The 72,089-nt window shown below is 41.5% G+C and overlaps 1 protein-coding gene across 1 annotated transcript; it reads right to left on the reverse strand.

The window, feature by feature from the left end:
- Window positions 1-31,726: 31,726 nt before the first annotated feature.
- ETV7 (ETS variant transcription factor 7) lies at window positions 31,727-56,220 on the reverse strand. The gene is made up of 11 exons (XM_044003391.1): window positions 56,216-56,220; window positions 55,957-56,117; window positions 55,756-55,856; window positions 55,563-55,673; window positions 53,008-53,143; window positions 45,681-45,845; window positions 41,357-41,482; window positions 38,494-38,724; window positions 34,173-34,315; window positions 32,039-32,139; window positions 31,727-31,912 (listed from the first exon to the last, which is right to left on the reverse strand). Exons 1-11 carry the CDS (start codon window positions 56,218-56,220, stop codon window positions 31,795-31,797), a joined length of 1,398 nt encoding a protein of 465 aa, XP_043859326.1. The 3' UTR covers window positions 31,727-31,794.
- Window positions 56,221-72,089: the final 15,869 nt, after the last annotated feature.

Below are 72,089 nucleotides of genomic sequence, written 5' to 3' on the forward strand. Positions count from 1 at the left end.
GACTCTTCAAGAAGCAATTCGCTTCAGGTCCTCCTGGCTTCCAGCTTCGAGAGAGAAGATAGAAGAGGACAACCCCATTTTAGATTTGTTGAAGAAGAAAACTCTGGGAAGATGTAAGATAGGAGCCAGCAGTCTCCACCATGTCCCTATTCCCAGTTTGCTACTCTAGAGCTTTTAGGGAGTTTTCCCTTCAGTGAGATCCAGGATCTTCTCTCTGGATTGAATAGAGTTATGTTGCTCACACTGGGAGACCTCCTTCACTCTACATTGTCTGGTATATATTCTCCTCTGTATCCCTTCTCTAATTTCTGTCATGTTATGATTTGGATAAATTATTTTCTTTGCTATTTGCTTGTGTGTGTTCATTGTGGAATTGGCATTGGGTGGGAAAGGACTCAAGCCTTGGATATAGAGTTTGAAGTCTTCCTTCTCCCCTCAAATGACAAAGGCATCAAAAGTTAGCTCAAACTAGATCATGTCCCCTAGATGAACAATATAATATTTAAGAGAGCAGACAGAGATACTTCTAGCCCAGTTCCCCTTCTCCCTCTAAGGAGAACAGAGGAGCTTCTGGTCCCAACCTCCTGCTTTCTTCTCCTGTCAGGAATGAAAGTCTCCCTTGGGAAAGAGTGGGGAGAGAAGAGACTAGAGATTTTGCTTCCTTTTGAGCCGTACACGATGAGTGTCCTCACCACATGTGAACCTCACTACATATGTGGGGCTTACTCTTTCACTCTTTGCCTAAACATGGGAGGTCTTTCCATAAGAATATGATTTAAGGTTGCTTATTTTTGCAAGATTTTATGGAGGTTATTTGGGCTACTTGAGTGCTTGTTTTTTCCTTTTCTTTGTCCTGGGCTAACAGTATTTTTTTCCTTTCTCAGAATAGAATGTAAGTTCCTTGGGGACAGGGACTGTCTTTCTTTGTTATTGTATTTGTATCCCCTATGCTTAACAGAGTTCCTGGTACATTTAAGCTTCAATAAATGCTTGTTGCTTTGCCTTACCTTATCAGGTAAGTAATAAAACATCTTATAAAGGAAGAAAGAAGAGTAGTGAGTGGTGATTGGTAATTCCTTATTCAGGATTATCAAATGTGAGAAAAATAGTTATTAATAATCGGTCTCTTGGGGTACCCAAGGATCAATCCTTCCTCCCCCCACCCCCACTCCTGAAAGTCCAGTTCTCCTTGAGACTTCATCAAATCTCATCTGGGACAAACTCAAGGGAACAAAAGGAATGGAGATCCATTCTTTTATGTAGATTGCTGAAGATGGGATTAAATTACACCCAGATAATGGATTTGGAAGGGAGAAGTTTAATATTCCTTTCCCTACCAAGAGTGACCTGATGTCATCCTTGTGCTTCATTTTAATATAGACCACCTTCAAGTCTAGTCAACTAATAGATTTGAATAATGCTAATAAATTAGATTTGTTTGATATGTAATGACCCAATGAGCTTTGACAGATGTATAATGACCCACCTCTACCGAAAGAGGATAAAAACCCTTGGAAGATGCCACAGAAGGTCTTTTGGGTTGTCCTCTGGTCTTTTGGGGTTTTTCTACTGCTCGCCCTAATTGGCATGCTGAAGCTCTCTCTGCCTCTTCTATCACTCAGCCTGGGACCATGAGAAATTAGGGAGACAAGTGGTGAATCCTTTACTGGTTTAATACTAATAAATTGGTCGGGAGGGTGGGGCAGCTAGGTGGCACAGTGGATAGAGTACTGGCTCTGGAGTCAGGACCTAAGTTCAATTCTCACCTCAATCACTTACTAGCTGCGTAACCCTGGGCAAGTCAACCCCAATTGCCTTAAACATCCGGGGCCATCTCCAATTGTCCTGATATATATCTTTTTTTGGGGGGTGGGGTGGGCGCAGGGCAATGGGGGGTAGATGACTTGCCCAGGGTCACAGAGCTAGTAAGTGTCAAGTGTCTGAGACCAGATTTGAACTCAGGTCCTCCTGAATCCAGGGCCAGTGCTCTATCCACTGCGCCACCTAGCGGCTCCCCTGATGTATATCTTGCCACTGGACTCAGATGGCTATGGAGGAAATTGTGAGGTTGGTGACCTTGAATAGCCCTCCCTGACAAATTCAATTCAGTGCAAGACATGATATCACCCTGATGTCATGGTCCTCATTGAGAATGAAGGACAAACAACAACAACCTTATCAGGTAAGTAATAAAGCATCTTATAAAGAAAGGAAAAACAGTAGTTAGTGATGGTTGGTAATTCTTTACTCAGAGTTATCAAGGAAGCTATTTTTCAACTGCTCAATAGAAGGGTCTATTATTTTCCTGGAAGATTTATCAAAAACATAAGAGAAATATTCCCAAGTCTTATCAAGACTACTATTCATTCCTGGTGATTCATATGGGCACAAATTACACTGACAGAAAAAACCTAAGCAATATTGCTAAAGATTATAGTGGCTTGGGCAAGGAACCAAAACCCTTAAGATCACAAGGTATGTTTTCCTCACTATTGTCCATCGAAGGCAAGGGATATGGGAGACAATAAGTGACTTGAAAAGTGAACAGTTAGCTAAGAAGGTAGTGTCTGAAAATGAGATTTGTATTTTAGGGCATCAGTTTAAAATATGGGAATGACAAATTCATGACCAGGGATGGAGTGTGCCTAAAAAAGCTTGGTAAGGGGGAAGCTAGGTGGTGCAGTAGATTAAGCATTGGCCCTGGAGTCAGGAGGACCTGAGTTTAAATCCAGCCTCAGACACTTGACACTTACTAGCTGTGTGACCCTGAGCAAGTCACTTAACCCCAATTGCCTCACCAAAAAAAAAAAAAAAAAAGACAAATCAGAGTTTAATTTCAAAGCGAGGGAAATATCTTGCAAGCAAGAAGGAATGATAGAAACATGTGTTAGGACCCTGCCCCTAGTGGGGGGATGTCTCAATACTTGTATCAATGGTTGCACAGGCAGTTGTAGCCCTGACAATGAGGGGTAACTGCAACAATAAGACAAGTTTGATTCATAGCAGGACTTCATGGCTGTGTGATGGGTAAAACAAAGGTCAACCCATGTTCTTTCAAAAGGGGGCCCCTGGTAGTAATATTCTCACAGCTGGAACACGGATACTTGTTCCAGCTTGTCCAACACTTGTCCGAGCTCAGAGAACATCTGGTGCTCAAGACAATACAATAATCATGTGATTTTGCCAGAGGGTGAGGTCATTCAGACGCAAAGGATTATTGTTTTGCCAAGCTCTGGGCACAGCTTGCTTGCTGGGCCTTTGCTTTGGAAAACAAGGTGTCTCCTAATATTTTGTGAACACCATCAGTTGAAAGGAATAGAAACCAGGGCAAGAGGTAAGAGCCTGGTGAGAACTCTAAGAGGAAAGATTTGATAAGGAGTTGCTATCATGAAGAATAGGAGTCAAAACTAGACATTCACATGAGATAAAAACCAAATAAGAACCAGCTGCAAAACACACGACCTCAAATGTCTACACACAAATGCCCAAATGTAAGCAATAAACAAGAGGAATTAGATATCCTAATGCAAGGAGAAAAATCTGACCTCATTGGTATCGCTGAGACTTAGTGGGAGAACCTTGGGTCTAGAATATGTCTGTAAATGGCAATATACCACTATAAAGCTACCTACCCCTTCCACTATGTTCTTTGATATGCCTGATTCACAAGTAGCAAACCTATTTTCATCTTGAATATTTTCTTTTCATGCTCCTTCCATATTAAGGCTCTCACAAAGACCTGGCTCCCTCTTGATGACACAGTCTCCCTGGACGTCATTTCTAGCACTGGCTGCACTTTTGCTTCTTCACCCTAAAGTCATTGGTTGAGGTTGGGGAGTTGGAAAACCCCTTGCTTTCTGTTGCTACTTCCAGGTTCTCCCTCTACCACTAGGATTCAGTAACTTCTCCTCCTTTAAGGTTCACTCAATCCATATCTACCACCCAGCCAAAATCCTTGTAGCTACTACCAACCTCCAGGACATTCTCCTCCTTACCTCAATGAGTTTAGTGCCTAACTCACAATCTTTTTCTCCTCCTGGACTCCTACCCTCATACTGTGGAACTTCAACATACATATTGATACTCCTTACATTTACCCTAATCTCATATTTTCTCACCTTACTCCTTTCCAATGCTCACCTCTTCACCTCTTTCCCTCCTCAGTCATACACAAAGATGGTCATACTCTTGATCTTTTTATCACCCACAGATAACACCACTTCCCACGTTCTTGAACTCTGAAATTCTTTTATCTGATCCTATCTAATATCATTCTTCTCCCTCTGCCTTGCAAACCCAAACCCTCCCTTGTCCACAATATGACCTGCAGTCCTTGGAACCCTCAATTCTTTCCCAGGTTATCACCCCTGCATTAACTAATTTCCTTCCTTCTTCATTTTGATTCCTTGGTCCTCTTCTCTTGAGTCCATTGCCTTTTACGTTATCGCTAATCTTGCCCTACCAAGAAATGGGACTTCCAGGGACTGGGACCAAGATACATAGTTGTTTTAAATCTGTACATAGTTTTTTTTTCTTCCATATTGGCTCCTCCATTAAACAGTGGGCTCCATGAGAGCAGGAAATGTCTTTTGGCTTTCTTGGTATCCCCAGAACTAAGCACAATGTCTAGAACATAGTAGATTAGTGGAGGGAAAAATAAAAGTGATTTTATCATCAAAGTATACAATCTACCAATTGGTCAGAAGGAAGAGCTAAATCAAAAGTTTTGGAAATAGGTCACAAGACTGGGAGCACAGTGGCATGATGTATGAATGATGGAGTACTTTAATTTTAATTACCCAGAAATTTGCCAGAACTCTTTCTCTCTCTCTCTCTCTCTCTCTCTCTCTCTCTCTCTCTCTCCTGAAAGCAAAGTATTTTTAAAAATTTTTAACTTGCTTTAAAAATTTCATCCTTCAAAAAGAGGAACAAGCAAGGAGGAATCCTACCTAGGATCTGATTTATTTATTTTTTAATTGAGAATGAGAAAAAAAAGGTTGTTGGGAATGAAAACGATGGAAACATTGGGTGAAAGTGATCATTCCCTCTTAGAGTTTGTGGTAGAGAAGTTGAAATATGTAGTCATAGTCTCACATGCACCATAGATACTTGTAAATCAGAATTCTAAGTATTCAAAGTATGGAAAGGTAAGATCATGAGATTAAAATTCTAAAAAAACGAAGAAAGGGGGAAACCCTGCAGAGAAAAATTCTGAGGGTGCAAAAAGAAATAATCTCAATGAGGAGGAAAATGAGGAATTGCCTGAAGTGACTGATGTGGTTGCACAGGGAACTCACCAATTTATCATCTTATCATAAGATAATAGATCTACAATTGGAAAACATACTACAGATCATTGAGTCTAACCCTCTCATTTTACAGAGAAAGAGACTAAGGCTCAGAGAGATTAAGTGACTTGCCCAGTGTAGTCACACAGCTGGATGGGATGGGATTTAAACCTGTCTTCATGTCTCCAAGTCCAGTGCTCTGTCCAATAACATGGCCTCTAAACTTGGATTTAAAAAAAAAAAGATACATGCAGAAGACAAAAGTAAGGACAAATACTAAGGAAAGAATAATAAATTGTGGCACAGTCTTATAAAAATTGTGCCAAGAATACTAAAACTCAGAATGAGACTGGTGAGGAAAACTAAGAAAAAAACAACAACAAAATTTTAAGCTATATTGGGGAAAAGCAAAAGAATAGGATCACTGCTCAAGGTGGATGGAACAATAAGACATCAGAGAAAACAATTCAGATTCTTCTCTTTTCTTTGACCTTTGTTCTGGGAATGATTGGATGGAAATGGCTAACAGACAGTTGATACCCAAGATAATTAAGATAATGTAGTTGCCCTTGATGAATTCAAGTCACCTGGTCCAGATGAACTATGCACTCAGATACTGAAACTAGAGATGTGATTGCTAAGCCATTAGCATTGACATCTGATGGATTGAGGAGAATGGGAGAACTGCTATTTGACTTGAAAAAGAATAATGTCATTCTTTTTTCTGAAACAAAGGAAATGAACAGAGTTTGCAAAGTGTAGGTAAATGAGTTTGACCTTGCCTCCTGGGAGAATTTTACAATAGCTTATTAAAGAGATGGTTAGTGAACATCTAGAAAATGGTGATTACAGAGAGCCAATATGGCTTCATCAAGAGCATGACAATCTGACCTTAATTCCTTAAAAAACAAGTATATTCATGTGTATACATATACATATACGTGTATACATACACGTATATGTACATATATACACATACACGTACAGACATATATACATATACATATACATATGCTAAAGTCAGGAGAATGCTATAGTTTACCTGAATTTTAGCAAGGCATTGTTAAAAAATATCTTATGCTATTTTCATGGGGGAAAGAAATAAAGGTATACGAATAGTACAATTAAATTGATTCAGGGGCGGCTAGGTGGCGCAGTGGATAAAGCACCAGCCCAGGATTCAGGAGTACCTGAGTTCAAATCCGACCTCCGACACTTGACACTTACCAGCTGTGTGACCCTGGGCAAGTCACTTAACCCCCATTGCCCTGCAAAAAAAAAAATAAACAAAAACAAACAAAAAAAATTTATTCAGAGGAGTACTAGATCTAGCATCAGGAAAACTAATCTTTCTGATTTCAGATCTGTCCTCAGACACTATTTAGCTATGTGACCTTGGGCAAGTCACTTAACCCTCTTTGCCTCAGTTTCCTTATCTGTAAAATGAGTTGTAGAAGGAAACGGTGAACCACTCCAATATCTTTGCCAAGAAAACCCCAAATGGAGTTATGAAGAGTTGGACACAGCTGAGAATGCCTGAACAAGAAGAAGAAAAAGGGACATCTTTAATGATCCAGGGATCAGTGTCTACTGTTTAAGCTTTTTAATAGTGACTTGAATAAAATATAGATGACATATGTGATAAGACCAGGATTCCTATGCTTCCCAGGGACAGAGACTAGTTTTCCCTAAAAGGCAACAAATCCATCCCCTGGTCCCAGTTGGGCTCCTGCCTCATTTGAAACAGTTACCTTGTCATCTAAAGGCATAGAATGCCCCACCTGTGTGACGTTAAGGGCCTCTGACTTGGTGAATGTCTGAAGACCACAAGAGTTACCACACTCTCCCTTGCTGACCAGATCTGTTTCTATATGGAAATGAGCTAGGTCATGTCTACAGAATCTACTGCCACTATTTCCTTCTTACATATTTATGTAGTGTTAGGACAAAATAAACCTCCTTTTATTCAGTGTTCAATGACTGATGAGTGACTTACCATCCCTAAATCCAAAATCTGAACTAATAAGGCACTAGTAGTGGGGCTGCTTCTGAGAGCTTATGAAATCTGTATATGATAAATAACTGGGAGGGACAGTTAACATATTCGGATGAGAGAGCCATAGTTAGAGATATCAGTTTATCTGAAAAAGATCTGGAAGTTTTAGTGGACCACTGCTCAATATGAGTCAGTAATACAATGAGGTGTTCAAAAAAGCAGATGTGATTTTTGACTGCACTAAGAGAAACTTAGCTTTCAGGTCAACAATGAACTCTTCCTCAGTGCCCACTACATGAAAATGAAAATTGATTGCCTCCTCTCAAGGAGTCGGATGGAGGAGACAACATGTAAACAACTATGTATCAAGAAGATAAATACAGTATAGATTGGAGATAATAAAGAGAAGGGAGCCACTAGCATGGGCGGGGGGGGGGTGGAGATTGGAGAAGGTTTCTTTCAGAAACTGAGGTTTTAGCTAAGACTCCAAGGAAGTCTGGAAGTGGAAATGGGAAGAGAGAACATTCTAGGCATGGTGGGAGGAGGGGGTGGAGACAGCCAGTGAAAATGCTTAAAGTTGGGAGATCTTTCATGACGAACAGCAAGGAGATTTGATCTCACCTGATCTCAGAGTATGTGAAGGAAATAATGTGAAATAAGACTGAAAAGATAGGAAGGGACCAGGTTTCGATGGGCTTTGAATGCCAAACAGAAGATATCTATCTATCATCTATCTATCTATCTATCTATCTATCTATCTATCTATCTATCTATCTATCTCTCTCTCTCTCTCTCTCTCTCTCTCTCTCTCTATCTATCTATCTATCTATCCATCTGTTTTTCTATCTCTATCTATCTGCCTGTCTATATCTATCTGTCTATCTTTATCTATTTATCTCTCTGTCTATCTGTCTATCTCTATCTATCTCTGTCTTTCTCTCTCCATCTCTATCTGTCTGTCTGTCTATCTCTATCTATCTATCTATCTATCTATCTATCTATCTATCTATCTATCTATCTATCTATCTATCTATCATCTATCTATCTATCTATCTATCTATCTATCTATCTATCTATCTATCTATCTCTTTGTCTTTCTCCATCTCTTTCTATCTGTCTGTCTATCTCTCTCTCTCTCTCTCTCTCTCTCTCTCTCTCTCTCTATCCATCAAAATCTTCTGTTTGGCATTCAAAGCCATTCATCTGTATGAAATCTGAAGTCTAGCGCTCTAACCATTGTAACATCTAGCTACTACTGGGAATGCTTCATGAATGCTTGGTGGATTGACTCTTTCCCTTCTCTGCACACAGGTCATAAACTACTTTCCCTAAGAATGGATATTTCTAACCTTGAGGGTTATGGTGAATTCCAGTGTGAGGCCCCAGTCACCCAAAAGGAGATTATTTCCTTATCAGCTTCCATCTCAAAGGACGGTAGCCAACAAGTGAATGTTCTGGTTGGAGGACTAAAGTCAAGCAACCTGGGAGGGCCCAGGAGATTTGGACCTTGTCAGTCCTTCATGATATTGCTTTGAGTTGCCTGAATAGTTCATTTTCAAGGTGAATGAGAAATATTTTTTGGCAGATGCCAGATTTATCATTCCAATTGGTTGTCAAAAATACAATAAAAGCTCTGAAATGAATTTCTTCTAGCCTATAAATAAACTCCGCCCCCTCCCTGTTTTTTGAGTTTTGTGAGTATTTGCTTATAAGGGCTATTGATGACCAACACATTAGGTATCCCATGATGAAGTTCTCAGATGTTCTGAGTGGAGACAATTCCTCCAAGTGTACCTAGACCCTTCATGGCCTATAAGAACTTTGGATACATAGACTAGACTTCATTCATAGTTTTTATAAGAGTTTGTCTCATCATCTCTAAAAACAGCCTTGAGAAGAGGACAATTCTCTTCATGGTGGCCAAGGAAAAGGGAAGACTTGTGCAAGAGCCATGTTAAAGTTATAGCTAGAGCTCAGAACCGAAACAACAGGGTCTAGTCCCAAGGTAGAAGCTTTTCAGGGTGGCTATTGTGTAGTTGATTAGTCATGTCCAACTCTTTGTGACCCGATTTGGGGTTTTCTTGGCAAAGGTAGTAGGGTTGTTTGCCATTTCCTTCTCTAGCTCATCTGACAGTTGAGGAAACTCAGGCAAATGGGGTAAAGTGACTTTCTCAGGGTCACACAGCTAGTAAGTATCTGAGGCCAGATTTGAACTCAGGAAGATGAATCTTCCTGACTCCAGGCCCAGCACTCTATCCACTGTGCTACCTAGCTCTTCCTTGCAGGGTCTGAGTATTGCCTGAACCCAGAAGGACGAACCTATAATGACAGAACAGTAGGAAAACTCTGAGACTATTAAGTTACAGATAACTTGCTTCCATATACCATGCTGGATTTATACAGAGGGAATCCCTGTGAAATCTCAGAACCATGTCTAATACACTGCCCATTTTACAAATTTGCTATGATTTTAGCAGTTTATAAATCTCTGGAAAGTTCATATAAATGTAAGCTTTTACTATATGAATCAAAGAAGGGATTTTTTTTTTTGGTGGGGGGGCAGGGCAATGAGGGTTAAGTGATTTGCCCAGGGTCACATAGCTAGTAAGTATCAAATGTCTGAGACCAGATTTGAACTCAGGTCTTCCTGAATCCAGGACCTGTGCTTTATTCACTGTGGCACCTAGCTTCCACCCGAAGGGAATATTTTTAAGTAGATTTTCCTATTAGGGGGTGGCCACCTATTCTGCCTATGATGTATAACTGAGTTTCCTATGAAAGAACTTGTCAAGGAGCTTCTAAGGGCAGACTTTAGAGTGTCAATTCCAGGCCCTGCCTATCACTGCCACATTTATTGAAAGGACAGTAAACCAACATTTCTCCCTACCCACCCCCGCTCCAGCCACTGTGAAAACTCAATAACCCAAGATAATCAATTCTCTCACCACCCACTAGAAACTATCCCTACCCCCACTCCCATACTCTGGCATACACTAGCAGGACCAACTTGAGCCAGCCAGTCCTAAGGGACTTTCCTGATAAATCTGAGTTATCTTTTGTCTAGAGGACAGCCTGAGGTCATTCAAGAATTGATCAGCAGCAGAAGACTAATTTCTGGGTAGGCAGGCCTCCTATGACCAGAACTGCATAGGAAAGAGATAGTTTATTGCTTAACAACCTTGTTTCCTTGCAGTCATGATGGAGAGGGAATCATGTTTTGACTATAAATAGGAAAGTATACAGTCAGAGTCTGTCTGTGTGGGGGGGAGGGGAGATATCAGGAGGGGGGAGGGGAGAAGGGAGGAAGCCATGGAGTTCAAGGGAAATGTTATGGAGTGTCTGCCACATTTAGACTGTGTGTCTCTGGATAAATCGATTAACTTCAGTTTTCTTGTAAAACCAGTTTACAAGACTGTAAAATGGAGAGCAAGGATCATCTTTTGCTTCTTTTTTGTATCTCTAGCAAGTGCCTGGCACATAGTAGGCATTTAACAAATGTTTATTGATTGATTGAGATAGGCCGCCCTTGGTGGCCCACGCCTGTTATTCATGATGCTGGGGATGGCTGAGGTTGGTGGATTGCTTTGAGGTTGGGGATTTTGGGCCATTTGTTGTTCAGTCATGCCCAACTCCTCATGACTTCATTTGGGGTTCTCTAGACAAAGATCCTGGAGTGGTTCTCCATTTCCTTCTCAGCTCATTTGACAGATGAGGAAACTTTAGGCAAACAGTGTGAAGTGACTTGCCCAGGGTCACACAGCTAGTACTCATCTGAGGTGAGATTTGAACTCAGGAAGAGAAGTCTTCCCAACACTCTGCCCCCTAGCTGCCCTGTTCCATTAAAGTGGAGCAGGTATCCATACTAAATCTGGCAATGTGGTGAGTTCCCAGCATCAGAGAGCCACCAGACTACCTAAGGAAGGACCCAGGTCAGCCTATGTTGGAAAAATAGACCAGGTCAAAGCTTCTGTGGTGATCAATGTGGGGAATGTCCCATGAATGGTCACTGCACTTCCAATCTGGACTAGATAGCAGGTGAAGTCTTAAAGAGAATTTTAAAAAGAGGAGGCAATGATAATTGTATTATTTACTTGAGAGGTAGAATGACCTGGTTCAAGACTTGCCTCTAACATGTAATAAAAATTAATTGCTAGTATTTTATATAGATAAGGTTTGTGACAACCATTATATGTGTTATCTCTTTAAGCCTCGCATTACCTCATTTGAACCTCACATTACTCCCTTGACACCACAAAACTGGATCTGAAAAATATCCCTCTATCAAGGAATTACTCACACACACAATCCAATCAAAATTTGTTTTTTGGGGTTGTTTTTTTTTTTAGTGAGGCAATTGGGGTTAAGTGACTTGCCCAGGGTCACACAGCTAGTAAGTGTTAAATGTCTGAGGCCGGATTTGAACTCAGGTACTCCTGACTCCAGGGCCAGTGCTCTATCCACTGCACCACCTAGCTGCCCCCCAATCAAAATTTAAGTAAGAGGTATGGCTGGGAGAGGAAGTGTAAACTTCAACTCCTGGGGAGGAGCAGATTTATGGCACGTTCCTCCATCAGTCAGACTAAAGACAATACTTTTACAGGGGATAGAAGGGGGTGGAGAGATAGAACTGAAAAGTTACATCTGTTTGGGGAGTGATGATGCTTGCTACTGGGGAGTGGGATACATGAAACAGTAAATATGTCATATTCCTAACTTAAGATTATTGTCACTACCTGGTCCTAATCACGTAGCAAGCACATCTGACCCAATTAGGCTCCTGCTATAAATTTCAAGGTGCCCAACTTTCCAGGTGCCCATGACACATCTGCTTCATTATCTGTTTGACTAACCACTCTCTGGTTAATTAACTACTTTGCTTTTCCGAGGAAAGAGTACCATCCAACTGACCCCAACAGGCTGATCAACTATTATTTCTCATGGTCAGTGTCCTCCTCACAGTCACAGTATCCCCAACTAGACCCAGGCCTACTAGACTGCTACTACACCCTTTATATAGATTAAGTTGAATAACTAAATGTGGGGGTTGTGAAAAATTTGGCAGTAAATGTTTGATTTGTTTATTTTATATACTTATATACAAATTTCTGGGTCCTATGCATCCTCCTCTATGATACCTAGCTGTCATTCATACTGGATGGGAGGGGCAGCTAGATGGCGCAGTAGATAAGCACCGGCCCTGGATTCAGGAGTACCTGAGTTCAGATCCGGCCTCAGACACTTACTGGCTGTGTGATCCTGGGCAAGTCACTTAACCCCAATTGCCTTACCAAAAAACAAAAAACAAAACCAAAAAAACATACTGGATGGGAGCCTTAACCTCTTTGTGCTTTGTACTAAGACTATCAAATGAGGGAAGGTGGAGATTTGCCTTGGTAGAGGGAGTAACTCCCAGTGAATTGCACTGGAGCTTCTTATATCAATGAAATCATAGGTCACGTCCCTCTCCCTATTAACTTACCTTCATTTCTTCAACTAACATTCATCAGATACCTAATTTTATGGCCTTGGAGATGGAAATGTTAAAAAAAAATCCACAACATATTCCTTGTCCTTTAAGAAACCAACATTCTGGGGCAGCTAGGTGGCACAGTGGATAGAGCACTGGCCCTGGATTCAGGAGGACCTGAGTTCAAATCTGACCTCAGACACTTAACACTTACTAGCTGTGTGACCTTGGGCAAGTCACTTAACCCCAATTGCCTCACCAAAAAAAAAGAAAAGAAAAGAAAAAAAGAAACCAACATTCTACTAGGGAGGATGAAAAATGTTCACAGGTAAGTTTAATGCAAGAGACGGTGTGATGGGGACAAAGGAGATATCGGAAGGCTCTAGGAAAGTTTGAGGAGGGAGAGAATACTTTCAACTTAGGGAAAGAGGGAAGGCACCAAGAGCAGAATTCCCAAAGGCCTAGGTGGAGAGGGAGAGTAGGGAATGGGGGCAGAGGCAGGAATACAAATGGTCTGACCAGTTTAGGGGACAGCTGGTATTTCATTGTAGTTGGAATGTAGAGCTCATCTGAGGCTCTTAACCTGGGGTCCCCCCACCCAAGAGCCTGTGCTCAGGTTTCAAGGAGTCTGTGAATGTGGATGGGGAAAAATATGTGTACATGTAGGTGTGTCTGCACATATTTGTGTATACACACATGAATGTGTGTGGGTATATATACATACACATATACATATATGTTTATTTTCACTAACTTCTAAGTGAAAGTTATTATTCTCTTCAGTTATGAATTTAAAAAAATATCCCGAAAGGGGGTCCTTGGACGTCACCAAACTACCAAAAGGGAGGAGGGAGGGGAAGAAACACTTATTTCAGGTCAGGGGAATGCTGGTCCCAAGTGAAAGTTCAGTATGAATGGAGAGATTGAGTCAAAGAGGCAGATCGTTTTTAAAAGCTCTGTTACTGAATACAAATACTCTGGAAGGATTAACAAGGAACAGATGAAACTCTCTCCGTCCCTGCCCATGGGCACACAGCAGATCAATAATACCAGCCAGCAGAGTAATTCAAAATCTGTCAAGTTCAAAGAACAAGATCCCCTTCTGGATACTGATTTGTATAGGACTTACTAAAGAGCAGGCCTGGGGGCATCTAGGTGGCTCAGTGGATAAAGCACCTACCCTGGATTCAGGAGAACCTGAGTTCAAATCCTGCCTCAGACACTTGACACAAGCTGTGTGACCTTGGGCAAGTCACTTAACCCCAATTGCCTCTCACACACACACACACACACACACACACACACCATCACCAGAGCAGGCCTTCCTTAGCTCCTTTAGCCTGTCCCTGTTCTGGATCTCAGTAACTAAAGGCTGTACATGAGCTTATGAGTTTTTCTGGGCTCAGTAACTGCAGGAACACACCTCCATTTCCTCTCTAATAAACTCTCCCCAGTCATTTTCATTTTGTTTTTGATTGTTTGTTTGTTTTTCAGGGCAATGAGGGTTAAGTAACTTGCCCAGGGTCACACAGCCAGTAAATGTCAAGTGTCTGAGGTCAGATTTGAACTCAGGTCCTCCTGACCTTATCCACTGTGCCACCTAGCTGCCCCTCGACTCAGACATTTTCAGAAAACTCCCATGTCCCATGCTTGTAGAACCTCCAAATTCTCCCCTAGTTGATTCTCCAAAGCCTGCCTCCCTGGTGCCTGATGTCTCCCTGTCTGTGGCATTAGAGATGGGAAATTAACCTTCTTTGCAAGAATTCAACCCTTCTTCACAAAAATCCATGAACCCAATAGAATGGAACCTCCTTAAAGGTAGGGCCTCTTTTTTGGTCTTATAGCCTCAGCATCCTGGCACACTGCCCAGCATACAGTATATGTTCAATAAATACCTATTGAATTGAGTTCAGTTGAATTGAAAAGAGCTGCCCTGGTTTGAAGGTGATTTCATCCTCTCTCTGCTAATGACAGAAAGCAAAGTCTGAAAAAATCTTCTCTTTTTGCTCTTTTGTCCCAAAGACCAGGCCATTCAGGGCCCAGTCCATGGAGCTCCTGTTCTCTCCTTTCCTCTTTTCCCTGTTCTTCCATACCCCCAGGGATTTTATTTTAGGCCATGAGTAGTCCTTTGTGTGAGTTAGAATGTTCCACAATAAAAGACCTATTGATTTATCCATTATGGATATGTCTGATTCTTTTGTGGAAACCCTCTTTAAGCTGCATTAACTGCTCCTCTGGACTAGGACACTTTGTTAAGGCTGGACAAGTAGATCTGAGTTAATTTGGGGAAGGTCTTGAAGGTCAGGTTCTTGTGTTTGTGCTCTCCTGGATTCTCACAACACCTTTGTGAGGCAGGTAGGGCAGCCATAATATCAGGCTAAACATTCCTTTTTTTTTTCCTATTGCTTCTCACATGGACATACTTCAGTTTGTCAGTGTTTCTATAAAGGTAGCTAGGTGGTACAGTGAATAGAATGCTGGACCTAACGCCCAGGAAGACCTGAGTTGAAATCCAGCCTAAGATGCTACCTGTGGGGACCCTGGGCAAGTCATTTTACCTCTGTATGCCTCAGTTTTCTCTGTCCATAAGATAGAGAAAATAGTCGTTCCTATCTCTCAGGGTTGTTGTAAGAATAAAAAATTATGTTCTTTTGCAAACCTTAAAACGATGTATAAATGCTTGCTATTACTATTAAAATGTAGGGTGGAAAATGAGGGAGAGCAAGTAAATTAATAACCTAATCTGTGATCATGGGTTAATGTGTTATTACAACCCCATTTGGGGTTTTCTTGGCAAAGATACTGGAACAGTTTGCTATCTCCTTCTCCAGCTCTTTTTTTTTTTTTTTTTTAGTGAGGCAATTGGGGTTAAGTGACTTGCCCAGGGTCACACAGCTAGTAAGTGTTAAGTGTCTGAGGCCGGATTTGAACTCAGGTATTCCTGACTCCAGGGCCGGTGCTCTATCCACTGCGCCACCTAGCTGCCCCTCCAGCTCATTTTACAGATAAGGAAACTGAGGCAAATAGGATTAAATGATTTGCCCAGGTTTGCACAGCTAGTAAGCATCTGAGGCCAGATTTGAACTCAGTAAGATGAATCTTCATGACTCCAGGCCTATACACTGCCACCAACTAACTCCCCATTAGCTCTTTAGAAAGGTTATAAAGTTACTAGGACTGAGGTATCCCACGCAACAGAAGTTTGGAAAATATGTGGATTTGGGGGGAAAGATGACATAATGGGATCTTTGAAGCAGAAGATAATCCATCCATGCTTGCATAGAACACCCACCTGTTGCCATTGACAACCCCACTCCCACTCCTCAAATTAGCTCCTAGCTTGTGCACGTACCTCTCAGCTCTATGTTCCAGGTCAGGGGTGGGTAAGAACTCTTCCCTCTCTTTTTCTTTTTTTTTTTTCGGGGCAATGGGGGTTAAGTGACTTGCCCAGGGTCACACAGCTAGTAAGTGTCAAGTGTCTGAGGCCAGATTTGAACTCAGGTATTCCTGAATCCAGGGTCGGTGCTTTATCCACTGTGCCACCTAGCCTCACCCTCCTCCCTCCCTTTTTGTTTTTGGTGGATCACATAGAATGAACAGGGATGGATGGATGGATTATAACTTACCACAAAGATCCCATTATATCATCTCCCCCTCAGGGGCAGCTAAGTGGTGTAGTAGATAAAGCACTGGCCCTGGATTAAGGAGGACCTGAGTTCAAATCCAGCCTCAGACACTTGACATTTACTAGCTGTATGACCCTAGGCAAGTCACTTAACCCCCTTTGCCCCACCAAAAAAAACTCAACATCACTCCCCCCCCCAAATCAACATCTCTTCCAAACTTTTAGATGACTGACAAGGGTACCAATATCCTTCCAGTCGTCACCCAGATTCGCACCCTTGGCATCATCCTCAACTCTTCCCTCTTCCTCATTCCACATATCCAATCAATTGCTAAATCTTGTCATTTCTATTGGCACATCTCTTGTATCCACCTCCTTCTCTGACTCTCATCACCTTCTTGCCCAGACTATCATCAGAGCCTCTCCTGGATCTCCCTTCTTCAAGTCTCCTTCTTCCCCAACCCTCCTTCACACAGCCAGCCATCAAAGTTATTTTCCTAATGCACGGGTTAGTCCAAATCACTCTCAAGCATTTGCCAGTTGTGTGACCTTGGGTGGTTCTCTCAGACTCCCTGTTGTTTCCAGGAACTTCCTGTCATCTCTAGGATCAAAAATTATTTTATCTTTTTAAAATTTTTGTGTGTGTAAGCTTTAAGATAAGGAATGAGGGGCAGCTAGGTAGTGCAGTGGATAAAGAACCAGCCCTGGATTCAGGAGGACCTGAGTTCAAATCCAGCCTCAGACACTTGACACTTACTAGCTGTGTGACCCTGGGCAAGTCACTTAACCTTCATTGCCCTGCAAAAAACAAACAAAAAGATAAGGAATAAACCTATTATTTCATTATGGAATTCCCAGGTGAGGAAAGTATTTCTGCCAATACAGGTTGGCATCTTCTCTACAACTTAGAGAAATCTTAGAGAGTTCCCCAAAAAGAGGAAAAGTGACCTAACCAGGATCATACATTCAGTGTATCAGAGGCAGAACTCTGTGTAACTTTTATAATGTACATATTTATTAGTATATTATATAGTTTATAAGTATATAATTTACAAATAAGTAAATATCTACATAATGGGTGTGTATGCTCAACCTTTTTTTTATTGAAGGAGTGTGTGATCAAAAAAATGAAAAGTTTGAAGACCACTCACTGATGTAGGCCAATCTCATTTTACTAATGAGAAAACTAAAGCCAAGGAAGGTTGGCACAGGGCCTAAAGTCACAGAGATCAGAAGGGACAGAACCTAGACCAGTGTTCAGGTCCACTAGAATAGAGGGGGGATTATTTTTGAATGTGGATGCTTAACTTTCTTTTTTGGGGGGGTGGGGGGAATGAGGGTTAAGTAACTTGACTTGCCCAAGGTCACACAGCTAGTAAGTGTCAAGTGTCTGAGGCTGGATTTGAACTCAGGTTCTCCTGAATCTAGGGCCAGTGCTTTATCCACTTTGCCACCTAGCTTCCCGGGATGCTTAACTTTCAGAAGTAATTACTTGCCCCCTCCTTGTAAGAATAGGTAGGAATAAATGTAAAACTATTAATCATTTTGTCTCCCTGAGCCTTGGTTTCCCAATCTGTCAAATAAGAAGTTTGAATTAGATGATGTTTAAGGTTCCTTACATTCAGGAGTGTGCTGGTAAATGTTTAACAATCAAGGTTGGGTTCTTTTTTTTGGGGGGGGGTACACACAATAACATTTTAAATTTAATCAGCATTCTTAATCTCCATCACTTTCTTAAGACTCAACAATCAACAAAATAACAGATTAGGCACGGATTTGTATCATTTGTCCATTTCCAAAGTGTAAATGATCACTGAAAATTTAACAACCTGCTCAATTCCAGTACACACAGTTCTATAGCCTCTCATTCTTAAGGGGATTGAGGGATGAAGAGTCCCAGTCCTTCTTTGCCATCTGGTGGACACGGCTTGAAACTACAGGGACTTTAGATAGTGAAGGAAAGCTTGTAGGTTTGAGTCTTTTTCTTATGGCTATCTAATTCTCCGAGGGGCCGCTAGGTGGCGCAGGGGGTAAAGGAATGGATTTCAAAGTCAGTAAGAACCGAGTTTAACAACCTCAAGCATTTGCCAGTTGTGTGACCTTGGGTGATTCACAACCTCTCTGGATCTCATTTTCCTCGTGTGTAAAATGGGAATGATGATAGCATCTACCTCGCAGGGTTGTTGGAAGGATAAAATGAGCTAATATTTGCAATGCAATAAAATCAGTTCAGTCATTTTTCAATCATATCTGACTCTCTGTGACCCCTTTTGGGTTTTTCTTGGAAAAAATAGTGGTTTGCCATTTCCTTCCCTAGTCCATTTGTACAGATGAGGAAACTGAGGCAAAACAGGTTAAGTACTTGTCCAAGGTCACACAGCTAGTAAGTGTCTGGGGTCACTTCCTGCCTCCAGGCCCAGCACGCTATCCACTGAGCCATCTAGATGTCCCTGTGAACTTTAAAGCCATGTGTAAATCTAATTATTTTTACTATTATTATTGGACCAATGAGAACAATCAAACAATCCAAATATTTACTATGATTTAGTCAACCATGTGGTATAATGGCTAAAGTAAAGGGCCTTTTTCTTGGTCCTAGGCTGTAAGAAATTCCTTGGCCTGATGCAATAGAACATAGATTGTGGTTGTCCTTCATTCTCAAAGAGGACCATGACATTGGGGTGATGTCATCACTTGAACTGAATTTGCTTGGATTTAAGTGAAGAAGGGCTGTGCAAAGTCTCTCTCCCCCAGAGTCATCCGGGTCAAGTGGGAGGTGACCCAGGATGTTCAAGGCAATTGGGGTTAAGTAACTTGTTCAGGTTCACACAGCTAGTAAGTGTCTGAGGTGAGATTTGAACTCATGTCTTCCTGACTCCCGGGTCAGTGCTCTATCCTCTGTACTACCTAGCTGACCCTAGATTGCTGGTATAGGCTTTAATGAAGGTATAACCCATTTCCTGATAAGCCTGGAGCATTTTTACTTCACCAATTAGGAAAGTCTCATGCAAAATGCTCCAGGATTGGCTGGAAACCTGAGTTTCAAAGGATACATGAAAAGAGGGAGAAGTTGGAAGTCTCTTTGTGGTCTTAAATATTCATTAATGCTTTCAAATAGTTCTCTGAAACTGAGAATTTGTAAACCAGTGCTGGGAGTCTGCTTCTCATTGATTGGGACATCTGCTAGAGTCAAGAATCTATTTTCATTACTCGATTGCGCATGGCAGAATTCTAGAACCCAGCTGACCTTTAAATCCTGCCAGTGAACCCTGTTTCCAGAGTACCACCACCTTCTTCCCCAAAACACACCCCAAATACTTGACTAAACCTTGTCTCCCCTACCCTGAGGAGCTCTAACCAGACATCTGCTCAGAACTATTGGTGTGGAGGAGTGATAGAGAAAAAGGGGCTACAGACAGACTTGGCTAGGAGCCTTATGGGGAAGGCTTATTGGGAAGGCTGGCTGGATGCATGTAACTGGGGGTGGTCTTGGAAGAGGACTGTTCTTGGGAATATTTGTGGCTTAAATTGGGTCCCTAAGCAAATGATTAAAAGGGAAGAAATTGACTCAAATTTGTCCTGCCCAACTGGTTTTTACCCTTTAGAGAGTTTTCTTCCACTTGTAATCAAGTCCCAAGAATATTTCCTGGGTCCAGTGATGAGTCCAGGCTTAGGAAATTGTAATGACTCCAGGCTTGAACCTGTTGATACAATAAGTTCAGGAAGAAATGGGTTTAAATCCTGCCCCTACCACTTATCCAGGATGTGATCTGGGACAAGTGAACAACTTTGATGAGCCTTGGTTTCTTCAGCTATAAAATAGGAGCGATAATAAGGCCTGTAGTAATTACCTCATGAGGCTAGCTAGGTGGTGAAGTAGATAGATCACTGGGCTTGGAGTCAGTAAGATCTGAGCTCAAATCCAGGCTCAGACACTGTAACACTGGGCAAGTCACTTAACTCCTTTTTGCTTCAGTTCCTCATTTATAAAAGTGTATCACACTGAAGAAGGAAATGGCAAACCACTCTAATATCTTTGCCAGGAAAACCCTATGAGTGATATCTATGAAGTCACATAGAGTTGGACACAACTGAACAACAACACCTACCTCATGGGGTTGTTAGGTGCCTCAGTTGAGATCACATATGCAAATGACTTTGAAAACTTTAAAATGTTATACAATGAAAGGAGGCAAATTCAGCAGAACCAGGAAAACATTATATACGATTATTGTTGTTGAGTCTTTTCAGTTATGTCTGACTCTCTGTGGCCCCATTTGTGGTTTTCTTGGCAAAGATATTGGAGTGGTTTGCCATTTCCTTCTCCGGCTCATTTTACAGGTAAGGAAACAGAAGCAAACAGAGTTAAGTGGCTTACCCAGGGTCACACAGCTAGTAAGTGTCTGAGGCCAGATTTAAAGTCAGGTCCTCCTGACTTCAGGACTGGCATTCTATCCACTGTGCCACAGTTACCTTATAAAATAATTAAAACCACATAAATGAAAAATGTAACAACCCTCAAACGGAGTGCTGGGAAATTACAAATGGCCAAACTTGGCCAAAAAGAAGACACACACAGGAGATGATATTTCTTTGCAAAGGTGGGGGACCATGGGTGTGGAATTCTGTATGTAATGTCATAGTTCTTTGATATATTGGCTAGTTTTCTGGAACTCTTTTTTTTTCTTCCTCTTTTTTTTCTTCTTTATTGTTTTTTGGCCAGTGAAAACTGGTTTGGCCGGTACTGACCCAACTGTCCTATCCCCCATTTCAGTCTCCTGCTGGAATGGTACTTTTAAGGTTAAATATCCTACTTCCCTACTCCTCATTCCTCCCTCCTTATTAGGTAATTTAGAAAATACTCTCACTTTACTGGTCCTTTAGCTAAGAAGGCAGTCTTCCATTGGTATCATGCTGGCTCTTTGTCTCAAAGGATATATACCTTTGAGTCTCTAGAGCTCTGGGCCCTCAACCAGACCATCAATGCCCCTAACTGGGTGCTGTCCACATGCCTCACCATGGAGGTCACACACTGAGCCTCTTCCTGCCAGCAGCTCTCCTCCTCCCTTCGTGAGTAGCAACAAAGTTTGTCAAAGCTCTCTCTGTGTGGGATGACCCTTTTCATTGGACAGTTCTTATAAAGGGATGTATCCCTGGAAAGGGGCTGGGGGAAGATACAATGGGAAATACAAGCAATATAAAAACAACATATTAATAAAAATGTATTTTTTTAAAGTCATACAAATAGCAGTTATTATGGCTAACTTTTATAAAGCACTTTGAAGTTCGAAAGTGCTGTACAAATGTTTATTTCATTTGATCCTCACAATAACCCTGGGAGGTAGGTGCTATTATTATTCCCATTTAATGGATGAGGAAACTAAGGTAGAAAGGTTGTGATAGTTTTTACCACTACTACTACAACAACTGCAACCACCAACACTACTATTACTACCACCACCACCACCACTACTACTATTACTACTACTACTACTACTACTACTACTACAAAAAATCTGTTAAGCATTAGAAGAAAATAAAAGACATATAAAACAGGGTCTCCACTCACAATGAGGAGCTAAGACTCTCTGGAGCCTGTACCTAACCTGGATGAAGCTGGCATCATGCCCTTGAATAGCCATCCCTGGGTGTCCCTGTTAGAGACAGAACCCTGGACAGGGGATAGTGTCTCTAAAGACACCAGGGAGGTACTCAGAGGGTTTCGTTTGCCTGTGAACAATTCTCCCCATTTCTCAGCTTTGATATTTCAGCTTATCATGGAGACAAATGTCTCCTTTGAACATTGCCAGGAGATCCCCGAGAAGCTCCGTCCCTGTTTAGAAGCCTGAAGGCCAAGGTACATTGCTTAACACTCTTCCTCACAATGACTCATCAGAGACCCTGCGTTTAGAGGCTATGGGGATTTCCTGACCTGCTTTTGGGAAGAAATAAAAATGGGTGATTTCCTCATATGAAAAAAAAATCTGAATCCAAAGAGGTAGGTTTTTTTTTTGTTTGTTTTTTGTTTTAGTGAGGCAATTGGGGTTAAGTGACTTGCCCAGGGTCACACAGCTAGTAAGTGTTAAGTGTCTGAGGCTGTATTTGAACTCAGGTACTCCTGACTCCAGGGCCGGTGCTCTATCCACGGTGCCACCTAGCTGCCCCCTTTTTTTTTTAGTGCCAAAGAGTTTTTAACTAAATTAAAATGCTGTTTTTCTTTCCTGTGTAGGCAGCTCAGATTTGTAAGAATCATTGGAACATTTACTAGGGCTAGATCTTAGAGACACTCCAGTACAATCTTGTTTTACTAACTGGGAAACTGAGACCCAGAGAGATTAGGTGACTTGTCCACAGTCACATTAGTTAAGAGCAATAGTCTCAGGATTTTAATTCCAATCCTCTGATTCCAAGTCCAAGGCAACTTTTTCCTGAACCTTGAGTGCTCTGAGAAGTTCAAAGAGTGTTTTTAAAATGTAATTTTTTCTTTTATTTAAGTCCCCCTCCCAACAATTACAAGCATTTATTTCCCCCTCCTACCCAGTCCACCTAACAGAAAAACAAAACAGAACAAAGTTCTTGCAGTAAATATGCATAATCTGGCAAAACAAATTCCTCCATTGGCCATGTCCAGAATGGTCTGTCCCATTCTACATCATGAACCTATCCTCTCTCTGTCTGAAGGTAGGTAACAGGCTTCCTCATTGGGTCTCTGGAATCATGGTTGGCCATTGCAGAGATAATAAGGCAGCCTGTACTCCTGCCTCTCCTAGACCTTTTCTCTCATGCCACAGAACCCTCTTCTTCCTGGAAGCTGACTCCATCCCTGGACCACTTCTCACCTTCCAAGTACTCACAGCCCCTTAAGCCCCTGGTTGGTTGGTTCCTCTCAAAACCTCCATTTTAAGGAGGGCACCAAGGCCAGCCATGTCTTCATGATCTTTCCAGGCTCTGCTTCTGACTCTTCAAGACTTTCCCTATAATGCTCCCCTTGGCCAGGTACCTTCCTGGCCAAGGTTACATTTTATGTGTAATCTTTCTCATTAGAATGCACACTTCAGGGCAGGGACTTTCTGCTTGTCTTTGCATTTCCAAGGCTTAGCCCAGTGCCTGGCACATAGTAAGCACTTCAATGCCGGTTGACTTGATTTGTTGACTTAATGATAACTGATAGTGTGGTGGGCAAAAGATGAAATGACTGAAGAAGCAAAGGTTCGAGCTGAACATATCGATTGATTAATCAATGAGTGCCAGTTGCCTAACAAATTGGGACTAGGCCCCCTCAGATTTTGCAATGGACCCCAAATATAGGGGGAGAAAGTTTTATGCATTAAAACAATAAAATAAGACCTATGAAATTAAAAGAAAACAATCAGGATACAAGATCAAGTAATCTGATTCCTAACTGGAGGAAAGATTAGGGATTCTCCAAGTTGGGAGTGGGAGAGCAAACAGGTGCAATTCCCTGAAATCAGAAAAAGAGGTGCCCCACTCCCTGCAGGTGTTTGTGTTCAATCAAAGGAACACAGAAACAACAATTGATTTAGCAAGATAAAGCTAGTTTTCAGATAAGACATAGGGGTTGCTTGAGATTTATGATTGTGAGAAAATTCCGCGCATCTGACCAAGGTCAGCATAAAGTTCTCTAAACAGCAGGTACTTTCCAAGTACACAGGGCTATGTTCGAACAATGCAATAAAGTTTTCTCTTGATATCCACAACTGAATAAAGTTTTCTCACAGGACAAAAATTGCACTAGACCCATAACTGAATAGAAAGGGAACTAAGTTAACTTCAGAACTGAGTCATAAGATAGAGTCAGTGTGGTTCACTCAGCTCTCATACTTAACAACTTGCCGTCTTAATCCCCTCAATAGCTAACATTTCTATAACAATTTAAGCTTTGCAAAGTACTTTGTATGTATTATTTCATCTTATCCTTCCAACAATTCCAGGAGGTAGGTGCTATTATTTTTCATATTCCAAGAGGAAACTGAAACAAGAGAAGTTAGGTGACTTGCCCCAGGAATCACCCAGCTACTAAGTTTCTGAGACAGGTTTTGAACTCAGATCTGCTTTGACTCCAAGTCCAGAACCCTGCCAACAACCTAGTTCTTTAGTCTTTCAAACTTGTTGGTTTTAATAATGCTGTTGTTATAGCTGGCGGTTGGGGTACAGTGGATAGAGCACTGGGCCTGGAATCAGGAAGACCTGAATTCAAATCCTGCTTCAGAAACTTACTAGCTATGTGACCCCAGGCACTTAACCTTTGTTTGCTTCAATTTTCTCAACTAAAATTGTGATAATCATGGCATTTACTTTCCAGGGTTGTTGTGAGGATCAAATGAGATTGGTGCATAGTAAGTATTTAATAAATTCTGATTTTCTTTATTCCTTGTAATATAAATTGGTTCTGCTCATTTCACCCTGTATCAGTGCATACAAGTTTTCCTGGATTTCTCTAAAATCATCCCTTTCATCATTTCTTAAGGCACAATAGTATATTCATAGGCAGCTAAGTGGCACAGTGAATACAGTGCTGGGCTTGAAATCAGGAAGACTCATCTTCTTGAGTTCAAATCTGGCCTCTAACAGGAAATAGCTATGGGACCCTGGACAAGTCACTTTATCCCAGTTGCCTCAGTTATTCATCTGTAAAATGAGCTGGAGAAGGAAATGGCAAACCATTGTAGTATATCTGCCAAGAAAACCCCAAAAGGGGTCATGGAAAGTTCAACACAACTGAAAAATAACTGTACATAATGTATATTCACACATTCATTTATAGAACATAATTTGTTTTAAACATCCCCAGTTGAAACAATTCTTTGATTTGCAGTTCTTTGCCACTCTTTGTACACGTGATACAAAAATCTTCCTTCCTTCCTCAATTCATTCAATGCCTGGTTCAGTCTTTCTCTCCTTCCCATCTCCTGATCTCATACTAAAGGATGTCAACATACATACTGATTCCTCAAACAAACAAACTTCCCAGTTCCACAAATTACTCCTTTCCCATGACCTACTCCTCCACTCCATCTCAGCAATACACAGAAGTGTTCATCGCCCACAAATGCACCACTTCCATGTTCTTGAACTCTGAAATTTCTTTATATCATCATAATCTTTTATCATTCTTTCTCTATTTGTCTTCCTTTGTAACTTACAAACTCTCAACCTGTTCTTGGTCCATGCCATGACCTCCAATTCCTCTACCCACAGTTCTTTGCCAAGCCATAACCCCTGTACAAGCTACCCTCTCCTCCCTTATTTTGACCCTGTGATGAACCTGTTCTAGTCTACACTATTCTCTCAAGTCCCTAGACCACTTACTGTATCACTGATCTTTCCCACCAAGTCACAACCTTGGATCACTCCCACCATCCATTGCTTTCATTCAATTTCACATGCTACTGAAAGAAGCTGGAGAAAAACATGGAAATATGCTGATGGGTTCAACTGCAAATTTATGTCACATAATCTGAATTGGGTCCTTTCTGCAGCAAGGCATCTTCTTCCCACGAAGAGCTGGCCCTTTTCTTTACCAAGGAGAATCTCTCTACCTGCACAAGGGATGTCATTACACTCCATCTTCTCTAGCAGATTGTGCCTTCTATTGTTCCCAGTCTCTTACTTACCTTAACTCTCCCCTCTGTCTATTGGCTGTTTCCCTACTGCCTAGAAATAGGTCCATGTCTCCCCTATGCTCAAAAAAACCCTCACTTGATCTGTCAACTTGAGCTATCGAGCATCCTATGTTTCTTCCCTTTTGTGGCTTAGCACCTTGACAAGACTGTCTACAATAGGCACTTCCACTTCCTTTCCTCTCACTCTCTTCTTAATTCTAGACAGTGTGGTTTTCAATTTCATCTTTCAACTAAAAGTGCTCTCTTCAGAGTTACCAGTGATCTCTTTTGTTGTTGTTGTTGTTTTGTTTGTTTTTTAGTGAGCCAATTGGGGTTAAGTGACTTGCCCAGGGTCACACAGCTAGTAAGTGTCAAGTGTGCTTTACTGCGCCACCTAGCTGCCCCACCAGTGATCTCTTAATGGCCAAATCCAATGGTCTTTCCTTGATCCTCCTCCTTTTTTTACTTCTCTGAAGCCTTTGATACTGTTAATCATTCCCTTCTGATTAATATTCTCTTCCATCTAGGCTCTTGTGGTAGTGCTCTCTCCTGGTTCTCCTGCCCCCTGTTTGAATACATTCTCCTCATTCTCCTTCCAATCTTCATGCAGGCCATGCCTAGTAACCATGCGATAACTCAAGGCACAAACTTCCAAAAACTTTGTCTCAAGCCTCCTTCTCTTCACCCTCCTTTCTATTTCTCTTCATGATATAATCATCTCTAAGGGATTACAACATCTAAAGGATTACAAAATCTAAGGGATTACAACATCATATCTATGTAGAGAATTCTCAGATCTGTCTCTCCTTCTCTAACCTCTCTGCTGACCTCCAGTCTCACAGTTTCAACTGCTTATTGGATGTCCCCATATAGATTCCCTATAGACATTGTAAATTCAACTCATTCATCCTTTTTTCCCCTCAAACCTCTTCTTCTTAACTTCTTTGTTAATTATCAATCCTCCCAATCACCCAGTCTTGCAACCTAGGTGTCATCCTCTCTCATGCTCCATATCCAATCTGTTGCTGGGTCTTATCTGATATGCTTTTTGTTTGTTTGTTTTGTTTTTTGGTAAGGCAATTGGGGTTAAGTGACTTTCCCAGGGTCACACAGCTAATAAGTGTCAAGTGTCTAAAGCCGGATTTGAACTCAGGTCCTCCTGAATCCAGAGCTGGTGCTTTATCCACTGTGCTGGATCTTATCAATTCTATCTTCTTGATATCTCTCCCAACCCCTTCTCTTCTCTGACGCTGTCACCACTCCAGTGCAGGTCCTTATCATTTCATGCCTCAATCGTTGCCACAGGCAGCTGGTTAGTCTGTTTGCCTCAGTTTTGTCCTTACTCCAGCCCATCCTCCACTCGGCTGTCAAAGTGATATAGGTCTGACTATATCACCCCTCTCCCTATACAATAAATTCCCTCCAGTGGTTCCCTATCATCATCTCCAGGATCAAATATAAAATCTTCCTTTTGCCTTTTAACATCCTTCACCAACTGATCCCTTCCCACCTTTCCAGTCTTTTTATACCTTACTGTTCCTCCCCACAAACACCGTCACCAATAATCACATTCTTTGTACAAAACACTCTAACTCAAAATCTGGGCATTTTCGCTGGTTTCATGCACGGAATAATCTCCCTCCTGATCTCTGCTTCCTAGCATGTTTTGCTCCTTCAAGTCTCAGCTAAATTCTCCCTACTAGAAGTCTTCTAGATTTCCCTTAGTGCTCATGTCTTCTCTCTATGATTATCTAGAATTTATCTGTATTTGGAATTTAATCCTTATTTGGACATAGCTGTGGTATGTTTTCATTTGTCTTTCCCATTAGACTGTGAAATCTTGAGAGCAGGGGATATATATATTTTTTTTTTACCAAATGCTTATTTCCTTCCCATTTTCCAGTCTCTTCCTGTAACCTCAGTGCTCTGTGTGTATGTGTATGTGTTACCCAACATAGTAAGTGCTTAATAAATGCTTGTGGACTGGACTTTACAAGTTGATGTGAATCCTTTTCTTCTTTCTTTGATCTCTTCGAGGTATAGGCATAGTAGTGGTTATCTCAGGGTCCACAGATTTAGTGACTTTTAGCACAATTTAGTGACTTTTGCTTTGCAGCATGGATATACCAATTCACAGCCCCACCCACCAACAGGGCATTGATGTACCTGTGTTATTTTTTTTCTTTTTTCTTTTTTTTCAGGGCAATGAGGGTTAAGTGACTTGCCCAAGGTTACACAGCTAGTAAGTGTAAAATGTCTGAGGTCAGATTTGAACTGAGGTCCTCCTGACTCCAGGGCCGGTGGGTGCTCTATCCACTGTGCCACCTAGCTGCCCCTAGGTGCTACAATTTAATAAAAACGTGGACAAGCTAGTGGGTGTGAGAGGAAGGCAACCAGGATGGTGAAGGACCCTAAGACCACGTGAAGGAAGGAAGGCTCACTTATTGGTTATGTTACTGAGATTTATTCTTGGGTTTAAAGTTGGATTAGATGCCCTTGAAGGTCCATCCCTTCCTCCGCTAAAATGCTTCAACTCCAACTAAGATGCTTAAACTCCATGAATTCCAACCCTGACACTCACTAGCTTTATGAGTCTGTGGTTTCCTCGTGTGTAAAGTGGGACTAAATGCTATTTGCACAGAGAGTCAGACAGTATTGCCTAGTGGATAGGGAGCTGGCTGCACACTTCTAAAAGATGTAGATTCAAATTCTGCCTCTGACATAGACTAGATGTGTGATTATGTGCACTTAACCTTACAGTGCCCCAGACAACCCTTTGAACCTTTAAATTACACTTGAGGTGTCAAACCCCATTATTAGTTAATTTTCCCTACCAGGAATCCCCCCACCCCACCAAAGAAGAAACAAGAGGTTCATACAGGCATTTCCTTCCCTCCCCAGACACCAGTACTAAGTTGTGAGAATGGTTGTGACAAAAGTGTTTTATAAAACCTACAATGTTAAATAAAGGTGAATTATTGTTAGTTTCTTCAAATCTGAAAGATCAGAGATTTGGAGTTTGACCTTTTACAGATAAAGAAAATGGCCCCCAGAGAGGGAAAGGGATTTGCCCAAAGTCATACAGGAAGTGAGTATATCAAATACCAAGTATGGATAGGAAGCCAGTTGCCACTTGCCACAGCATTCCCTTACCATGCTCCGATGTGTGATGCATCTCGGTGCTACTTTTTCTCCTGGATGTGTCCCATGTGTCCCTTACTAGACTGGGAGCTTGTGGGGAGGGGAAGGAGAGAGTGTAAGGACAAAACCCAACATATCTTTGTCCTTGAGAGCAGGGACTATCTTTTGCCTTTCTTCTTATCTTCAGTTCTTGTCACAGTATCTGGCACATAGCTTAATAAATGCTTATTGACAGACTGACTGACTGACTAACTCTATTCTCATAGCTAGGAACACCAGGCTTTTTAACCTATGTTTGTTGATTGAATGACTGAATTCCCTGGACTGAATATAACCTTTCTCATCATTCTCACTCCAACCACTTTGGAGTCATCCTCACTGTAGGCCTCTCTCCAGTTTCCTTTTCTGTTTCTTCTTTTTTCTTCTTCTTCTTTACAATCCCCCCCTTATTTCTCTTTCCCTTTTCTCCTACCTTCACACCTGACTTCTTTCCTGCTCCCCCTCTTCTGTTCCTTCTCTCTATTCTCTCCACTCTCACACAACCACAAACTCTCAGCCCTGGAAAAGATCTCAGAAGAACCTTGATGATTTCCTTACCTGTGTGTGTGTCTCTTTTATCCCCTGACCAAACTGGGAACTTGATCATAGCAAATATCAGATTTAAAGATGGGAGGGAACTCAGGAATCAACTAATCCAACCCTCTCATCATTCGGTGGGAGAAAATGAAAGCCAAAAGGGGCCAAATGATTTGCCTGAGGTCACGTTGGCAAGGAAGTGACAAAGTCAGGATTTGAACCACCCTCCCCCAACTCAATATCTAACATTCTTTCTGTTATATAAATAATTGGCCTTCGTACGGACCATGTCTTAGTGGTAATAATAATGATAGCTAGCATTTATATAGTACCTACTATGTGCCAAGAACTTTGCTAAGTGCTTTATAATTATTATCTTATTTGATCCTCATGGCAGCCCTGGGAACTATATGCTGTTATTATCCCCATTTCACATATGAGGAAACTGAGGCAAACAGAAGTTATTGACTTGCCCAGGGTCTCACAGCTATTAGGTGTCTGAAGAAGGATTTGAACTCAAGTCTTCCTGACATGAGGCCCAGCACTCTATCCTCAGCAGCACCTGGTTGGAGCATGGTACCCAGAAGAATGTGAGGACAGGGGCTTTATATTATTGTTTGTATTTGTACTCCCTGTGCCTAGCACAGTGTCCTGCATCCAAGCAGGTGATCATCAGATTATAGATTTTGAGCTAAGAAAATTTAGAGACCATTGGGTCCAATCTTCTCATTTTACAGATGAAGAAACTAAATATTAGAGATGTGAGTGACTTGTTCAGGGTCATGTAGCTCTTAAGTATCAGAGGCACAATTTGAAGCCATGTCTTCCTGACCCTGAGGCTACTAACTGTGCCTCATTGAAAGCTAGTTGCTGGGGCAGTTAGGTGGCGCAGTGGATAAAGCACTGGCCCTGGATTCAGGAGGACCTGAGTTGAAATCTGGCCTCAGACACTTGACACTTACTAGCTGTGTGACCCTGGGCAAGTCACTTAACCCCAATTGCCTCACCAAAAAAGAAAGAAAGAAAGCTAGTTGCTTGTAACATGAAACAATGCTATGTGGCATAGGGGAGAAAGTGCTGGGTTTGGAGTCTGGAAAATCTGGTTTTTCATCCCGCCTCAGACATTTAGTAACTGTGTGACCCTGGGCATGTCTCTTATATATATATTTGGGGGGGGGCAATGGGGCTTAAGTGACTTGCCCAGGGTCACACAGCTAGTAAGTGTCAAGTGTCTGAGGCTGGATTTGAACTCAGGTACTCCTGAATCCAGGGCTGGTGCTTTATCCATTGCGCCACCTAGCCGCCCTCTATGGGCATGTCTCTTAAACTCTTTCAACCCCGGTTTCCTGATCTGGAAGATGGCAATAATAATAGCACCTATCTCAGAGGGTTGTTGTGAGGATCAAAAGAGATATCAGAGGTAAAATACCTTGCCAACCTTAAAGCTAAATTGCCATATAAATGATCTATTATCTAAGCACAAGTACCACTTAATAAATAGATTTGTTGAAAGGAAGGACAGAAGGAATGAACAGCAGGGACATCAACAAAACAGAGGGAGACTGCCGATAGTGATCCTGTGACTGCAGTTAGAAAGTGCCTGAAGGAACAGAACCCAGGGCTCTACAATTCTCCAAAGGGAAGAGTCAGCAGGGCCAAGGGTCCATCTTGTCCTCTCTTATCCTTTGGCCTTGGGTTGACCTTGATCCAAGTCCAGCTTTGAGTCTTGTTTGTGAATCCTCTGAAGAACACTTGAAGGATGCTTCCCTTTTCCCTCCTCCTGCCTCCTCCCACACCCTTCGTCCAGAATCTCTGGCTTCTCCAAGTCTGGAGGGAAGGGAGAGTAGGCAGCTTCCTCCTCCTTCTCCTCCTCCTCCTTTTCTCCTCTTCCTCCTCCTTTTCTTCTTCTCCTCTTCCTCTTCTCCTCCTTCTCTTCTTCCTCCTTCTCCTCTACCTCTTCCTCTTCCTCTTCCTCCTCCCCTTCTTCCTCCTCCTCTTCCTGTTCCTACTCTTCCTCTAGTATTAAAAAAAAAAAACTTCTAGATCAGAGAAATACATCCCTGACTGTCAACTGTCCCTTAGGGTGAGACTTCTAACATCTCCTCCTTAAAATCCAGTCCTTCCTGATCCTGATGTTCCAGCTGCTCCAACTTGCTGGCTTTGTCATGGACAATCTCATCCGGAGTTTTCAGGAATCTGGAATTCAAAAAAAAATTAGGGGCTCACCTGCCCAAGACAGGAAGAAATGTTGACCCTGGGTCCTCTCTTCTCCCGGCCCACTTCTTACTTCTCATTTTACCACAGCATCTGAGCCGTTCTTACCTGAACAAAAGTTTCTGGCCTGGCTCCTTTTTGATGATATTCAGTTTATAGTAATGCCGGAGAGCCCTGGACATCTTCTCATAGGTCATGTTCACCCGGTTCTGGAAGAGAAAGCGGGCACCGGGTAACTGATGGGACCTGAAGCTATCAAACCATTCTGGGTCTGGAGAAGTCACCGTGTGGTTCTCTCTGCTTGCGTCCACTGAGAAGTATTCTGGCAGGGCTGGCAGGGTTGGTGGATAGGGCAGGAGAGTTTGGTTTCATTTTTATTTTTATTTTTATTTTTTTGTGGGGCAATGAGGGTTAAGTGACTTGCCCAGGGTCACACAGCTAGTGTCAAGTGTCTGAGGCCGGATTTGAACTCAGGTCCTCCTGAATTCAGGGTCGGTGCTTTATCCACTGAGCCACCTAGCTGCCCCTGATTTTCTTTTTAAATAACTCACTGGGCAAGCCAAAAAGTACATGTTATTGAAATGCAGTTAGAGACAAAAGTGTTATGTATTGAGAAGTATCAAGAGCCAAAGGACCTGAGTTCTAGTTTGATCTCTGCTGTATGTTTTTAAATTACCCTAGTCTAAAGCCTAACCACTTTCTTGTGGGCAGATAGGTGGTTCATTGGATAGAGTACAGGACTTAGAGTCAGGAGGACCCAAGTTCAGATCCTGCATCAGACACATACTAGCTGTGTGACTCCAGGCAAATCACTTCACTCAGTTTGCCTCAGTTCCTCATCTGTAAAATAAGCTGGAGAAGGAAATGGAAAACTACTCCAGGATCTCTGCCAAGAAAACCCCAGATGGGTCACAAAGTGCCAGACATGACTGAACATGGCTGATTCCATTGCCTGATTCCACAGGCCAATTAAGGGTAGTGCTCAAATGGAAGGAGTCTCTTTGGTGGCTTCAGCTGATGGAAATATGGTAGGGGTCACCTTTGTCCACTGGAAAAAAAGAATCATTAAAAGGAGGGACAGAGTGGCTTTAGGGAAATCATTCTCAGAATGAGCAGAAAGTGAAGTGAATCTCATTTGGCTTTGATGAAGCAAAATAACAAGTGAAATTTATCCTGACTGTTTTAACTGGTCTTTATCCCATTATGGAATTGTGGCTATTGTTTTGAGAATATAAGAAACTGTTACCCAAAAATGGTTTTTGTTGGAGAGAGTTTTTCAGGGTCATAGACTGGCTCTCTCTGTGTCTGGTCTTCTTTTGCTAAGCACAAGTACTTAGATTATAATCCTCTAAATTAATAAAAGTTACTTCTGGCAGGCTTGGGCCTAAAATGCAGATTATAGCATTGTCTTCCACATTAGTAGTAGCTGTCACAATATCAATACAACTACTGATAATAATAGGAGACAGTGTGGCCTCGTCGATACAGAGCCAGCCTCTAAGAGCAGGGAAGATTTGAGTTTAAGGCCCACCTCTGACCCTGTGTGACCCTGGGCAAGTCACTTCTCCTGTCAGTGTCCCAGGAAACTCTCTCAGATTTTCAGTTGCAAAGTGGGTGTTGATCTACATTGGTAGAGGAAATTCTTCACTGGGAACTCCTCACACGAATGAAAACCCCAGGTATAGTAAAATAATAACAATAAATTTTTGTTCAGCCATTTTTGACTCTTCACAATCCTGTGAGCCTGGGGTTTTCTTAGCAAAGATACTGGAATGGTTTGCCATTTCCTTCTCCAGTGGATTAAAGTAAAAAGAGATTAAGTGATTTGCCCAGTGTCTCCCAGCTAGATAGTGTCTGAGGCTAGATTTGAACTCAGGTCTTCTTAACTTCAGACCTATTACTCTATCCACTGAGCCTTCTAGTGCAGTGGATAATAGTAAGTGGGTAAGTACAAATCCTGAGTTCCACTGATTCTCCCAATTTATAAAAGAGCTCAGCATCTAGGCCTCAGTATTTCTGCCTATGAAATGGCATAATGAGGTTCAGACAAGTCACAGTCTGAAGGAGCTCTAAAGATTCAAGCATTCCAATGCTGGGAGAACCCATGATTCAATTCATTCCAACAAACATTTACTACAAGGCCCTACTGTCTGGGGTGCTGGTATCCCCACTTCCAGCCCAACTGCCATCCCCAAAAGGAAAACTTGCAAGGCCATCTTGTACCCCTGGAGGTCAAGCATACCTTGTGATTTCCCCAGAGCCTGGCAAGTCCATTTGGATCCACCACTCGGAAGACCTTGGAGTCCCTGTCTTCCCACTTGATGTAAGATTCATACCTCTTGTCAGAGAGCAGTTGATACACATAGTCCCATAGCAATCGACAGTCTGTGGTAGATCAGAGGAGAACATGAATGTGATACATAGGGGGATGTAAAGATACTGTCTAGGAAGGGGTTTTCTTTTCTTTCTTTCTTTTTTCTTTCTTTCTTCCTTCTTTCTTTCTTCCTTTTCTTCCTTCTTTTCTTCCTTCCTTCCTTCCTTCCTTCCTTCCTTCCTTCCTTCCTTCCTTCCTTCCTTCCTTCCTTCCTTCCTTCCTTCCTATCTTTCTTTCTTTCTTTCTTTCTTTCTTTCTTTCTTTCTTTCTTTCTTTCTTTCTTTCTTTCTTTCTTTCTTTCTTTCTTTCTTTCTTTCTTTCTTTCTTTCTTTCTTATTTTTTTGTGGGGCTATGAGGGTTAAGTAACTTGCCCAGGGTCACACAGCTAGTAAGTGTCAAGTGTCTGAGACTGGATTTGAACTCAGGTCTTCCTGAATCCAGGGCCAGTGCTTTATCTACTGCACCACCTAGCATCCCCCTAGGAAGGGTTTTTCTAAGTAAAATAAAGCAGAGGTAATGGGTGAGGTGGAGTGCAGAGTAAGGATTTATTAAGCACCTACTATGTGCCAGGAACTGTGCTAAGTACTTTACAGATACCATCTAATTGGATCCTTGGACAGCTAGGTGGCACAGGGGCTAGAGTTCCAGTCACTTAGTTAGTTCATCAGTCAGTCATAGATGATCAGCTTGTCAGTCATCTAATCAATCTGTCAGCCAGGCAGAGGGTTTGTCAGTTGGTCTATCTGATAATCAGCCTGCCAGTCCTGCCAGTCAAGCCAATCAATGAGTCTATCAGTTGCTCAGGTAGTCAGCTTGTCAATCATCTACTCAAATCAATTATCAGTAAATCAGTCAGGTAGTAAGCTGATTAGTTAGCCAGTAAAATCAATTAGTCAACCTATTAATCAGTCAGTTGGCCAAGGGGGTGTTGGTAAATGTTTAACAACAAGCTCTCTAAAAAAAGTGTACACATGACACATTTTAAAGTTTAATCTGTATTATCAACATCCTTTCCATCACTGTCTTAAATCTAGACAATCAGCAAACCAATGCATCAAGACCTGATTCATAGCAGTTGCCAATTTTGAGGTATAAATGGTCATACTGAACATTTAACAATTGGCTCAGAAGAGCTGGTGCTAAGCATAACACCTTCAAACAATCAATCAAGTCAACAAACAGTTGGTCAGTTAGTTGTTTAGCTAGCCAATCATTCAGTCTCTCATTGGTTAGTCAAGACTTAAAAAAAAAACATTTAGAGTGTCCAGCCTGGGTTAGTCTAGCTCCTAAGATTGTTTTTGGCAATAGATAACTACCTGGTAAGAAAAGTAGCTTGGATTTCTTCAATCTAGAGAGGCTTTGGGGTCCCTCTCTACAGAAGGGTCAGTCTAGAATCCAAGAAAGAACAAGGATCTGGGCACTTAATCAATTCAGCCTGAGGTCTTACCTTCAGACTACGCTTCTCCATGTATTAGGTCAGAACTTGTGTAGCAGCAAGAAATATAAACTGGGTTGTAGCCTCAGGGAAACGTGGCACCTCTCCCAAAACAACTACATCCACGGTCAGACTGCTTTCTGTATCATGCCATCCTCTACTCCTACCATCCAATCAAAATCCTGGTAGCTGTTGTCTATAGACCCCCAGGTCTCTCTCCTTTCTTCTTCAATGAGCTTGACACCTGGCTCACAATTTTTTTTCCTCTCCCCAACTCCTGTTCTCAGGGGAATTCAACATACATATTTTCCCTTAAATGCCCTACCTCTCAGTTCCTCTCCCTCTGCCTTCCCTTACATATTCCTATTCTTCATCCTCATTATGACCTCCAATCCCTTGATCCCCCCTAAAGAAATACCCCTCTCAGGCCATCTTTCCTACAGTCACCACTCTCTTTTCTTTTCCCCAACTTGACCCCTTAGTTAACCATTTCAACTCTACAGTGTCCTCCTCTCTTGAATCTCTAGTCCCTGATCATATCACCATTGCATTCAGCCAAGACTCAGCCTTGGATCACTCCCACCATTCATTGGTTTCATGTCTACAGATGTATTACTGAGCAAAGGTGGAGAAAATAAAACAACCATTCTGACTGAGTCCACTACAAATTTATGTTACATAGTCTCAACTGGGCCCTCACCACTGCTAGGCAATCCTACCCTACCTCCATCATCAACTTACTATCCCACTCTCCCCAGTGGCTCTTCCAAACCTTTTCATCCTTCTTCAAACCTCCCATAGCTCCTCCTGGCCCCACCCTCTCAGCAGGGAGCCTTGTCTCATATTTTACAGGAAAAAGTGAGGGCTTTTGCTAGGAACTCTCTTTTCACCCCTCTTTATCATCTCTCATCACTCAGATGCTTTTGTCACTTTCTCCTCTTTCACCCCTGTTTCACATGATGAAGACTAACTCCTATAGTTATTCAAGTGATTCCATGACATCCTATCTTTTCCAATAGATTGCCCCCTCTGTCATCCCCACTATTCACTATTTCACTTATTTTTTTTTTTGGTAGGGCAATGAGGGTTAAGTGACTTGCCCAAGGTCACACAGCTAGTAAGTGTCAAGTGTCTGAGGCTGGATTTGAACTCAGGTCCTCCTGAATCCAAGGCCAGTGCTTTATCCACTGCGCCACCTAGCCGCCCATTCACTTATTTTTTTATCTCTCTCTGTCTCTGTCTCTCCTTGTCTGTCTCTCTCTGATCATTTCCTACTACCTACAAATATCCCTGGGTCTTCACCATCCTGAAAAAAAAAACCCTCACTTGATCTTTCCATTCTTGCTAATTATTTCCTATCTCTCTTCCACCCTTTGTAGCTAAACTCCCAAAGGCCATCTACAATATGTGTCTGTACCATCTCTCTTCTTACCCCCTTCTTAACCCCTTACAATTTGCCTTCCAACCTCATCATTCAATTGAAACTTCTCTCTCCAAAGCTGCCAAATCCAATGGCCTTTTCTGAGTCCTCATTCTCCTAGACCTCTCTGCAGCCTTTGACATTGTTGATCCCCCTATCCTTCCTGATACCCTCTTCTCTCTGGGTTTTTGGGACACCATTCTCTCCTGCTTCTCCTCCTACCTACCAACAACTCCATTTCTGTCTCCTTTGCTCCCTCCTCTGCCATATCATGCCCTCTAACCCCCCTGTTAGTCCCTCATGGTTCTGTCATAGGCTCTCTTCTCTTCTTCTATACTATCTCACTTGGTGATGTCATCAGCTCCCATGGATCTAATTACCACCCCTGTGCCAGTGGTTCTCCAGTCTACTGATCTTGCCCCAGTCTCTATACCAACCTCCAATGTTGTATCTCAAACTGTCTTTCAGACATCTTGAACTGGAACCTAGGAATTATCCTGGATTCCTCACTCTCTTACTCCTCCCACCCCCACCTCCCCCATATCCAAACAACTGCCAAGGTTTGTCAATTTCACTTTTGTAATATCTCTTCAACACACCTGCTAATGTCCTCTGACAGCACTACCACCCTGATGCAGACCCCCATTACATTATAACTTGATGATTACAGTCTCCTGTTGGCACATCTGCCTGCCTCAGGTCTCTCTCCAATCCAATCCATTCTCCATTCAGCCACTAAAGTGATTTTTACAAAATGCAGTTCTGATCATTGCCCCCAGAAGGAAATATAAAATGTTCCATGGGGTATTCAAAATCCTTCACAAGCTAGTCCCCTCCTACTTTCCCAGTCCTTTTTTTTCGTGGGGCAAAGAGAGTTAAGTGACTTGCCCAGGTTCACAGTAAGTGTCAAGTGTCTGAGGTCGGATTTGAACTCAGGTCCTCCTGAATCCAGGGCCGGTGCTTTATCTACTGTACCACCTAGCTGCCCCCATCTCTTATTTTAATCTTAACCTGAGGTCTGGAGAAATCTAGACACATATTGCATATTTTCTTTATCCTTAATAAAACCGTAATGTTGTTCTCATTTAATTAATTAGCTCAAGCTTCTCACTCCCCATGCCTGGTATTAAATAAATGATATTTAATGAACTGGAGAAACCTCCTTTCCCAATAGTAATTACTCTTCTTTTTATATAATTAAATGTTAGAATTACTGAATGTATAAAATTTGTTAACAAATGAAATCATCTTTTGATGCTTTTTTTCTATACACACATTATTCAGCCAATGACATTCTCCCTTTCCATATGGAGGCCAAGGTCCCCTCCACTCACCTGCAAGTTTTCCATCAATAGAAGCTTGCTTTGTTCTGTGAAAGGAACAAATGACCTCTGCCCTATAGTTGACATCTGAGGTGTGAGAGAGATTGAGCGGCTCTTCCCTGAAGAAAGCCCGTCTTGGCAGGGAAGCAGAATCCTGCTGCCCAGATGTGTTGCAGGACATCTCATTCCGTGGGGGTGGCAGGAGAACCCCATGAGAGGTAGGTTGTAAGGGGCTGTTCCCCCCTGCAAGGAAATATGGAACTGTTGGGGGGTTTTCTCCTAGCCTCCAGAACTTTTCTCCAGAGAAACTCTTGCCACCCTTTCTAGAGTAATGAAGTGGTGCATGTATAAGAAAAGTCCTGTCAAGCTTCTGTTACCCAATACAACCAATATTTTTTTATTTGGGGGTGCCTACTATATCTTTGAAGAACAGTGTATTCTGGCTTTTGGAGTCAAGGACCTAGGTTCAAATCCCAGTTCTGCCATGCCTGTGTGATATTGATCATTAAATCTCTGGGCCTCAGTTTCCTTATCTGTAAAATGAAGAGATTGAACTGGATGATCTCTGATGTCCCTGCTAGCTCTAAAACTGTGATCCTGTGATCTATGTGCTAGGCAGTGCTGCCTGGTGGGGAAAAAAAGGGGTTTTCCTCCTCCACCCCAGAAAGGTGGAAAAGAAAAGAGAAGAGGAGACAAGACAAGACAAAACAAGACATGAAGGAAGAGAAGGGGAAAGTATCAATGGTGAAAAGAGAGAAAAGGAAAAAAGGGGAGGAATGCCAGGGACCAACTAAAAATCTACATGGATCTACATTGATGAACAAACAAAAACAAATATACCCTGTCAGGCATTTAAATGAAATATAGAAAAGGAAAAAAAACAATTTATTCTTAAAGAATATATTTTTAAAATTAAAATAATATAGAATGTATCACATGACTGTAATTTATATTTCAGTAGATATAATCGAAATACAACGTGTCAAATTGCAACTTTCCTCAAATTGCAACACTCATATAATGCAATTTATTTATAATTAACTGCTTTTTGCCTTTTACTGGAATGTTTAATTTACACATTTTTATAATTTAATGAGATGTTATTTATTTGAAGACTAAGAATATAGAATTATAAATATTTGGGTTGTTGTATTTTTGGTAAACTATATGTAGGTCACAAGTTTTTGGAATTAAAGAATACCTAAAAATTTAAACCGATACTTTAACATAACAAAATATAATTGGACTACAAATTTCTACTTTATTCAAAACAAGTCACATTTAAAAAATATTCAATTCAAGGAAAGTTGCATCTGCCCATAAGGTATGCTTCTACATTTGGCACACTGTCAAACAGTAGCCTTAGATAAATAGAATTAGAAAGTCTCCTTCACAGGATGAGTTCATTAATTATACATTTATACAGTTAAGAACCACATTAAAATATAATCCTTCAGAGCAGCTAGGTGGCCCAGTGGATAGAGCACCGGCCCTGGAGTCAGGAGGACCTGAGTACAAATTCGACCTCAGACACTTGACACTTACTAGCTGTTTGACCCTGGGCAAGTCACTTAACCCCAATTGCCTTGCTAAAACAAAACAAAACAAAACAAAAAATATATAATCCTTCTAGTTTAGGGGTGTGCTGGCAAAGGCCAATTGTTCAATTTTCAGTGTGAGCATTTATACCTCAGAATCATAATAAACCAGCGCATGATTTGTTGTATTGTTGATTGTCTAGACTTAAGAAAATGATAGAGAAAATGTTAATAATGCAAATTAAACTTGAAAATGTGTTGAGGAATAACCTTCTATTCCCCCAAAAGTTGGTAAACCTTTACCAGCACACCCCTGATCTAGTTTCTCACTCCTCACTTTACAGATGGCAACTGTGTGGGACAGTGGATAGTGCTATACTCAAGTTTTGGGTTATTTTGTGGGGCAATGAGGCAACTTGCCCAGGGTCACACAGCTAGTAAATGTCAAGTGTCTGAGATCAGATTTGAACTCAGGTCTTCCTGAACCCAGGGCCGGTGCTTTATCCACTGCGCCACCTAGCTGCCCCCTATACTCAAGTTTAAATTCCACCTCACACCCTGATTAGCTGTGTGACTGTAGGGCAAATCGCTTAACCTTTTTTTTTCAGCCTCAGTTTCCGCATCTGTAAAATGGGGATAATAATAACACCTACCTCCCAGGATTATTGTGATGATTAATGAGGTGATATATGTGAAGCACTTTGCAAACCTCAAAGCACTATATAAATGCTAATTATTATTTTTATTATTTTGTTGTTGTTCAGTTGTTTCAGTCATGTCCACCTCTTTGTGTCCCCCATTTGGGTTTGAGTTTGGGCTTTTTTTTGGCAGAGATACTGGAATGGTTTGCCATTTCCTTCTCCGACTTATTTTACAGATGAGGCAAACAGGGTTAAATGACTTGCTCAGGGTCACACAGAAGAGTCAGACACAGAAGTGTCTGAAGCCAGATTTGAACTCTTGAAGATGAGTCTTCCTGATCCCAAGCTCAGCGCCTCTACCCCCTGAGCCACCCAGCTGCCCTATTGTTGTTGTTGTTGTTGTTGTTGTTATTACAGATAGGGAAACTGGAGCCTAGGGAGGGGGAAAAACTTGCCCAAATTCTCCCAGTTGCCCACAGGATAATTTTGCCTGTGGCTGGGGCTTCCCTGAGATTTGGGAGTGAGAATGGGAAGGTTTTCTGAATGGTTACAAAAGTCCAAGAGAAGACTGCCTCACCTTCCAGAGGACAGAGAGGCAGCTGGAAGGGAATCATAGTGGGGCTTCCCTGAGATTTGGGAGTGAGAATGGGAAGGTTTTCTGAATGGTTACAAAAGTCCAAGAGAAGACTGCCTCACCTTCCAGAGGACAGAGAGGCAGCTGGAAGGGAATCATAGGCCTGAATGGTGTGTTGAAGAGGGGTCCACAGACCAGGGCTCTCCTCTGCGTCTTAATATACTGGAGCAGCTCATACAAGACATCACCTGGTGGAAAGGAAGAGAGAGGTTGCTGACTGGGACTCTCTGAATGGGACTGAGAAGGGAGCAAACAGTGCCTCTTCAGCCTCTGGATAGGCCACCCTTGAGCCAGAGGTGAGGGGTGTGTGTCCTTTTCCCTCATTCACACAAAGAAGAAGCTGGCCCCCAGTCCCAGAATGTACACCCTTTCCCATCCCCAGCAGTAGTGGGGATCTGGCATTTCCTTCGATGCTTGGCTTCAGTTCTATTTTCTCCATGAAGCCCTCTTGGCTTCATCCCAGCGGGAAGTGAGCTCTCCCCCTTCTCATTTCCTTAAGGACACTTTTTTTGTTGTTTTTTTTTTTGTTGGGCAATGAGAGTTAAGTGACTTGCCCAGGGTTACACAGCTAGTCAGTGTCATGTGTCTGAGGTCGGATTTGAACTCAGGACCTCCTGAATCCAGGGCCGGTGCTTTATCCACTGCATCACCTAGCTGCCCCCCTTAGGGACACTTTTAATCCATCCTTTGTCCCTTTGATATTCTGCCTTGTACATGTCCTATCCCCACTGTAGGACTATAAGCTTTTCTAGGGAAGGTCCCGTGTTTGAGTTCAATACTTCCTTCCTCCCCACATGGCTTAGCACAATGCTCTGCCCATAGCAGGGGCTCACTAAGTGTTTACTGAATTAATTTAGGTCAGTTTATTATGGCATTACAACCTCCACTTCATCAGACATAGATCAAGCATTTCCAGACAGGTGAGTGACACAGCATATGGAGTACTGAGCTTAGAGTTAGGAAGCCTGAGTTCAAATCCTGTCTTGGACACTTAATAGCAATGTGACTCTGGGTAAATCACTTAACTTCTCTGTTCCTCAGTTTCCTCACCTGTAAAATGAGGGAGTTGAATTCAATGGCCTCTAAGGTTCCTTCTTCAAGCATTAAACCTATGATCCTATTATTCCTCTGTCTTACTTGGCTTTTAGAGCTTTGGTCTGAGCAACGTCTCTGTTTTCAAAGAACAAGGAATGACCGTGCAAGGACTTAGATTATTCTCTTTTCCTGTCCTCGGTAGAAGGGTCTAATATATATTTGTTAAATTGGATTGAATCCCTTGCCTGTCAGCCCTACCTAGTCCAACAGACAACTTCCTCTGTGGTATAATTTGAGGGTTGGGGCAGGGCTGAAAGGGTATCCTATTTGCTAGGTCCTTCCAAAAGTGCCCCAAATGCTTGAATTACTTATACTTTTTGCTTGAGGCTCAAAGGCTAGTGTTAAAAAGCAGATTTTATATGAGGGGACCATAGGGAAAGACTTTAAAGACCTCCTGGTTTAATCTCCTCATTCTACAAATAACTACCTGAAGCCCCATCAGGGGACCTAACTTGACATGGGAGTAATTGAATAGTTGTCAGTCATTACAATAACTAAGTATTTTATCACATCGATTCTTGTTTCCTATCAGGGATTTGAGTAGTTAGCACCCAGAAGAGCTAAGCAGATCATTTTTTGTTGTGTCATTTTGTTCTGGTATATGGTAGAGATGGGGAAGGGGAAAAGATCCCTGGCTTCTAGGTACATCGGAGATGGTAGGCTTTAGATTCATGGAAGGTACCTCTTGACTTTAAAACAGAGGGAATAATATTTGTGCTGAATCTCAAGAGGTGAGCAGAGACCCTGCCTCTGAGTCAGAGAGACCTGGGTTCAAATCTTATCTCTGGCTGAGAACACTGGGCTCAACCTCTAGGGAGCATCATATCCAACCCCTCCATTTCCAGATAAAGAAACTAAGGGGTGCAGATGGAAAGTGACCCACCCAAGGTCACACAGTGAATGAGTCAGTGGTATAGCTGAGCCTAGAAGCCTGACAGTAGTCCACTATACTCCCTACTATACCATGCTGTCTGGGATTGGGGGGAATCTAGGCAGCAAGAAGATGGTAACTGGACCCCTTGAGGGGACGGGAGGGACAAAAGTCCCAGCACAGGACCTCCCTTTGAATACTGGCTCTGCTAATCACTAGTGCTGGGACCTTAGGTAAAGCTCTTTCCTTTTCTAGCTTCCTATTTCCTCATCATTAGTAAAATGAATGGGAGATTGGAGGTAGGGGGAGAGTATTAGCTACAGAACCAAAGAACCTAGGTTCAACTCCCACTTCTGCTGCTTACCATATCTATGATCCTATAACTAGATGATCTCTGTAAATCCCTTTCTAGCTCAAAATCCTATGAAATTAGCCGAATCAGATACAGGACAAGCCTTGGTCACTTCTTACAAAGAGTAGCTGTGTCACCCTTCCTTTAGGATGTCCTCTGCCCCATGGGAGGTCTCTAGACCCATTTCCTGTTTCTACCTTCCACCTTCTTGAAGGCATAGTCATGTCAGGGGTGAAAGGAAAGCAAGGAACTGAGGCGTCACAGGGAAATGGAAGTCCACCCAAAATCTTCTGAGGGAAGGGAGACCCTAGCCCCCAACTCCTCGATGAGTAATCAAACATTCTAGCAGCCCCGTTAGGGATGTTAACTTGCGGAATCTTGTCATGGGAACTGAGGGGTGAAGAGGAGGAGAAGGGGAAGAGGAGGAAATGGACATTTTCAAAATTTTCCTCTTTGATTCTTGTAATTTCAGGCTGAAAAAAACAACAACAAAGAAACATGAGAAATGTGATGCATTCGGGAGGAAAGGGAAGAGTGAATATGCAGTATGGTCAACTTCCAGCCAAGACCAGGAACAGCCTGGGGATTAGGTAGAGTAGACATTTGTCTACAGAATGGCGTCAAACTCCCATAGAAATGGGGCCACTGGGCAGGTAGGTGGCGCAGTAGATAGAGCACCGGCCCTGGATTCAGGAGGACCTGAGTTCAAATCCGGCCTCAGACATTTAACAATTACTAGCTGTGTGACCCTGGGCAAGTCACTTAACCCCAATTGCCTCACCAAAAATAAAAAAAATTAAAGAAAAAAAAGAAATGGGGCCACTGAACCCTACATAAGGATCCCCACAGGTGCAAATACATATTAACATTATCTATGTTTTGTGGTATTATTATTTATTTTGTTAAATGTCTCCCAATTACATTTTTATCTGGTTTGGGTAGCACTAGGGATAGTCTTACCTGGCAGGGCCCCTGGTGTGTTTCATACCTTTGGCCAACAGAGTGTGATTTCAAAAGGTTCTTTTTGTTTTTGTTTTTGCTTTTTCGGGGCAATGAGGGTTAAGTGACTTGCCCAGGGTCACACAGCTAGTAAGTGTCAAGTGTCTGAGGCTGGATTTGAATACAGGTCTTCTTGAATCCAGGGCCGGTGCTTTATCCACTGAGCCAGCTAGCTGCCCCTATTTCAGGAGGTTCTGATCCAAAAATACCTCCCTTACCTGGCCACTGATGCTTACAACTTCATCATTAGAGATTATTAGAATATAGGTCTAGAGGCAAAGAGACTTCTGATCTAACCCCCTCATTGAGACACAGAGAAATCAAACGACTTGCCCAAAGTGGCAAGGTGCCAGGGTCAGAATTTGAACCCAGGTCTTCTACCTCCAAATCTGTTCCTTTGGCTCAAGAGAGGGGTTCTTGATCTTTTTTGTGCCATGGACCCCTATGGCAGTCAAGTGAGGCCTATGGACTCATTCTCAGAGTGATGTTTTTAAATGCGTAAAACAAAACACCAAAGAAACCAATTGTTTTGAAAGAGTTATTAAAACACTAAAAATTCTAGTTCCCAGACTCAAGATTAGGAATCTATGACTCGATCCATATTATATATTTAAAAGAAATAGCAAGTTTTACAAATAGATTTGCAGTTTCTTGTGCCAAAAAAGATGATAAATGCTAGGGAGGGGGGATTCAGGGTCATCAGCCACTTATACCTGTTTATAGAAGAGTTTGCCACTCCTTTCCTAAGAATAGAGAGCACAAGAGCACCAAGTATGTTTGTGGTTAAAGGAGGAGTCAGAACACTGGAAGGGGGATATGAAAGAGAGCTACCACTGAATAGGAGAACGGGCACAATTTTGCCAAAGACCCAGCCCTGAGTGAGAGCCACCTTTTCCTGCTCAAGGGCCAAATGTGGAGCAGAGAGGAACCTCAGCTAAGATGTGAGTGACAGAAGGTCAGTTGGAAAAACCACAAATAGGTTTCTCACCCTGACGTCCTTCCTGCCAGAGGCGACTGACCACATCCAGCTCATGCCCACCCCGGTCGACTCCTTTATGAATCTGCTAACCTGAACCGGGAGCTCGGTATCTGAAGTCATCCTTGGTCAGGATGCAGAGGGCCTTCCCATTCATTTCAAACTTGTGCTCCATCGTCTGTGGGAGGGAGTATTCCTGTTCAGCCCATCTTAGCCAGTGAATCACATCCTCCTTACTCCACAGAGAAGGCTGAATTCCTGTAACCAACCACAGACACAGATCAGAATGGGAAACACTGATGCCCTGAGTGTGAGATCACAAAGCTGCAAAGGGACCCTAGAGTCTGTCTACCCCAACCTCTTCATTTTACAGAACAGAAAATGGAGGTCCAGAGACCCTGCTTAAGGTCACACAGGGAGCATGTGACAGAGGCAGGTCTTATGAAGTTGAGATGGAAAAAACCACAAGTAGGTTTCCTGCCCTGATGACTTCCTGACAGAGTCTAAATGGCTCAGGAGTCATAGTTTCATGGATCCAGAGTGGGAAGAGGCCTCAAAGGTCACATTGAACCCAACTCAAACTTTGGAGTCCACTAATTCCCAAGCCAACATTCTTTGTCCTGTACTCAAGTGGCTTGGGGCTGGAGACTCTGACAGAACAGGGAAGTACTGGAGAAGGGGAGGAAGGGGATGCTAAGAGGATCAGTCTTTAGGTAGCCTCAAAGGACAGAAACAGATCTTTTTTTGTTTTGTTTGGTTTTGGTTTTTTGTTATGTTTTTTGGGGGGGGGGGAGCAATGAGGGTTAAGTGACTTGCCCAGGGTCACACAGCTAGTAAGTGTCAAGTGTCTGAGGCCAGATTTGAACTCAGAGAAACAGATCTTTTTCTAAGCAACTTTTTTTGGGGGGGGATTTTTTTTGTGTGTGAGGCAATTGGGTTAAGTGACTCGCCCAAGGTCACACAGCTAGTAAGTGTCAAGTGTCTGAGGCCAGATTTGAACTCAGGTACTCCTGACTCCAGGGCTAGTTCTCTATCCACTGCACCACCTAGCTACCCCTTTTTTTTAGTGAGGCAATTGAAGTTAAGTGACTTGCCCAGGGTCACACAGCTAGTAACTGTTAAGTGTCTGAGGCCAGATTTGAACTCAGGTCCTCCTGATTCCAGGGCCGGTGCTCTATCCACTGTGCCACCTAGCTGCCTGAAACAGATCTTTTTGATGGAAGTTGGTTGGGCCACCCTTCCCCAATCCTTTAGACCCTTCTTTGAAGCTCCCCTCAGGAATACCGCCCTCTTTCTTCTCTCCTTTTTTCCCCATCATTTTTCCTCAGTTACGTACATACTATTAGTTACTTCCTTTTAGTGATTTCAAAATTTTCCTTATTTTGTTAGCATCAGGGTACTGTAGTGGAATGAACTTATGTTCAAGAGACTTGAACACAAGAGAGAATGACTTGTCCCAGGCCCAGGATTTGTACCTGAGTCCTCCTGGCTCCAGCAGTCTTTACAACCTCTCACAACTTCCTTAACCTTTAAATGGAAGCGATACTGCCCCTCAGGGGCAAACAGTGAATGAAGAGCCTGCCTTGGAGGAAGGAGGACACAGAATCCAAATCTTGCTTTTGATCCATGCCGGATGGGTAACCCTAGGCAAAATGCTGAACTAGGGTCTTAAGCAACTCTCTGAGGGCTCTGAAGACCTTAAAATGCTTAGAGAAATGGAAGCTGTTGTAGTTTTGCCTTTTGTCAGATTCCTAGTGCTCCTTCCCTTTAGAACCAAAGCAGTGATTCTGTAAGAATCTCATACTACTCCTCTCCATGTATTCTCATCACCACCACAGCTAGACTACTTGGACCCAGCTGACCTGGAAATCACAACTGAACAAAACCCTCCTTTTTTCCTTTGCCACAAAGGACAATCATTAGACATCACACACTTCGCATGTCATAGATAAAGCACTAGACGTGGAGTCAGAAAGACCTGGCTTCCAACATCACCTCTAGTCAAAATGTTGATGCACTGACTATAAAACACTTTGTCAGCCTTTGAACACTCTGTAAATTCTAGCTGTTAATACTACTCCACTGATTCTGTTTCAGAGACAAGGACAAGTGACTCCAAAAGAAGAGGTTATTTCCATTTTGCCCATCCTCATCTCCCAAACTTCCCTCACTTTCCAAAGAGGAAAGCAGATACAAAATAGAAAGATGAAGGGGCGGCTAGGTGGCGCAGTGGATAAAGCACCCGTCCTGGATTCAGGAGTTTCTGAGTTCAAATCCGGCCTCAGACACTTGACACTTACTAGCTGTGTGACCTTGGGCAAGTCACTTAACCCCCATTGCCCCAGAAAACAAACAAACAAACAAAATAGGAAGATGAAGATGTGGGTGTTATACCCAGCCAGTTCTGTCACTGGGCCATGAGTATCTGCCATGGTTCACCTCCTTCCATCAGGGTGTAATCCTGGAGACTATAAATACAATCTTAAGAGTGCTTAATTTGTTCTCCCTAGCCGCATGGTTGTGCAATGCTGTAGGGCAAATGAAGAGGGAAATGTAGGAACTGGGAGAGAGGGGGAGGAGAGGGGAATAACATTCAAGCACCACTTAGTTATGAGTCAAAAATGCAAACAAGACTGGTTTTGTTGTTCTTGTTTACCCAGTTTCCTGCTGCGAAAGTAAAACAACATAATTCAGTCAAATCCTCATTATCAGAAATCAAGGGATGCCAGGTGGTGGAGGCAAAGGCTAGTGCATTGCTCTCGGCTTCGGGAGTTCCGAACAGTAAAGGGCTAAGTCGATGAGGTTCCTGCACTAAGGCAGGCACCAGTATGGCAAACCCCAAGGCGGGGAGGAAAACAAACTACCCAGGGATGGGTTTCTTTTTGTTTGGTTGGTTTTGGTTTTCTGCAGGGCAATGAGGGTTAAGTGACTTGTCCAGGGTCACACAGCTAGTAAGTGTCAAGTGTCTGAGGTCAGATTTGAACTCAGGTCCTCCTGATTCCAGGGTCAGTGCTTTATCCACTGTGCCACCTAGCTGCCCCCAAGGGAGGGGTTTCCAGACTGTCCCAAGTCAAAGCTCCTATGCCTATCATTAGTGAGATTGGGCTGTGAGAGAGGCTGCTGCATTTCCAAGCTGGGTGAGATAAGGAGACCCAGGGAGAGAGAAAAAGGAGCAGGAGTGGGAGGAGAAGGAGGAGGAAGAAGAGGAAGGACAGATGAAACAGAGATTCTGGAGAAAAAGAGTTCAGTTTTTCCCCCTCCCCCCAAATAAGTCTTCGCTAAATTGAAGTTTGACTGTTGCTTTTTGTGTGATTTTGGTCAAGTCAGTTCCCTCAACTATAAAATGAACGTGTTGAACTAGATAACTTCTAAGCCTTCCTTCCAACACGAAATGGGTGTTCATATGACCTTGGTGTGGGAGGTGGAAAGGACAGACCAGCAAGAATGGATTCTATAAACTAATTCTCTATTGTGTGATGCATTTAGAGATACCATAAAGAGAGAAGGTTCCTACCCTGAGTAGGAAGTTGGACTAGGTGATTTTATTTTTTTAGTGAGGCAGTTGGGGTTAAGTGACTTGCCCAGGGTCACACAGCTAGCAAGTGTCAAGTGTCTGAGGCCAGATTTGAACTCAGGTCCTCCTGAATCCAGGGCTGGTGCTCTATCCACTGCGCCACCTAGTTGCCCTTGAAAGTCTTAGTGCAATTTTTTGTTTTTTGTTTTTAATTTTTGGTGAGGCAATTAGGGTTAAGTGACTTGCCCAGGGTTACATAGCTAGTAAGTGTTAAGTGTCTGAGGCCGGATTTGAACTCAGGTTCTCCTGAATCCAGGGCCGGTGCTCTATCCACTGTGCCACCTAGCCACCTTGGACTGGGTGATTTCTAAGGACTGGGCTATCTCTGAGAGGTTATGACTATGAAATGTTGTGTCCTTGAGCTTGAAAATCTTCATAACACCAAAGCTACCCCAAAGTGGAGGGCACCGCTTCAGAAAGCTATGCAGGTCTCTTCAGCTCACAGCCTTCAGGATGAAACTAGATCACCAACTATTAGGGACACTGTTCAGTTCTGCAAGAACTCCTGTTCAGTTACAGATCAAACCAACTCTGAAATGCCATGACAGCCCCACCTTCCCAACTGTCAACAGTTCATTTATTTTTGCTCTTGCCAAGAATATGAAAATCAGTCATTTTTTTCACCTTATCTTTTGAGACAGTTAAATATTTACCACAGAATACAATTAAGGTACTTTCAGAGGACAGCTAGGTGGCACAAAGGATAGAGCGCCTCACCTGGAGTCAGGAAGACGCATCTTTATGAGTTCAAATCTGACCTGAGATACTTCCTGGCTGGGTGATCCTGGACAAATCACTTAACCCAGTTTGCTTTAATTTGCTTATCTATAAAATGAGCTAGAGAAGGAAATGGCAAGCTTCTGCAATATCTCTGACAAGAAAACCCTAAATGGGGTCACGGAAAGTTGGACATGACTGAAAAATGACCAAACAACAACAGAAGAATCTCAATGAATATATGTCATGATTGCTCAGATGATGTGAAGAGCATTTCAGCAGTTCCAATTTGATGTAAAATAAGGTACTCTGACTACCATATCTGTCACTGTCCAGTAATGGAATTAGCTAGGCAATGATCTCTCCATTCCTGGAAATAATAACTGAGCATAGGCTTGAGAACCATCTACCTGTCAGAGCTATTATAGAGTAGATTCCTCCAGCACTTTATAGCTGCTTGACCTTTGAAAATATTTAAGTCAGTGAAAGTAAATTGAAATTTTTCAAGTTAAGGGCTTAAATGTCCATGATGCACAAAGCTTGACATGCCAACTTACTATAATGGGACTTTGAGCTGGAAGGGATCTGAGAGGTCATTTAATTTCATTCCTCTCATAGAGAAAGAGAACTGAAGGCCAGAGAAATGAAGTGATTTTGCTTAAAAGGCATATTGGTAGCTAGGTGGTGCAGTGGATAGAGTGCTAGGCCTGGGGTCAAGAAGACCTGAATTCAAATCTTTACTTACTCACTAGTTATGTAACCTTGATGAAGTCTGCCTCCATTTCCTTCCTTCCTTCCTTCCTTCCTTCCTTCCTTCCTTCCTTCCTTCCTTCCTTCCTTCCTTCCTTCCTTCCTTCCTTCCTTCCTTCCTTCCTTCTTCCCTTCCTTCCTTCCTTCCTTCCTTCCTTCCTTCCTTCCTTCCTTCCTTCCTTCCTTCCTTCCATTACATTTTGAATTCCAAGTTGTCTCCCTCCCTCCCAAACCTGGATCAGACAGCTAACATATATGTTATTGTTGTTCAGTCTTTTCAGTGGTGTCTGACTTTTTGTGACCCCATTTGAGGTTTTCCTGGCAAAGATACTAAATTGATTTGCCATTTCCTTCTCCGGCTCATTTTACAAATGAGGAACTGAGGCAGAGTTCAGTAACTTGCCCAGAGTCATAGAGCTAGTAAGTGTCTAAGGCCAGATGTGAATTCAGGAACAGGAGTCTTCCTGACTCCAGGCCAGGCACTCTATTCACAGCACCACCCAGCTGCTCCATGGATTACATATTGTGGAAGCATGTAATACATACTTCTATTTATCAGGTCTCTCTCTGGAGGTGGAAGCATTTTCCTTCATAAGTCCTTCATAGTTGATTTGAATGTTCATATTACTCAGAATATTTTAGTCATTCACAGTTACTCTTTGAATAATATTATTGTTATCATATACACAACATTCTCTTGGTTCCACTAATTCCACTCTGCATTATTTCATGTCTTTCCATAGTTTTCTAAAATCAACTTGTTCATTATTTTTCATAACACAGTAGTATTTTGTCACAATAAGTACAACTTATCAATCATCCTCTCATTTATCAGCATCCCCTCAATTTCCAGTTCTTTGAGAGCTGCTATAACTATTTTAGAACATATAGGTTCTTTACCTTTTTCCCTGATCATCTTGGTAAACAGACCTAATTGTGGTATTGCTGGACCAAAGGGTAAATACATAGTTTTATAATTCTTTGGGTATAATTCCAGATTGCTCTCCAAATAGCTTGAATATTTCACAGTGTATTAGTGTCCTTGACTCCACTTCTTTGCCTATAAAATGGGGGCAATAACACCATCTACTTCCCAGGGTTGTTGTAAAAATCAATCAATCAACAAGCATTTATTAAGTGCCTACTATGTACTATGTACTATGCACTGGGGATACAAAGAAAGGCATAAATAGTCCCAGCTCTGAAAGATCATTTTAGAATCCAATTCAAAGCATATAAGCCCATATACAGGATAAATTGGAAATTATGAACAAAGGTAAAGCACCAGCATTAAGGGGGATGAGGACAACTTTCTTGTAGAAGGTGGGGTTTTGGCCGGGACCTGGGGGAAAAAAGTTAGGAAATCTAGGAGATGGAGATAAAGAGGTAGAGAATTCAAAACATAGGATACACCCAGTGAACATACTCAGCCAGGATATGGAATATCTTACACAAAAAACCAGCAAGGAGACCAGTGACACTGGATAGCAGAGTGGGGGGAGGCGTACTAGGAATAAAAGTATAAAGAGACTGGAAATGTAGGAGGAGACCAGGTTATAAAGGGATTTGAAAAGCTGAGAATTATATATATATATTGAAAGTGATAGGGAGTCACTAGAGTTTATTGAATGGGGGTGGGGGTGGGGGAGGGAGGTGGTGATATGATCAGACCTCTGCTTTAGGAATATCAAATAAGATAATACTTATAAAGCACTTTACAAACCTGAAAATGCTATATAAATGCCATTATTAAGAGGAAAAGCCAGGATTTGAAACCTGTCTCCAAATCCAATGTGCTGCTCACTGTAAGGACACATAGGAAGGACTCCTCTGAAAAAGGCTAGAGCCTTCTTAATGGAAGGACCCTTCAATGGAGGGGCTTGCTTTTGCATTCTTTTCCTTGTGGCCAATCTAGCATGGTGGAAGGAGCACTGTATGGATGTATAGCATGAGCCCCCAACTCAATTTCCTCCTCTGTAAAATGAGAGGTAGTGGTGGGGGTGCTGGATTGATTCACCCTCTAGGATTCCTTCCAGTAAAAAGTCCTATTAAGTGATTTTCTCCTGTTTGGTTTTCATATAGTCATGAAATATTAGGGCTGGAAGAGACAACTCCACTCCCTCCCCTGCACAAAGGAAGAAAGTACCTACTCATGGTTATCATGCCAGATTTATAAACCATGGGCAGTCAAATCTCTTGACAGGAAGAATTCTGATTTACCTTCTCTGACTTTATCTCCAAAGAAAAGCTAAATAAAATGAGGGCAGATAGTGCAAACCAGACATGAGAGCCAGTGGGACTACCTTGGAGAGAACCAAATGCATTCATGCTTTTGTCTTTGGAAGGAAAAAAATCACCATTGATTTCTCATCTACTCACTGAGTCTGCCTGGCAACTTGCAGATCTCCTCCTCATGGATAAGTTGCATTCTAGTCTCACACCTGGCTTGAAGCTGAGTGACAGGGGGTGGTGTTGTTGACACGGGATTGGAAGAAGAATTAGTCAACTCTCCTCCCTGGAGAGAAATGAAACAGAAAAAGACAGGTCATCATTAAGTGGCTCAAAGAAAGTACACTTGTTCTACTAGTCTAATCCATTAAATCCTTTAAAAAAAAAGAAAAAAATAGCTACTTTATTTTTATTTAATCCAAACTTGCTAGTACACACTATAACAAGCCCCACTGGAGGATTCCTGGATAAATTCATTTCTTTTTTCTTTTTCTTTTTTAGTGAGGCAATTGGGGTTAAGTGACTTCCCCAGGGTCACACAGCTAGTAAGTGTTAAGTGTCTGAGGCCGGATTTGAACTCAGGTACTCCTGAATCCAGGGCCAGTGCTCTATCCACTGCGCCACTTAGCTGCCCCCGATAAATTCATTTCTAATGCAAAAAATCGTAGGGCCTGAAAATATGGTTTGAAAGACGGATAGTATTTCCCACTAACATGCTTTTAAAACTTTTAAAAGTACATGAAGAAAGGACAGACAGAATCAAGAAACCTTTACTCTGGTTCCCTTCTCCCCTCGAAAAAAACATGGTGTCTCCATTTATAGCATTTCAAAATCAGTTTAACCCACAGAGGTGACCTAGTCACTAAAATAATGAGATTTTCCACTCCAGAGCAAGAAGATACTTTAGAGATCATTTCATCAGGGGATTCTTAACCTGGGGTCTGTGATTTACATATATGTGTGTATGTATGTATTGTGTACACACATATATGCATATATACACACATATACAAAATATCTCAATGTAATTGATTTCCTTTGTAATTCCATGCATTTTATGCATTTAAAAACATTCTGAAAAGAGATCCATAGGCTTAACTAGAATTAGAAGAATCCATGACAAAAAAGGTTAAGGACCCCTGAAATGAGTCCAATTGACAGGTAATTAAGGTGAGGCTCAGGGGAGTAATGACTTGTCTAAAGTCGCAGGGATGGGAAATAGCAGAGCTAGCACTCAAACCTCCATCCTCAGGCTCCAGATGGAGTGTTCTCTCCACTCTACTTTGGTGCTGATAAAGGGGTTCAGTATCAGATCTTATTCTTAGAAGTAGAAGGTCACTTGAGACTCCTTGCCAGCAACAGATAGCTAACTCAAGAAAAGTAAAAGTGAAACCAGTTTCAGGTAAAAAAACAAAAGCAAACCTCCTAGATTTTGCATTCATCCCTGAGCATTTGTACAAAAAGATTCAGGAATTGATGCCAGCCAAAAAAAAAAAAAAAAAGACTTGGTTGGTAAAGAGAACAGGGATTGGACCTGTAATATCATTGGTCAAAGACAGCAGTTTAGTGATATTTTGAATGTACTTCCCAGGGAACTCTCAGGGAACACTCCCTCTCACACTTATAGCCGTGGAGAGTTGTCAAGAGCACAGAAAGACTGAGTGACTTGCCCAGGATCATACAGTCAATGTGTTAGGGGTGGGCTTTGGACCCAAGTCTCCAATACTCTTCAGTTTGGCAGAAGAGCCAAGAGAAATGAACTTAAGGTTCAGTTTCAGTTCCTATTGAATTTCTATTTCTCAGTTCAAGCCTTTCAGTTGTAGTTTTGAGCATCAGTCTCACGCACAACTTCCACTTAGAAATGGAAGTATTTCTCCAGGAAAAAAAAAATCACTCTAGCCTCCAAAGCTGGCTGTAAGCCGGCACTTCACCTGTTCTTCGATCGAATGCCTACATCCAATGTTTGCCTCCTCCAACTTTTGCCAAGTAAGAACTGCTCAAAGAAAGGGGAATTCCAAGACTGCTAACTGCAAGGGAAACATGAGCCCAGGAGTCTCAGAACTGCTGGCAGGAACCAAGGCCCTGATGAAAGGTATTAGAGCTGAGGACTCTTTGTAAAGGTGGTAAGATATTCGGTGGGGGGAGAATATGATTAAGGGACAAGGGTGAATGTCGAATGTGAGTTCAGTGGATTGAAGAATTTAAGGGGTACTGAAAGAATCAGAGGGGAAAGTATGTGGAGACTGGAGGAGAAAACGAAGAAGCAAACCAACTGGAGAGATTGTGGATGGCCGAGGGGGAACGCTGATGCCAGCAAGTGGGAAGCAATGTTTGGAAGTGGGAGTGAATGGAGACTTGATAAATATGATACATGTTAGACTTAGGATAGAATCTTAGAGATCATCTAATCCAAACAGTTCATTTTTCAGATGTGAAAACTGAGATCCAGAGAAGGGTGTCTACAGAGGTAATGAGGAAGAAGTAGAATCAAGGTTCAAATTCAGATCCTCTGACTTCAAATCAACATTACATATGTTGGTGAGTGAAGCACAACTCTGGGCATGGAAGGGAAGGAGTCTGAAAAAGTGAGTGTGAGTTCTATGGAGAGAGCTGGGTAGAGAATAGTTTCCTGTGAGGTGGGGAGGAGATTTAGGAAGAGGGGGACGAAGTGAGTCTTCTTTAGGTCAGGGATCAGGAGCTCTTACCGGCCTTACAGGTGAAGGAGTGGAAACCCGGCTTTCTCTCATGAGGGCTGAGCAGGCTCCTGTTGCCGGGGAACCTTGGTCTTCGCTTCCTGGCCCTACTTCCACCCAAATCTGTATTCCGAACCAGGAAAAGGAAAGATGGGAGAGAGTAGGAAAACTATTTAGAAGCGCTAGGGACCCAGGGACAAAGGACCTTGCAATCCCGGAGCGGTAATGAGCTCCGGTAGTCGCTATCCTTCCGGGAAACGAAAACGAAAGAGCAGGATCTGCGCTTCCACTCCCCATCCCCCTCCCCTTGGAGGCGGAGGACAGGAGACAGGGACAAGACTCCTGCCCTCCCCTAGAACTTCCATATTTGCTCCTGCGCCCTAGCTCAGTCAGGCGCTGTCCACACTGGGAGTCCGCTGTGCGCTCTCCCTTTCAGCCTTCGCTTCCTGAAGCGCCTGTCCGAGGTGCTGCCGGACGTGATTTTCAATCTGACGGTTTCCAGAGAACCTCTGGCTAGAGGCTGCCTTGACCACCTTGTCAAGTATGCTTCCTGGCCCATAGTAGGCTCTTGAGAGATTTAATAGGAGGGGATTTGGGGAAGCATGAACAGGCATCTTAACAATAGGAATGTGCTCCATTTTATTCAACTTTTATTAAATACCTACTCCATGCCTGTTGAAGTGAATCGAACACACAAAGCACTGTACATACAAAGACAAAAATAAATCAGTCCTTGACCTCAAAAATCTTGCATTTATTGGGAAGATACCACGTAGTTAGATGAGGAGTTTTTAGCCCTTTTTTGTGTCATGGACCACATTGACAATCTAGCGAGGTCCTTTTCAAAATTATGTTTTTAAATGCATAAAATTGGGGCAGCTAGGCGGCGCAGTGGATAGAGCACCGGCCCTGGAGTCGGGAGGACCTGAGTTCAAATCCCGGACTCAGATACTTAACACTTACTAGCTGTGTGACTCTGGGCAAGTAACTTAACTCCAATTGCTTCACAAAAACAAAAACAAAAACAAAAAACCCGCATAAAATGAAATGATAGGGTTACAAAGGAAACCAATTATATTGAACTGGTTGTAAAAATATTAAGAAGACAAATTTATGATATAATTCACAGACACACCTCCCCCCCTAAAATCTATCTCTTAGGGGTCCAGATACATAACAAAGTAATTAAAGAGAGGAAGCATGAACACAGGAGGAAAGACCAAGAAAGGCATTTTGTTTGGTTTGGGTTTTTTTGTTTTTGTTTGTGGGGCAATGAGGGTTAAGTGACTTGCCCAAGGTCACACAGTTAGTAAGTGTCAAGTGTCTGAGACTGGATTTAAACTCAGGTCCTCCTGAATCCAGGGTTGGTGCTTTATCCACTGTGCCACCTAGCTGCCCCCCTAAGGCATTTCGAAAGATCCTTGAAGGAAGATAAGGATTCTGAGAGCCATAGGTGATGAGGTAGTATTTCTTGGGCAAACCACTTCTAGAGTATCATGACCTGAGCAACCCAGTTTAGAAAGGGCATTGATCGGCTGAAGAACATCCAGAGGAAGGCTACCAGGATGGTGAAAGGCTCCAAGTCCATGTGATATGAGTATGGATGGAAGGAACTGGGAAGTGTGACTTGGAAAAGAGAGTTGTCCAAGAGTAGAAAAGGTGGGCATCTTGGGTTGTGGGTGCCTAGTAGTGGAGTCATTCAAATAGGAACTGTATGACCACTTTCTGAATAGGTCATAATAGGGAGCCTCATTTTGAGTATGAATTGGACTAGATGACCACTAAGGTCCCTTCCAGCTTGGAAATTTCTGTGATTCTTAGTGCATTCCATGTGAAGGGGTCAGCTTATGCAAAAACAAGGAAGAGAGAGATGGAATATTGGTCTTGGGGAAGCAGCTAGTGGTCCAGTTTGACTGTAATCCTAGGAGTAATGTGAAATAAGGCTGGAAAGGCAGGTAGGAGCCAGATTGTGTATACAACAACTGGGAAGATTTTGAATTTTATTATAGAAACAATAAAAAGTGTTTAAGTAGGAAAGCAGTATGGTTAGACCCATGTATTAGGGACATGATTTAGGGAGCTATGAGGAGAAGGAATTGGGAAAGGATTATACGTGTTTCATAAAAGGAGTTTAGTAGAGTATTTCTTTGTAAATTTTTGAGAATAATTTGAAAACAGGGAAACTAATTAGCAGCCTATTACAATTGTACTGGCAAGATGTAATGAGGACCTGAATTAGGTGGTGATCATGTGAGCTGAGAGAGTGAGTCATATGAGTTGACTATAAGAGAAGTTGTGGAAATATCAACAAGACTTGGCAACCTATTGAGTGTAGGGGAGGAATGGAGGGTAAAAAGTCTATGATGATGGCTAGGTTACAAACTAGGATGATTGAGGGGGTGGTAAAGACCTCAACAGATAAGAAGAATCTTGGAAGATAGATGTGTTTGCTGGGGAAAATAAGTTCCATTTCAGACATCTGCTGCCCTGCTACTCCACAGAACAAGATATCCCTCCCAGAATAAGCTCATCACTTTTTTTTTTTTTTTTTTTTTTGCGGGGCAATGGGGGTTAAGTGACTTGCCCAGGGTTACATGGCTAGTAAGTGTCAAGTGTCTGAGGCCGGATTTGAACTCAGGAACACTGCGCCACCTAGCTGCCCCCTAAGCTCATCACTTTTAAACTCACAATTTATTTGTTTGTTTGTTTGTTTGAATTTATTTATTTTGGTGAGGCAACTGGGGTTAAGCGACTTGCCCAGGGTCACACAGATAGTAAGTGTCAAGTGTCTGAGGTCAGATTTGAACTCAGGTACTCCTGACTCCAGGGCCAGTGCTCTATCCACTGAGCCACCCAGATGCCCCTAAACTCACTATTATGATGCTTTGATTGACTCCACCTTCCTCAACCTCACCTCTCTTCTATTTGGAGGGCTGGAGGACAGAGTACCCCAAACCTCCCAGTTCCTTCCTTTATAGAGAGCAGAAACTAGAAAAGAATGTAGAAAGAAAAGAAAGGGTCTCAAGGACAGAGTCTTGGGGAATACCTATGCTTCTTGGAAGGGTGATGATCCCAGGAAGAAAAAAAACCTGAGAAGTAGTCAGAAAGGTAAGAGAAAAGTCAGGGGGAGGGTGACTATCAAAAGGTATAGAGACATCAAAGAGGAAGAAGTTTTTTTTTAAAAGGTCATATGATTAAAGGTAAAAGGTTGTTGTTAACCTTTCAGAGAGCAAGTGATGGGGTCAGAAGCCAGAATGAAAGGGGTTGAGAAAAGAGGGAGTAATGAGGAATTGATCATTTTGATTCTTGTTTTGATTTTCATCTCCCTCCTTTACCTTGCCTAAAGCTATACAGCTTTAGGAGAAGTGAGGGAGCTGATGAGACACCAGAGTGTTTCCAGCAAGACAGCTCTGGTAAGTGCTTTGGATTTCTCAATCTAATTTCCTCACAGGCAGAGACTATTATTATTATGTCTTTGTTTCCACAAGGTTCTGTCTTAGACTTTTTTCTTTTCTTTTCCTTTCTTCCTTGGGTTTCCATATGTTCCTACAGGTTCAATTGCTGTGTCTGAGTCACTCCCCATCTATCTCATCAAGGAAAAGAATGTGAGACCTCCAGGGAAAATAAAGGGGGAAAATTGTCTTAAGGGTGACAAGGTATACAAAGAGGCATAATGGCCAAAGCAGTGGACTAGGATTCAGAAAAACTTGAGTTCAAAACCAGACTGATTATATATTAGTCTCCTTTTTGCACTTTTTCTTCCAGTCAAATTGTTTACTAGCTATTTTCCAAACTTAACATTCAATCTCTGCTCATTTGTGGGTCCCCAGAGAACTACAACCGCTTTTGAGGTACTTTTTTGAGTCAGTATCCACTGAGCACATGAGCTCCCACCAATTTGTTTGCTCTTACTAAGCCAAACAGAGTACATATTAGTTCAAAATAAGAGACGTTTAATCAAACAGCAAAACAGAATAATACATTCTGCTACCATGCTCCCACCAAGGAATTCCTCTCCTGCTTTTCAAGGTTCTTTTATGTGTTCTATCTTCCTCCATTAGAATGTAAGCTCCTTGAGGTTAAGGATTGTCTTTCTTTTTGCTTGTATTTGTATCCCCAGGCTTAGTTCATAGTAAGGACTAAGTAAATGTTGTTGACTTGATTTGACTTGATGGAGAAGAAATGTTAAAAAAAAAAAAGAATTATCCAGGGGGCAGCTAGGTGGTGCAGTGGATAAAGCACCGGCCCTGGATTCAGGAATACCTGAGTTCAAATCCAGCCTCAGACACTTGACACTTACTAGCTGTGTGACCCTGGGCAAGTCACTTAACCCCCATTGCCCTGCAAAAAAAAAAAAAAAAGAATTATCCAGCACCTGTTGTGTACAGTTACATTGTCACAAAATTTAAAAGCAATGGAGCGGGGGCAGCTAGGTGGCGCAGTGGATAAAGCACTGGCTTTGGATTCAGGAGTACCTGAGTTCGAATCCAGCCTCAGACACTTGACAGTTACTAGCTGTGTGACCCTGGGCAAGTCACTTAACCCTCATTGCCCCTCCAAAACAAAAATAAAAACAAAAACAAACAAACAAACAAAAAAAAAGGCAATGGAAGCTTTTTCTACAAAGATTAAAATACCTATATTAACAGAACATGAAGTAGAAAGGCAACACAATCCAATTTTAGAAAAGAGAATTTCTAAAGAAAGAAGAAAACCATCTGTTACAGGAGAACTTTATTAAACTTTTAAAGAACAATTAATACATTGCTAAATAATTTTTCTCAAAAATTGACATAGAAACACTCTACTAAACTCCTTTTATGAAACACATACAATTCTAATACCTAAGGGAAGGATAGACGCAAAATAAAGACCAATAAAATATTTATATAGAAGCTTTAAAGTCTGCAAAGCAACTATAATGTATCAATTGACCCACCAATAATTCTTAGAAATAAGTGGATATTATTTTCCCGATTTTAACAAATGAGAAAGCTGGAGCTGAGAGAGTAGGAACTTGCTGAGGTCTGATCACATAGCCAAGATATGAGGATAGGATTCGAATTTTCAAAGGGATTTAAAGTCTTCCTGACTCTAAGTCCAGCACTTTACTAAATCTCAATTCACAATTTTAAAATAAAATGCTGTCAAAAATACCAAAATCATACATTTTTTAAAAATTATTCAGTTTGGTTCAGTTGACTTTATCCTGACCACGCAATAATAGTCAACACTGAGGAAAACATTTAACCTAAAACAAATACACACCAAAAATAAAAAATACAAACACAAACCACATAATTAAATCACTACATAAAAAGCCTTTGAAAAGTACAAAACATTGATGCTAAAAACATTCTACAAAGTATAGGCATAGAAAGACCATTTCAAAATTATTTTAAAAGTACATATCTGCAAAGCATGGGCATAGAAAAACCATTTAAATAATTATTTAAAAAGTATATATCGGGGCAGCTAGGTGGCACAGTGGATAAAGCACCAGCCGTGGATTCAGGAGGACCTGAGTTCAAAGCCAGTCTCAGACACTTAACACTAGCTGGTGACCATGGGGCAAGTCACTTAACCCTCACTGCCCTGCAAAAAAAACCAAAAAAAAAAAACCCCAAAAAACAAAAGTCATATCTAGGGGGCAGCTAGGTGGCACAGTGGATAAAGCACTGACCCTGGATTCAGGAGGACTTGAGTTCAAATCTGGCTTCAGACACTTGACACTTACTAGCTGTGTGACCCTGAGCAAGTCACTTAACCGTCATTGCCCCCCAAAAAAGTATATATCTAAAACCAAAGCTAGCATTATATGCAATGTGGAAACACTAAAGATTTCACAATATATCCATTTAGGATATATATGTGTGTGTGTGTGTGTGTGTGTGTGTGTGTGAGTGTATGTGTATATATATAATTATATATATAATAAATTTACTCTATATAGGAGTAAAGCAAGGATATCCTATTTTATCTAATATTATTTTATATAGTTGGAGAAATAATAATGATATCAATAAAAACAAGAGAAAGAATTTAAAGGTATAAGCATGGCATGGGGCAAGAGAGACAAAACCATCCGTAGTTACTGATAACATGACTTAGACAATTCTGGAGAATCAGCAAAGAGATTAATTAAACATTGGCTTCAGTAAAGTAGCAAGATACAAAATAAATTCTCAAAATCCACATCATTTCTATACAGCAATAATAAAATCCAGAAGGAAATAATAGAAGATTGACTCATTCAAAATTGTTACAAAATGCATAAAGCATCTTAGAGTCAATCTACCAAGGTACAATCAAGCAATATAGATACAAGCTGTAAAGTGCTCTTTTATAAAAGAGCAGTTTTTTTTTTTGCAGGCAATGGGGTTAAGTGGACTTGCCCAGGGTCACACAGCTAGTAAGTGTCAAGTGTCTGAGGGCCGGATTTGAACTCAGGTACTCCTGAATCCAGGGCCGGTGCTTTTATCCACTGCGCCACCTAGCCGCCCCCATAAAAGAGCATTTTAAAAAGCATTTGTTAAAATGATACTGAAGAATATTTAGGCTTAAGGCTTGACAGAACCAATATAATTAATAGATTGAATTATAACCACATCCAAATAGAATGTTATAAATAAATAGAAAAAGCTCCTTTAGAATAGTGACTCTTCATCTTTTGTATCTTGGTCCCCAGAGCTAGCACAGTGTCTTGCTAGTTTGATGCTATATAATATACCTAATATTTCATTTGTATCATTAATCAACAAACACCTTTACACTCCTCAAGTAGATGTGACCTGAATATTAAAATCTGTATCTTACAGGGAGAATTTCTTAGTAAAGAAGGGATAGGGATGATCACAAAAGAAAACAATAGATCATTTTAATGAAAAGAAATTGAAGATCTTTTGCACACAAAAACAAAAACAACTCAATGAGGATGAAAGATGTTAATTTGGAAAAATTTTTATCATAAAATATCTTTGACTTGGATCAGATAGCCAAGATAAAGGGAACTAATACAGATATATAAGACCAAGAGTCATTCATGAATGAATGGTCAAAGATTTTAAGAAATACTTACCAAAAGAAAATATGCAAACTATTAACCATTGAAAGACTACTAAAACTCACCAATAACAGGGGAGATGCCAAATCAAAACAACTCTGAGTTTCTAATCACACCTAGAAAATTGGGAAAGATGACAAAGATGAAGATAGTGAATATTGGAAGGGTTGTAGAGAGGCATGCCTAAACTTTTGGTGGAACTATGAATTGGTTAAGTACTCTAAAGGAACTATTTAGAATTGAGAAGATGTAATCGGACTATTGCACATGTTTAGGTCATCCAAGATGGAGGTAGCCATGTGAGAGATGCTTCTTGGAAAAGACATCCTGTATTTCCCTACCTCATGGGTGGAGCCTTTTTCCATTGGCTATGTAGCCAGAAAAGCTTGCATCCTTAAAATGACCAGACTGGGACAGTCTTGCTGTCCCTTTCCAGCAGTATCCAGCAGGATGAAATTCTTATTTCCTGAAACATGGATGCCACTCACTGAACTAGGAATGGGAGAGGTCACCTTCATCCCTCCCCCTTTTAGATCCTGTAGCCTCAAAAAACAGGCTTTAGGTAGGGGTTTGTTTCATTTGTCCTTTTCAATTCTAGGGATAAGTTGGAACTCAATCTCAACTCAACTCAAGACATGGTGACTAGGCTGGATGATGTTGGTGCCAGTCCAGCAGGGTAATCCTGAGAAGCTAGGATGCTGGGACCTGAACCCATAGGAGCTTCAGACCTAGAATTTAGCGGAATCATCTATATAGGAACTGAGTTAAGCTGTGAATCACATCCCAGTGACTGGGAGGGTATTGTGAAAGAGGAAATTATGCCCCTCAGGTGTTGGGGGGGAGTGTTTAGATGATTTTTCTTGAAATCTGCGTGTGATTAGAAATTTCAGAGTTGTTTTGATTTGCATCTACCCTATTATTAGTGATTTGGAGCAATCTTTCATATGGTTAATAGTTTGCGTATTTTCTTTTGATAAGTGTTAAAAAATCTTTGACCATCCGTTCATGAATGATTCAGTCTTGTATATTTGTGTTAGTTCCCTTTATCTTGTATATCTGATTCTAGTCAGAGATATTTTATGATAAAATTTTTTCCCAATTAACATCTTTCATCCTTATTGAGTTGATTTTTTTGTGTGCAAAAGATCTTCAATTCCATTTCATTAAAATGATCTATGTTTTCTTTGAAGTAAGTATTCCTAATCAGCTAATCTGTTAAATGGTTAAATAGAACTGGAATGCAGAGGACCTCTAAAATTGTGGGGGGAACACAATCAGTAGGAGCTTAAGCCACTGGCAGAGACTAAGTAACTCTCAACCCCATTAATGGTACCAGAGAACTCTGGGGGAAATATACAAGGTAACAGACCTGGCCTTTAGGGAGTGGGGGGCCAGGGTAGTCACTATTATTATGACCTGACTGCATTTTTTTTTTTGGTGAGGCAGTTGGGGTTAAGTGTCTTGCCCAGAGTCACACAGCTAGTAAGTGTCAAGTATCTGAGGTCAGATTTGAACTCAGGTGCTCCTGAATCCAAGGCCAGTGCTCTATCCACTGAACCACCTAGCTTCCCCTAGTCACTATTATTACACTAAGAAAAATTATTAAGATGTCCATTCCCTGTGACCCAGACTGGTAGACATATACTCTAAGGATGTCAAAGATTGAAAAAAGTCTCGAAATACAGGATGTCCCAAAAGTCTCAGTGCCATTTTAAACTAGTAAAACTTAAAATCTGTCTGTGATTTGCTGTATTCTTGCCCTTAGCTTCTCAGAGCCTCAGTTCTGTCATCTGCAAAGGAGGGTGGGGCTAGGGTTAGGGGGTGGGAGAAAGATAGACTCTAAAGTTCCTTCCAGCTCTGTGGAATTTGATCCTATGATCATACTCATTATTTCTTATGGCACAGTAATATTCCATTATATTCATGTACCACAATTTGTTTAGCCATTCCACAACCGATGGGCAGTTTTCTTTAGAAATTTGCTACTACGAAAAATGCCACTATAAATACAGGGTGTCCTAAAAGTTGCAGTACAGCTTAAAACTTAAACTGGAAAACAGTAATAGCCAAAGTCAATGCCTTTGTATTTATACAACTCCCACTCATTAGGAATCAATAGATTGAAAAGAGGTCAGGGGGCAGCCAGGTGGTGCAGTGGATAAAGCACTGGCCATGGATTCAGGAAGACCTGAGTTCAAATCCAGATTCAAACACTTGACACTTACAAGCAGTGTGACCCTGGGAAAGTCATTTAACCCTCATTGCCCTGCAAAAAAAAAGTTTGGAATAGGGTATGTTTTAATCACATGTAGAGCTTTCTCATCTCATCTATTTGGTATTCACTTTGACCTTTGTTCTAATAGCCAATGCAGCTAATCTACTCATACTTTTGATATATAGTCAGCTTCATTTTTTTTTTTTAGTGAGGCAATTGGGGTTGTGACTTGCCCAGGGTCACACAGCTAGTAAGTGTTAAGTGTCTGAGGCTGGATTTGAACTCAGGTACTCCTGACTCCAGGGCCAGTGCTCTATCCACTGCACCACCTAGCTGCCCCATTAGCTTCATTTTTTAAATGATATTCATTTCTTGCTTTATCCAATGCCTTCTGACTCTCTTATTAAAGTATATGTTCATGATGTAGAAGCATGATACCTACAAGCCTTTGGCTTCTTTCATTTCTTGGTTCTAAACCACATTTTCCAGTTTTTGCCATCCTTGTTTCACAGTGGACTTACTTTCACATCATAGTTTCCATCAAAGTCAATATTAGTTCTTTATAAAACTTCTCAATTTTCTCATTCTCTATAATGGTGGTGAATAAGCTCTATCTTCAAGTAGTCTCTTTGCTTATCCCCAAAATGAAAACTTTTATAAAGTAAACAACAAAATGACCAAGTACCCCATGAAATGATAGTTTCCTTTGAGCACATAATAAAATCAATTCTACAAACTCTCTTTTTCTTTCTCCCTAAGAAGAAGTGGTAAGTCATATTTCCATTTAGGTGTATAAAGGTGTGAGGAGCTTAAGGCACTATAGGACTCCAAGGGGAAAAGGAGAAACAGGCATTCCTCAGAAACTATAAGGGTCTGAAGATGCCTGTAACTTTACAGGGTTATTTAAAGGATTATGAAGTAACCTCCAGTCTGGTTTTGGTCAGTTTAAAGGTTGAAGGATTAGCCCTGAAAAAGTGATTAAGTAAGTATAGAAGGAAACCTAGTAAATATAGGAAGAGTGGCTCTGGATGTGTATTACAATGACATTGAGCAATGTATGGGAGAGTGAACTGTTGTATACTTGGACAAGTGTAGAGCTTGGGAGCCCCACTATGCATAGGATTAGATATGAGAAACACTGTCTATGAGGGTAAGGCTTGACTTGTTTGCTAGTACCCTTTTGCCAGCTGTATGGTGATATCAATGGGGCATGATAGATCACAAAATATAAGATCAGATTCTGACTGGCACAGTGTGTATGCAACTGATTTTTTTGAGCTTTTTCTATTTTCTGGTCAGGAAGAAATTTCCTAGGGTGGGGGTAGAGATGGGTGGGAGAATACACTGGGTGACCTAGAGGATGAAGCATCATGATAGTATTGACTTTTTCTCTCTCAACCTCACAGAGCACTTTGTTTTCTGTTATTCATTTAGATATTATTACAGATCACAGATATTATACAAATATATTCTTCTTCTTCTTTTTCCAGACTGGACTTTGTAAGGACAGGAATCATATCCTATCAAAATTTTGTATCTTCCTCACCATTTCATTTAGTCCACAAAGTAAGCATTTAATAAGTGTTTGTTGAATTAACTTGAACTTTGTCTTCTGGTTTCATTTATAGCAAGAATGCTGAACTTAGTATGAAGCAGTTGCTCTTGTATCATGCCAAGTCTTTAGTCATTGGGCTGAGAATATTGACAATTAAGTAGATGTTAGTTGAAGATCTAAACACCATCCTTTTTTTGGCAGGGTAATGAGGGTTAAGTGACTCGCCCAGGGTCACACAGCTAGTAAGTGTCAAATGTCTAATACCAGATTTGAACTCAGGTTCTCCTGAATCCAGGGCTGGTGCTTTATCCACTGTGCCACTTAGCTGCCCCCCTGCTTTTGTTAATTTTCATATCCTTCAGGCATCTTGCTCCAAGAATTTAGAACAGCACTACCAGACCAGATGTGACCAAAGTTGTTGTGATCGTTATTTGGTTCCTCATTCTGATGCATGCTGGGGCTGGAAAGGATGTGGGCAAGGATGGCACATAAGAGCAGTATGAGACATGAACTTTACCAATATACCCATGAATAGCCCACACTGCCAACACAAGACCTAAGATCAAACACTCTGGATGCCAACACCTCCTGGTTGCCAGCCTCCAGACCAATCTGTTCTCTGCATACACTCTTCTACTGTCATCAAGTAATCCAAGGAATCCAAACAATGATGGGCTTCTGCACCATCCAGCCACTTGTACACCAGCCATCTTGCTACTATAAGAAGGCATTCACTTACTTGCTTCTACCCAGGGTTCAATTTGGGATGTTTTTTGTTTTTTGTTTTTTTTGCGGGGCAATGGGGGTTAAGTGACTTGCCCAGGGTCACACAGCTAGTAAGTGTCAAGTGTCTGAGGCTGGATTTGAACTCAGGTACTCCTGAATCCAGGGCCGGTGCTTTATCCACTGCGCCACCTAGCCACCCCCAATTTGGGATGTTTTAGGGTAATCAAGAGTATGCAAATGTGTCTCATATATAGTGTCTTTTCTAACAAGAGACCAAGCAGAAGCCATAAAGTAAATAACAAGGCATTTATTTGGGAGAGAATAACAAAGTGTACAACAAGGGAAAATCAAATAGTAAAGTCATTCTCCATCCCTTCCCATACAATGGTGGTAAAATCTCCATGGATTCCTGAGAGATGCCCTCCTTAGGGCAAATACTTCCTGGATGATTCAGATTTATAAAGTTGCATCACAGCTGGAAGACTCCTCACAGTTCAGTCTTCTGGCAACAATGGTCTGTGCTGCTTCACCTACTTCTCTGTAGCTTCATTCTGCTTTCACATCCACTGTTCCTGTTTCTGAAGCTATGTCACCAGTGAACTGCTACTGTCATCTGTTGGAGCCCTTTACCAGCTACCACTATTATTTTCTCCTAAGGGAATCTTGTCGTTCTTTTGTGTGATTGCCCTGAGCCAACTTGTCTGGGAGCCAATCAACATATTTTTCTATCTTATAAGTTAGGCCTCCAGTTATTCCCTCTCAGCACACAAAAAGGCCCTTCAGTCACCCGTTAAGCCCCATAGCTATTTGACTAGCACATCCCTCTTCTCTCTTCTCCCCTTTTCTTCTAGTTGGGTTAATATCAGTGAATTTATTTTAACTCCAGTCATGTTCCTGGAAGCTGCTGACTTTTGTCCTTCATTTCTGAGAACACTGTAAAGATCCCTATCACTTTTGTACTACTTACTACTCAGGACCCTTTTGGAGAGATGCAAAGAAGTGGGAAAGGTAATGAAAATTTGGGGTAGAAGGGTGGTGAAAGTAATTAGGAGAAGCTCAGAGATTTTGCTTCATTCTGTTTCAAGAGAAGGGATGATAAGAAAGGGAGTGGAGTCATATAAGTGTGTGGTTGGTGGGAGCCTTAAGAGTTGTGGGGTCTGTGACTGGTAGAAAGGGAAACTAAAAATACTCTATGATATATGAGTGGTTGTAACCTAAGAGTAATGAAAGGGTGGCCTAGAGAAAAAGGTGGGTACATGTAGGTAAGGTACTAGTAGTGCATTGAGAATAGAGGGGAACACAAGAATGGGGAAATAATATAAGAATGGGGAAACTATCTTACAATTCTGAGGATATGCAAGAGAGTACTGAGGTACACAAAAGCTCTCTTAGGTCAATGAAAAGGCATAGTACATAGAAAGAGAATCAAACTGAATGAACTAAATTCTCTCACCTACAGATTAGATTAGATTAGGTTCAAATAAATCCACAAAGGAAAGCCTTCAATAAGTTATTTTTAAAGTGAGTTTATGTTTTAGTTCCACAGATGCTCCCTATAAATAATATTCCTGTAAATATCTCCTAGAAGTATCAAAGGTAGCTACTACAGGCTGGGCCAAAAGTCACAATGTTTTAATAACTTTTTTTTTTGGTGGAGCAATGGGGGTTAAGTGACTTACCCAGGGTCACACAGCTAGTAAGTGTCAAGTATCTGAGGCCGGATTTGAACTCAGTTACTCCTGAATCCAGGGCCAGTGCTTTATCCACTGTACCACCTAGCCCCCTTAATAACTTTTTGAAAATTATTTTTCTTTATTTTTCACCACTTAGAAGATTTGATTTTTCACACGTAATGCAAAATCATTACCTATACATACTGTATCTGATGCTATGGTATTGTAAATTAAAAACAAAAAATAAAGGAATTATTAAATATTGAAATCCTTTTGTGACTTTTGGCTCATCCTGTACATACATATCTACCTACTGATTCAGTACATTTTCTATTCACAACAAGCATAAGCCAGCCTGTGATAAAATCAGACAAGGGAGAAGACATTTATTCCATTTCATTCTGTTCTATAAACATTTATTAAGTTCTTTCTATGTGTAGAACACTAGAGGGGAAAAAAAAGTGTTTTCCTCATAACAATCCTGGGATATCAGTAGTATAAACATTATAATTAATCTCATTTTATTAATACAGAAACAGATCCAAAGAAATTATGGGTCCTCTGGCCTAAGTGTCACAGTTTGAACTGAGATTTGACTCCAATTCCAGCATTCATACCACTGATACCATAACACCCCTGTTTCTCTGTACTAAGGTACAGAGGTACAAACTATCCAGGGAGATGGGAAAATCAATTAGGTTCAGTATTTATCCTCAGGTTTTATAGTTCAATAAGGGGAACTTGTGTGTCCCAGAGAGAAGAGAGAAAACAAACAGCTTAAATTTTAAAGTTTTGTTCTACATTGGATGGTTAGCCAAAAAATAGCTCAAAACCAAATGAGCTTTTCTTAGCAAAAATAAGACAAAATGAGCCACTGTGTCTCTGACATCTTCTAATTGAAGACCCTGTAAAAAGATATAAAAAGTATTAAGTTAGAAATTCAATATAATAATAAATATTAGTCCTATTGTTATAGCAAGCTTCAGTTATGATGCATACATTTCTTTTAAAACTTGAAGTTTTTTTTTTAAAGCAAGTTTCTGTTTGAAAATCACTTGGAAAACTTTACTTTTTCTTTCCTCCTCATAAAATTTTCCATCTGGACAATGAACATACTGATTTATTAAGAGAAATGCCCCAAATGTTCTAAAATTGGTAAAATAAGGTTTCATATCAAATAATCTCAAGGACCTTTGGATTTTATGGAAATCTGATGAGGTCCTACTTATACCACCGATTTTAAATAGATAGTAAAATCAATTAGGAGAAAAAACTAAAAAAAAAATCTAATAAAAAATGAACTGTTGAGGGCAGCTAGGTGGTGTAGTGGATAGAGCACCGGCCCTGGATTCAGGAGGTCCTGAGTTCAAATCCAGCCTCAGACACTTGACATTTACTAGCTGTGTGACCCTGGGCAAATCATTTCACCGTCATTGCCCTGCAAAAAATTTAATTAAATTAAAAATGAACTGTTATAGTGGTGGTGGTGTGTCTGTGTATATCTGTAGACTTGTTTGTGTAGACTGCTTCCCCAAGTCAACAAATTATTGCTCAGAATTTTATTCCCTCCTACTCAAAATTAGGAGAGAAACTCTTCTCCTGAATATATAAAGACAAAATGAGATCCCCGCTCTCAGGGAATTTATCACTTAGTTGGGAAGACATACTATATCCAATTTAAATGAAAAAGCAGAAAAGGTAAGTGCTAAATGAGTATTATAGAACATTCATTCATTAAGCATCTGAAATATAGGCACTGAGGATACAAATATAGAAGTAGTAATAGTAGTAGTAGTAGTTGTAATAATAGCTAGCATTTCTGTAATACCTTAAGGTTACAAAGCCTTAAAAATGTACCTTATCTCATGAACTCTGCTTTCAAGGAATTTATAATCTAATGGGGGAGGGAGGCACGGAATTAGTAACAAATAACTTTAATACAATGGAGAGTGAGATGAGTACAAAGGACAGATTTAGGGAAATGCTATGAGAAATGAGAAGAAAGAGAAATCACTTTTGGGGAAGGTAACATGCTATAATGGATGAGCAATGCACACGGAATCAGTAGGACCTGAGTTCAAATCTTTCTTCCAACACTTATTAGCTTATGCGACCCTAGGCAATCTCTGTACCTCAGGTGCCTCATATGTAAAATACAGGAGTGGGTGCAGGTAGGGGAACTTCAAGGCCTCTGGCTTCTCTTCCAGTTCTAAATCTATAATCCTTTGATTCTGAGGCTTAATAGAAGGGGCACTCGAGTTGGAGCTTAAAGGAAAGGAGGAAGAGAGAAGTATAGGGGAATCATTTCCAGAAATTGTACTGTTGTTTGATCTTCATTCACAAAGAGCATGACATGATGATGTCATGACTCATAATGAATTGGATTTAAGTAAGGGAGGGCTGTGCAAGGTCACCAACCTCACTCTCTCCTACAGAGGCATCTGGGTCCAGTGGCAAGATATATATACATCAAGATGACTGGAGATGGCCCTGGATATTTGAGACAATCAGGGTTAAGTGACTTGCCCAGGGTCACACAGCTAGTAAGTGTCAAGTGTCTGAGATCATATTTGAACAAGTCTTTCTGACTCCAGGGACAGCACTCTATTCACTGCAGTACCTAGCTGCTCTGAATAGGTGGTACAGTGGTAGAATTCTCACCTGCATAAGTGAGTATTACCAAAGGCTTGTTGATCCAAGAGGACAGGATAAGAACACAAAAGAAGGAATGTATTATCTTTGTTTGTTTTGGGAGGGGAGGGAAGGTAGAGTTATGGGGGCAGGGAGAAGTAATAGTAATACCACAATAGGTAGAACCCAGATAGGATTAGGAGGAAGTACAATGAGCTCTCCTCCCCCAAAACTTCTCCAAACAGACCTAGAAAATACACTAGACCAAATCCCAGTGGGGAAATCCAGGAAAAAGTCACAGCGAGTTTTTTTTTTTTCTAGCCTAAGTCAGCAGAGGAGGAAAGAGAAGTTTATGGACTTTGAATGTGAGGTCTGGCCAGGAGCATAGCCACATAGTACACTATAGCACAGAGAGAAACTGTGCATCAGGGCAAGAGAAGACCCTAGACTCATACCAAGGGCATTGCAATGGGAACACATGTCAACTGGTAGCTTTGTTGCCCACTAACAGGTGCCAGATCACAAATTCAGGGCTGACTGAGGAAGGTAACTTCTACTAAGGTAGCATTCGGAGGTGAGGAAAGATCACAGGCCCTTGGTGGTATAACTAGAGAGGAGAAAGTTCAGAACCAATCAATAATTGTGTAGTTCAAATGCCAGGAGGAAAGTGGGGTAT

This window comes from Dromiciops gliroides, chromosome 4 (genome assembly GCF_019393635.1).
Source record: "Dromiciops gliroides isolate mDroGli1 chromosome 4, mDroGli1.pri, whole genome shotgun sequence".
NCBI classification, from domain to species: domain Eukaryota; kingdom Metazoa; phylum Chordata; class Mammalia; order Microbiotheria; family Microbiotheriidae; genus Dromiciops; species Dromiciops gliroides.

What these genes read in the sequence shown, in the direction of transcription:
- ETV7 (XM_044003391.1), bottom strand. An exon ending in CTCCTTCACCTGTAAGGCCG is followed by an intron (nt 53,144 to 55,562) that starts GTAAGAGCTCCT and finishes ATTTCTCTCCAG; the next exon opens with GGAGGAGAGTTGACTAATTC. An exon ending in CAAGTTGCCAGGCAGACTCA is followed by an intron (nt 45,846 to 53,007) that starts GTGAGTAGATGA and finishes GGTTGGTTACAG; the next exon opens with GAATTCAGCCTTCTCTGTGG.